General features: G+C 35.7%; 2 protein-coding genes across 3 annotated transcripts; both read left to right on the top strand.

Moving 5' to 3' along the window:
* Positions 1-32,551: 32,551 nt before the first annotated feature.
* LOC137818490 (probable serine/threonine-protein kinase WNK5) lies at positions 32,552-37,909 on the top strand. Of its 2 annotated transcripts, none has more exons than XM_068621945.1 (7): positions 32,552-33,548; positions 34,468-34,733; positions 35,167-35,390; positions 35,497-35,654; positions 36,372-36,696; positions 36,769-37,110; positions 37,388-37,909. In XM_068621945.1, exons 1-7 carry the CDS (start codon positions 33,474-33,476, stop codon positions 37,804-37,806), a joined length of 1,809 nt encoding a protein of 602 aa, XP_068478046.1. In that variant the 5' UTR covers positions 32,552-33,473; the 3' UTR covers positions 37,807-37,909. The 2 variants fall into 2 exon arrangements, with proteins under 2 accessions (XP_068478046.1, XP_068478047.1); XM_068621946.1 differs by having other exon boundaries at positions 32,616-33,548; positions 34,468-34,611.
* Positions 37,910-39,625: 1,716 nt separating this feature from the next.
* LOC137817869 (uncharacterized) lies at positions 39,626-61,215 on the top strand. Its single transcript, XM_068621094.1, has 6 exons — positions 39,626-40,298; positions 41,654-42,270; positions 42,637-42,956; positions 59,018-59,165; positions 59,283-59,500; positions 61,149-61,215. Exons 1-6 carry the CDS (start codon positions 39,626-39,628, stop codon positions 61,213-61,215), a joined length of 2,043 nt encoding a protein of 680 aa, XP_068477195.1.
* The last annotated feature ends 10,874 nt before the right edge of the window (positions 61,216-72,089 follow it).

Below are 72,089 nucleotides of genomic sequence, written 5' to 3'. Positions count from 1 at the left end.
GGTGAATGACCTCTTCCTCCTTTGGTAAAAGCCTCTCTTATCTGTTCTTCATCAAAGAGTGAGAGGGATACCATAGTCCAATAGTGGTTGTGCTCTTGAGATATTTTAGAATTTGTTTTGCAGCTTTGAAGTGAAATTCTTTTGGATTGGATTGAAATCTAGCACAAAGACAAACTACAAACATGATGTTTGTCCTGCTTGCAGTAAGATAAAGAAAAGAACCAACCAATCCTCGGAATTTGGTTTGATCTACTACTGTTCTAGCCAAGTCAACATCCATATAACAGCTTGTGCACATTGGTGTGGATGTTTCTTTGCAGTTTTCCATTTCAAACTTCTTAAGAATCTCCTTGTAATACTTGGTTTGGCTAAGGAAGATGTCATCCTTTGATTACTTAACTTGCAACCCTAAGAAGAAGGATAATTCTCCTATCATAGACATTTCAAACTCCCCCTGCATTGCTGCCACAAATTCTTCACATAAACTATCATTAGTCGCACCAAATATGATATCATCAACATAAATTTGAATTAAAATGATAGCAGATTTAGACTTTTTAATGAAAAGAGTCTTATCAATTTTTTCTCTCTCATAGCTATGAGACAAGAGGAAATTGCCAAGTCTCTCATACAATTGTCGTGGAACTTGTTTGAACCCATACAAAGCCTTCTTTAGCTTATAAACATGGTTGGGATGTTGATGATCCTCAAAACCGGGTGGTTGTGAGACATAAACCTTCTCATTAATGAACCCATTTCAATAGGCACTTTTCACATCCATTTTGAATAGTTTGAAAGCACTCATGTAGGCAAAGGCAAGTAACAATCTCACAACTTCCAATATGGCCACAGGTGCAAAGGTTTCATCATAGTTTATGCCTTCCTCTTGATTGTAACCTTTGACAACCAACCTAGCTTTGTTTCTTGTAATCACTCCAACTTCATCTAGTTTGTTTCTGAATACCCACTTGGTTCCAATTACATTCATGCTATCAGATTGAGAAACCAAAGTCCATATTTCATTTCTGGTGAACTGATTCAGCTCTTCTTGCATAACAACAATCTAGCTCTCATCCTTGAGTGCTTCACCTACAAATTTAGGTTCGATGTGAGACACAAATGCCATATGATTGCAGTAATTAGAGACAGAGGTTCTAGTAGAAACTCCATTATTAATCTGCCCAATAATATCCTCCACAAAAAGATCTTTGAGAAGATCACTCTGTTGCAGAATTTCAACCGGTTGTTTCGTAGAATCAGTCGGTTGTTTTTCTGGGCAGGATTCCAGTTTCTACAGAGTGATGTTCCGATAATCTTCTTCTATATAATTCTTCATAGATTCTGTTCTGCGTGGTTAGTCTCATCATATACAACATGAACATACTCTTCTACAATCATAAGCCTTTTGTTATTCATTTTATATGCATGGCTAGTTAAGGAATAACCAAGAAAAAATACCATCATCCGCTTTTTCATCAAACTTGCCAAGGTTTTCTTTTCCATTGTTTAAAATGTACCACATGCAGCCAAAGACTTTTAATGACCAATGCTGGGTTTTCTCCCATTAAACAGTTTATCAGGAGTTTTCTTAAAAATTGGTCTAATTAGGACCCTATTCATCACATAATACGTTGTGCTAACATCATCAACCCAAAAATATTTTGGAAAAGGGGACTCACTTAAAATGGTTCTAGCAAGTTCCTCAAGAGACCTATTCTTCCTTTCCACAACCCCATTTTGTTAGGGAGTTCTAAGAGTAGAGAAGTTATGAAAGATTCCAAATTTTTCACCAAAAAACACTGAATTTTTCATTTTGAAATTCACCTCCATGATCACTTAGAATGGAACAAATGTTACTGTTTTTCACATTTTGTAATCTCTTGGCAAGCTTTTTGAATGCAAAATATGCATCACTCTTGGATTCCAAGAATAATGTCCACGTGAACTTAGAGAAATCATCAATAATGACAAGAGCATAGTAGTTTCCATTAAGACTCATGGTTCTTGAAGGACCAAATAAATCCATGTGCAGCAGATCAAGGGGTTTTGAAGTCGAAACAACATTTTTCACTTTGAAAGAATGTTTGATTTCCTTCCCCTTTTAACATGCTTCACATATATGGTCTTTCTCAAACTTGAGTTTAGATAAACCCACCACAAGATCTTTAGAGATCAGCTTATTTAGATGATGCATGCGAATATGTGCTATCCTTCTATGCCATAACCATGATTCCTTATGTTTGGTGAGAAGGCAGCCAATAGATGCAAAATGTGAGATATCAAGAAGATAAACATTATTGATTCTTTTACCAATCAACAATACTTCCTATGATTTGGGCAACCGTATATCACACATGTTAGGCTTGAAGGTTAATTGATAACCTTTGTCACACAGTTGGCTTATGCTAAGAAGATTATGCTTCAGTCCTTCCACAAACAGTACATCATGAATCAAGAAGGAGTTCTTGTCACCAATGGTTCCTCTTCCAAGAATTTTCCCTTTGTTGTTATCACCATAACTCACATGACCTTCATGCTTGAGGAGAAGATTAAAAAAAATAGTTTTATCCCCTGTCATATGCTTAGAACAGCCACTATCCATGTACCACATGTGCTGATTTTCCATCAAAGAGCCTTGCAAGAGACAAGATCAAGTAGCAAGGTTTGGTCCCCTTACAAATTTGGGTTCATTGGCATTAATTGGATCACTTGAATCCTTAGAATTCTTAGAATTCTTAGGAACTTATTTAAGAATACCTTTGGGAATAGAAAACTTCCTAACTCTGCAAAATCTGACAGAGTGACCCTTTTTCATACAATAGAAGCATGAAACAATCGGTTGTTTCGACTTTTCAATCGGTTGTTTTTCAAAGAAGGTTGAAAAAGGCTTTGAAACACCACTTTTCTTACTTTGTGGATTGAAACCCAAACTAGCTATACCAAAGACAAATTTTTTAGAAGAAAGAATAGTTTCAAAGTTAGATTTGCCGTTAGAAAGCTTGTCCACAGTTTTCACAAGATAATAAACCTTCTTTTCAAGAGATTCACAATTTTCACAAACACTTGAGTCACATTTGCAAGAAGAGTTTTTGTAAATCAGTTCCAGATTTTCAAAATCATTTTTTAAGTTATCCAGCTCTTCTTCCAATGCTTGGACTCTATTTTCCATCCAATTATTCAAGCCTTTCAACCGGTTATTTGAAAGGGCCAACTTATTAGCTTCTTCGTGAGTTTCTTTGAAAACATCAAGAAGTTGGTTGTAGTTTCCAAAATTAATTGAAGTGTTGGAGCTTACACTACTTACATCAGTTTCTTCTTTTGCCATCAAGCAAAGATTTGCTTCTTCATCTCCTGAAGATGAGTTAGAGGAAGAACCTTCCTTATCTTGCCAAGCAGTGTAGGATTTATTGGCTTTGTCTTTCTTTCTTGCTCCTCTTTATTTATTCTCATTGTTGGGGAAATTAGCTTTAATATGTCCCTGTTCACCACAATCAAAGCAGGTATATTTGTTAGAGTTAAAATCATTGAGTTTCTTGCTATTATACCTGTTGAAAGATTGATTATTGTTGATGTTTTTCTTCAGGAATTTGCTGAATTTTCTGGTCAACAAGCTTAGTGTTCTCCTTCATTGTCATCACTGAAGTCTTGACAGTTTTTGTGTCCAACAGCCTTTAGGGCAATGTTCCTCACATGCTTATCCTTATTTTCTTGAACATTCAGCCTGATCATCTCTAATTCATGTTCTCTGAGGTTTCCAAACATTAAGGTTGTGGTCTAGATGTTAAATCCTTAAACCCAGAGATAGTTGTGACCTTAGGCTGCCAAGATCTGTCAAGGCACTTGAGGAGGATTTTGATGTTGGGTTCCTTTTTTTCAAACATCTTCCCAAGACTCATGAGGTAGTTGACAATATGGATAAACCTCTTTTGTACTTTAGCAATTGTCTCCCCTTTATACATCCTAAACATCTCATATTCTTGAATGAGAGCATGCTTTCACATCATTTGTTCTTTCATGAGTGACGTCTAGAGTATCCCACATTTCCTTTGCTGATTTAGATTGTGACACCCTGAAAAACTCATTAGAACTTAAGGTAGATGTAATAATAATCTTTGCAATACAATCATATTGAGTCTTTTTGCTTTCATGCTCAGTCCATTGGGACCAAGGTTTTTCAGAAATCACTTTATCATTTTCAAGCATAGGAATAAAAGGACCATTTTTAATTGCATCCCAAATTCCTATATCAATTGATTCTACAAAGATCTTCATCCTTATCTTCTAGAACTAGTAATTTACACCACAAAACAGAGGTGGTCTATTGATAGATGCACCCTTCCCAAAGGATAGTTTATCAACCATGAAAAAAGATTTTTGGATCAAAACTTGACTGACTTTCTAGAACCTAGCTCTTGATGCCCATTGTTAGAATTCTAGACCTTAAACAAGAGGGGGCGTGAATTGTTTATAAAAGATTTTCGCAAATATTGAAGGCATAGAAAAATCCAATGAAGAATCAAAGAGAAAGAAACCCAGATATCCAAGAAACAAATATGTTTTATTATGTTTCTAGAAAATCAACCGGCTGTTTATGCGATTCTACCGATTTTTTTTATTAGTATTTAATAAAAACAAACCAAAATAGATATAAATGAGATTAAGGATAGAAAGAATCACACAACATATTTATACCGGTTCACTCTTATCCAAGAGCTACATCCAGTCCCCAGAAACCACTGGTATTCCACTAAGCAATCAAATCACCTTGACTACAAACCACACACCAAAGAGATGATCTTGAATCCTTCAAGAACTCACACCACCTTTGGCAAACAACAAACCACAAATCAAAGAACACCCTCTGAATCTGCACATAACACGTTTACACATAATTACAGTATTCAAGAGAGAAAAGGAATGATCACACCCGATACAGATTGAATTCAAAAGTTACAAAGTAATCTTATTCCACTCTTTGAAAAATCCAAAGCTTGAAGCTATCTTGGAGAAAACTTATTTGAAAGATTTAATCTTATATCATCACTACCAGAAGCGTAAAACAAATTATTTAAACTCCAAAAGGCTGTTAAAAACATTTAATGCAGGAGCCAAATCAGTTTTGAATCAATTAAAACAAATTTACCAAACTTAATAAATTTTGTTAAGGATTTTCAAAAAACAATTGGTTGAAATGTCGAAAGAACCGATTGAATTGGTTTGACAACAAGGTGAACAAATTTCAAACTTTGTCAAAACCTGTTTTAAAAACTGTAAGTGTAAAACAACTGGTTGAAACGATAAAATAACAGGTTGTTTTTCCACTTCTTTAGAAAACACTCTTTTTCAAAAGAATTTGATTTAAACCAACTTTGGATCCTAACTAAGAAAGGATTACAAATTCAAACTACCCAGAACCCACACACACAAGCAGCAGCAAATGCTTCAACCGATCTTGATGGATTTGGAGATACCAAAGCCTATCTTCAACAAAGGTGACAATCTCGTTCACAGTTTCTTGTATTTTCATCCTAGTGAAAACCCTACGACTCCCCTTGTGTCTCCTGTTCTTGATTAAACGAATTATCATTCTTGGAGTTGTTCGCTCATCACGGTTCCAAATAATAAAGTAGAGTTTGTTAATGGCACTACATCTCAACCTTTAGAAATGGACTCTTCCTTCTCGTCCTGGACACTATGTAATAACATGGTAGTGTCCTGGCTTGTACATTCAATTTTTTTCCCATAAGATAGAGCATCATATGGATGAATGAGGAGTTGGATATCTGAAATGACCTTAAATCCCGCTTCTCACAAGGTAATATGTATCGCATTTCTGACCTTCAAATGGAGGCCACTTCTTTCAATTAAGGTGATCTTTCTATTCCTAATTACTTCACTGAGCTTAAGGTTATGTGGCATGAATTAGATAATTTTAGGCTTGATTTTGTATGTGTTGGTCTAGAGTGATCGCTTGCTTTGAAGAATCCAAATCTCTTGTTCATGCAAAGGTTGGTGTTGCTGCTGTGTCTAGGATAGGATCTGGGTAGATTGATTGTGTAAATCCACTCTAGATTGAATCTTAAAGCTAAAGTATTTTCAAACCTTTTAAGTTGAAAGTGTTTTTCAAACTAAGTGAAAAACAACCTGTTGTTTTGTCGAAACAACCGATTGTTTTACTCTTAGGTGTTTTGAAAAAGGTTGAAAACTGTTTTGGTTGGTTGACTTGCTGTCAAACCAAAACAACCAATTGATTCGCACATTCAAACGGTTGTTTGTTTTCAAATCATAACAAAAAACTGCTTTGTGTGTTGACTGAGCTTTAAATGATTTTGTAACTGAAAACGCTCCTGTTTTAAATGCTTTGACCATTCTTTGAAAGCAATAAATAGTTTGTTTAACGTTTGTAACAAACAACAACTGAGATTGAATCATAGAAAAAAAGATTTGAGTTTTTAACTGATTTTAAGTTTTCAAGAGTTAAAGATTGCTTTGAGCTTGCATTGATCAAGAGAGAGTGGAATAGGATTTCATTTGTATTGATTACAGTTCATTCTGTAACAAGTGTAATCCTTCTGTACTTTGTGTAAACTATGGTGTGGTAGGCCAGGAAGTGTTGTGTGCTCTTGAGGTTGTCAAGATCAACATTCTTGTTGTGGGTGCTGAGCCAAAGGAAGTGTGTTTCTTGAAGGGATCAAGGTCACTTCTTTGGTGGTGTGTGTAAGTAATCTAGGTTTGGTTACTTAGTGGATTCCCCAGTGGTTTCTGGGAAACTGGATGTAGCTCTTGGTTAAAGAGTGAACCAGTATAAACTATGTGTGCAATCTCTCTCCCTCTTAAACTCTTTAATTTCAGTTTGTGCTTTTTCAACTGGTATAAACAACCGATTGTTTATGCGAAACAACCGATTGTTTTTCTAGTGTTGTTGTAAATTGCTTTGTGTTTTTGGCTAACTAGATTCTGAATCAAGTTTTCTCAAAGGAATTTCATTCTAGGCCGAAAATTTTGTGAAAACCCCTTTAAACAATTCACCCCCCTCTCATTTAAAGCCATACATTCTAACAATTGGCATCAAGAGCTTGGTTCTTTAAAATTATTCAAGTGTGATCCTAAAACTGTTTTTTATATGGCTGATAGATTACCCTTTGGGTAGGGTGCTTCAATCAACAGACCACCTCTGTTCTGTGGCTTAAACTACCAATTTTGGAAAGTCAGAATGAAAATCTTTGTTGAATCCCTTGACAAAGGAATTTGGGATGCAATTGAAAATGGCCCCTTTGTTCCAAAATTTGAAAAAGATGGATCTTCCATTGAAAAACCTTGGTCTCAATGGACTGATTCTGAAAGCAAGAAGGCCAAATTTGATTGCATTGCTAAAAACATCATAACTTCTGCCTTGAATTCAGGTGAATTTTCCAGGGTCTCTCAATGCAAATCAGCAAAGGAGATGTGGGACACCTTGGAGGTAACTCATGAAGGTACCAATGAGGTGAAAAGAGCCAGAAAGCATACTCTAATCCAAGAGTATAATATGTTTAGAATGCTCAAGGGTGAGACTATTGCTGAAGTTCAAAAGAGGTTCACTCACATCATCAACCATCTCATGAGCCTTGAGAAAACCTTTGAAAAAAAAAGCTAAACATCAAGATCCTCAAATGTCTTGATAGATCTTGGCAACCTAAGGTAACTACTATCTCTGAATCAAAAGATCTAACATCATTAAGTATGGCTTCTCTGTTTGGCAAGCTTAGGGAACATGAGTTGGAGATGAATAGACTCAATGTTCAAGAAAGTGAAGACAAGCATGTGAGAAGCATTGCCTTGAAAGCTGTCAAGCACAAAAGCAAGCAAGAATCCAGTGATGAAAGTGATGAAGAGAACCTTATCTTGCTATCTAGAAAGTTTAGCAAATTCTTGAAAAGGAACCGCAACAAAGACATCAACAAAGAAAGGTATGGAAACAAAAAATCCAATGATTTTAATTTCAATAACTATAATTGTACCGCCCTGGTGGTCGGGTGTGATGACGTGGCATCCTGCTACAGTGTAGGCGCGTTGACAAGGCGCCAGGTTGGCAGATGGGAAGGAAGTCGAGAGGCACGTGTAGTCGCCAGTTGTTAAGTTGGCGTGTTCCGATTTCCAGATTGCCAGAATGGGCGATCGCCAGGGAAGATGAAGTCGCCAGATGTAGACTCAGGCGACCAAGCAGTCGGAGATCGCCAGAACAAGCACATCGCCGAAGATGAAGGAGAAGCAGATTATGAAGGCGGCCGGCGAGACCACAGGGAAGGTGTATGAAGGCCCTAACTCGCTAGTTTCAGTAGAGATCGCACTCCAAAGTTTGCTATGCACTGGGCAGTACCATGCATACGTAACTTAGCCAAAATGAGAGCCGAAGCGGCGCCAAGTCAGGGAGCCTCCAGATGATGGCACGTGTACAGTTGGATGCGAGCCACGTGTCCAAGTCTGTAACTGCCAGGAGAGAGAAAACCACCAGGTATATAAGAGTTCTTAACAGACTTTCTGAGGGACGCACGTTCAGTTCATACACTTTACGCTTGCGAGTGAGAGAGGATTTGCACGGTTCTCGTTCTTAGTTTTTGGTGATACCGTCACTGACTTGAGCGTCGGAGTGCGATCGGCCGACTTACATGGCGTATGTGCAAGAATTGAGGAGTTCCTTTGCCTCTTTTGAAGTAGTGCATGTGCCCCGAGAGCAGAATGCCCAAGCTGACTTGCTGGCTAAGCTCGCCAGCTCAGGCAAGGGGGGTAGGCAGAGGACGGTGATTCAAGAAACTCTGAAGACGCCGAGGGCATTTGTAGCAGATCACCTGGTCCTTCAGATAAGCAAGTCGACGGAGAGAGCAGCGAGGAGCCATAAGTCTTTGACGCAAGAAACCTTGAGATCGCCGAGAGTGAGAGCATGTCGGGGAGAGAAGGCGGACGTGATGCAGGTCTGCGCCGCCCATGAGCCAGACACTTGGATAACACAGTACAAGCGGTGCTTGGCAGATGGCCTCCTCCCGCTAGATCCAACAGAAGCTAGGAAGGTAAAGAAAAATTCCAGCAAGTATACATTGATTGATGGCGGTCTGTACAGGTTTGGGTTCACTCACCCACTCCTGGAATGTATACACGGCGAGAAGTGCACGAGAATTATGGCAGAGCTCCACGAAGGTATATGTGGAAGCCACGTCGGGGGTCGAGCTCTGGCCGCGAGGACTCTCCGTGCAGGCTACTATTGGCCATCTATGAGAGAAGATTGCAAGAAGTATGCCCAATGCTGTAAACAGAGCCAGCAGCACGCCGATTGGCATAAGGCACCTCCCGAGGAGTTGAAGTCGATCTATAGCCCTTGGCCGTTTCATACTTGGGGAATCGACATCCTGGGACCTTTCCCGCTAGCGATCAGGCAAATGAAGTACTTGGTGGTGGCGATTGAGTATTTCACCAAGTGGATTGAAGCAGAACCAGTGGCCCAGATCACCGCACACAAGATCGAAGGTTTTGTATGGAAGAACATCGTGTGCCGGTTTGGAGTGCCTAAGCGCCTGGTGTCAAATAATGGGACGCAGTTTGCAAGCCACCTGTTGAAGAAGCTTTGCGAAGGGGTAGGAATTCAACAAGTGTTTGCATCCGTCGAGCACCCTCAAACAAATGGCAAGGTGGAATCAGCTAATCGGGTGTTGTTGAGAGGCTTGAAGAGAAGGCTTGAGAAAGCCAAGGGAAGTTGGGCTGAGGAGGTGCCCCGCATAGTCTGGGCGTACCACACCACCGAGCAGTCAGGAACCCACGAAACCCCGTTTAGCTTGGTCTATGGGTGTGACGCCATGATTCCGGTGGAGATCCAGGAGAGCTCGCCGAGATTCCAGAACTTTGTAGAGGAAGACTCGAATGAAGAGAGAAGGCTGAACTTGGATCTGCTGGATGAAGTCAGGGAAGAGGCGAGGCTGAAGGCTGAGGCGGTGAAGAGGAGGATCGAGCGAAGATACAACTCAAAGGTGATGCCAAGGCAGTTTAGAGAAGGCGATCTGGTGATGAGGAAGGCCCACCAGTACGAGATGGAGAATAAACTATCACCCAAGTGGACTGGACCGTTCAGAATAACCGAGGCGCTCGGGAACGGGGCCTACCGCTTAGAGACGCTGGAAGGAGGGGCGATTCCTCGCACCTGGAACGCCACACACTTGAAGTTGTACTATAGTTAAGAGCTTTGTAAGTAAAGACAAACACAATGTTATATTACAATGTCTCTGTTAAAACAGTTTGAAGGGGGCACTCTTTTTTCCCTAAGGAGGGTTTTTAATGAGGCTACCCAATAAAAGAAGAGTTTTCGAAGTATAAGGTGTTTTCAGATTGCATGTGCGCTGTTTTCAAAAGTTTTGAAGAAAGACCTTGTCATTTGTACGTGATTTAAGGCAAGAAAAGATATATCGCGTGCTTTCTAAAAGATTTTAAGTCCTCATCGTTTTCCGGCGATTGGAGGCACCAGTTAAGTTTTCAAAGTCCTCATCGTCTTTCGGCGATCGGAAGCACCAGATGAAAGACCTCAACGCTCTCGCGCGTCCCGAGGCAAATAAAAGACCTCCTCGCCGTCGAGCGAGTGCAGGAGAGAAAGAGAAAAAGTCCTCCGTGTTTCTGGGAGCGAGAAGATGTAACTCCTGGGGCAACGTAGAGGCAAGTTAAAGACCTCCTCGCCGTCGAGCGAGTGCAGGCGAGAGAAAGAAAGGTCCTCAGTGCATCCAGGGGGGAGGAGATGTACACCCTGGGCAAGTTGAGGCACCATATAAAGTCCTTATCGCCGTTGCGCGAGCTAAGGCTAGTTAAAGACCTCATCGCCGTCGAGCGAGTTCAGGCGAGAGAAAGAAAGGTCCTCAGTGCATCCAGGGGGGAGGAGATGTACACCCTGGGCAAGTTGAGGCACCAGATAAAGTCCTTCTCGCCGTTGAGCGAGTTCAGGCGAGTTAAAGACCTTCTCGCTTACATGCGAGCGTAGGCAAGATAAAATCCTTCTCGTCTTGAACGAGTTCAGGTATGGCGAAGAGGGTGGACGAAGCTTGAAAGGTGGCTAAGGTAGGTTCAAAGAGAACGCCTAGTCAGCTGGTCTTTTGCTCTGAAGTTCAAGGGGGCAAAGGAAGATCCCAAAGGGCGTTTCTACCCCAGATAAAAAAACGATTGCCAAAGCATGAGGCTAGAAAAAGCTAATGTTACCAAGGGGTCTTGGCGATCGGGAAAGGTTCAAACACGGCGGGAAGGTTGAAAGACTTGTTTGATAAAGCAGGTCGAGTGGGGCGTTGTTTGAGCCAATAATTGAGTTACAGTTTGTTGCTTGAAAGCTATTCTTATGATCAGGTCGCGTTTGCAAAATCGCTAAGTTAAAATCGACAAAGTTGGACATACAAAGAAGGCTAAAACGCTCAAAAGAAGACAGAAGAAAGAATATCCAAGTTTAGTGATTGAAATAAGTATCTGATCAGAACACATATGCACGAGTTTTCATTACAAGGTATATACAAGCGAAATTATAAAGTAGCAGATGGGGTGGAGTTGGCTGAGCCTTCGGCGGGAACGACCTTTCCATCTACTACTTCGTTGTTTAACGACACCATGCTGAGGTCGAGATCAGGGAATAGGCATGCGAATTGCTCCCGAGCGGCTTCGAATCCAGCAACCAAAATCTGAGCGGAGCTTAGCTTAAGTTCTTCGATTTGCCCTTGAAGTTCTTCAACCTGTTTCTTGAGCTCCTTGTTCTGCTGCTCCAGCTCTTCAACCTGTTTTCGGAGTTGTTCGTTGGTCTCTTGAGCTTGGAGAAGGCCGTCAGCAACCTTCTTGGATTCTGTTTGAGCTTGGGTCAACTCGGTAGCCATCTTCCCTTTCTCCTTGTTTGCCTCGGCGAGACCAGCCATGGCGTCGTCTCTTGCTTTCTCTACTTGCCCAAGTAGCTTCTCGCGTTCGACCGACCTCTGCTCCAGTTTTTGCATCTTGGCAGCATCAGCTTGAATGTGAGCCTCCAGGTTGCTCGCCTTGGTGCGGAGAGGCACGATCTTGCTTTCTAGCTCAACTTTCTCTTGGGCAAGATCATGAATTTTGCGGCGAAGGTCAGCAGCTTCCTTGCGCGCCAGCCTGAGCTCGGTACTCAGGGCATCCTCCACTCGGGAGTGTTCCATTTCCGCGAGCGTCAGGCTGAATGACACCTTCTCCACCTCAACCTTCATAGTGCTATTTTCGGTCTTGAGGTTGTAGAGATCGTCTTGAAGCCGCCTGGTGGAGCTCTCCACAGCCCTTGTTATAATCGATGGGATATCCTCTGCTATGGTTTTGAGTTTGGCAGTCAGAGGTTCCCACATCCTTGTGACTTCAAGGGAAAGATTTGATGCTTGGAGAGGCGCCAGGGGGGCTTGTTGAGGGTTCTCGCCGTCACCTTCCTTAGCAGGATTTTCAATGTTTGCTTCCTGGCGTGGCGACGCAATCGGGGATTCGGTAATCAGAATTGGAGAGGTGTGAGCAACCTCATCCCCGATTGGAACGTTCTCTGCAGCTGAAGCGTTTGAAGGGGGCCCCCCTCCAGCTGAGATATGAGGCGTAGAGGCACTTGGGGGGTCCTCCAGAAAATTTGGCTCTTGAGCCTCAGCTGCTGGTGGCGCAGTGGCCAGTGGAGTTGCTTGGACTGGTGATGAAGGGGCTTGTGGTGTTGGCGATGAGGGAGGAGGAGCGGGCGTTGATGGTGGTGATGAGGTTGGAAGAGGGGGTGGAGCAGGTGGAGAAGATGGTGCCACCCTCTTCCTTTTCGTAACAAGGCCATCCTCTGTGACCTCGTCGTCCTCTTCTTCCTCCTCTTGGACGACTTGGGGGGCTTTCCGTTTTGGCCTCTTAAGGACCAGTTTCTTGCGCTGGGTGGGTTCCTTGGGCGGTGATCGCCCATGAACGATAGCCTTCTCGACCGCCGAGTTGGGAACCGTCTGGGAACCGGTCGCCAACCCGTGGTTTCGGGCGAGCGCCTTTAAGTCGGCGAGCATGTTTTTACCCAACATGGTGTCTGCATGAAACGAAAGTGCGTGAGTTAGCTCAGAGAAGAAAAAGATAAGTGCATGAGGTAATGAAACAGCAAAACAGGTATATGCAGAAAAGGTAAAACCAAAGCCTTGTGCGTATCGCACAAGACGCCCAGAAGCAGTATCAGAAGCAATATCAAAACAAGAGTGTAGCGTCCTAACCTATTTGGAATTCCAACTGGTCCTCAAAGAACTCGAAGGAGATCAGGGTGGGGGTCAGGAATGTTATGTTGGCATCCGCCACCCTCTTCCAGAATAGACAGAGGTCTCGGTCCAAAGCTCCCATGCTATCAGGACTTCTGGGCCTCCTGAAGCAGCTCTTGGACTCCTTTTTCCCCTTGTCCACCCAGTACAAGGGGAAGCCATCGAGAAGGGAAGTGTCTTTATCGTTTGCGAGCACTTGGATGAACTTCCCCTTCCAGTCCTTGTACGATTGCTGGAAGATGGTAAAAATGGATCTCCCAGCAATTGCATTCAGGCTGACCCACAGGCGGTCGCCTGGGTGCTTAGCCTCAAAAAGAAACAAAAACACGTCCACCGACGCGGGCAGCCCCAGGTGGTCGCACGTTATTTGAAAGGCTCGAACAAACGCCCAGCTGTTGGGGTGAAGCTGGGCGGCGGCAATGTTGAGCTCGGTCAAGAGTTCCCTCTCGAATCGGGTGAGAGGGAACCTGAGTTTGACCTTCTTGAAGAAAGTTGTGTAGACGAAGCAGAAGGGCCCGTAGGCGCTTACTTTGTCATCAGCGCACACTGGCAGAGCGGCGGGGCAAGGCAGCACCATCATCCTCTCGTCGTGCTCCTTGTGAAACGATTGATAGGCCTCGTCACCCTTTGTCAACCGCAAAACTGCTCCCGCAGTGTTCACCGACGAGGTCTCCTTTAGAAGGGTTGGATTAGCCCAGGGATATAGCGTTTTGAAGTCTGGCAGAGGGGCGGGGGCTCCTCCAACGTTAGATGGAGTCGCCTGAGCCGGGACAGTTTGGGAAGATGCAGGCCTCTCAGCCTGCGAAGAGGAAGCACCACGAACTTGTGTTGGGTCGTGTGCTTGTGAAGAAGGGTTTCGTGCTGAAGGAGGGGGGTTCGGGGTGATCTTTGTGCGAGTCATGATAGCAACTGCAAAGGAAGAAGAAAGAAAAAACGATCAGGGAATTACAGAGGCTGACTCGATCACAGAAGGAAGGTGAAAAAACGAACGAGTGTATGTTCGTCGCGACGATCAACAAAGCCCTAAGTTACGCAGAAGGAGAAATGGAGAAACAACCCACAGCGTATGCACCAGGCAGTTACAGGATGATGTAAATCGGTGAAAATGCAAGGGAACCCAGCAGATGAAGGAAAGTAATTACCTTTCGATGATCGGGAAGACGATGGAGGAAGATGGTGATCTGAAGCGTTGAAGAGCGTTGAGAGCTTTCGCAGAGGGAAGTTAGAACGTTTTGCAAGCACGAAGGAAAGTGATGGAACAGTGGAGCGTAATGGGTTTAAGGGTTTTCGAAATAAGTTGGGAAGCGCTAACGGCAGATGAAGAGAGCCGTTGATGAAAGCCACGTGTCGAACGATGAGTGAAGGGGTTGGTGGAGCGTCAGAGCAGCAGAAAGTACCATCGCTTGGAATTCTGCGTCAGTGCCACGTAGATCGGTGTTAACGAAGGCTCTTTCAGTCTTTTCGCTAGACAAGTCCTCGCTTAAGACTGGGGGGCTTGTGTACCGCCCTGGTGGTCGGGTGTGATGACGTGGCATCCTGCTACAGTATAGGCGTGTTGACAAGGCGCCAGGTTGGCAGATGGGAAGGAAGTCGGGAGGCACGTGTAGTCGCCAGTTGTTAAGTTGGCGTGTTCCGATTTCCAGATTGCCAGAATGGGCGATCGCCAGGGAAGATGAAGTCGCCAGATGTAGACTCAGGCGACCAAGCAGTCGGAGATCGCCAGAACAAGCACATCGCCGAAGGTGAAGGAGAAGCAGATTATGAAGGCGGCCGGCGAGACCACAGGGAAGGTGTATGAAGGCCCTAACTCGCTAGTTTCAGTAGAGATCGCACTCCTAAGTTTGCTATGCACTGGGCAGTACCATGCATACGTAACTTAGCCAAAATGAGAGCCGAAGCGGCGCCAATTCAGGGAGCCTCCAGATGATGGCACGTGTACAGTTGGATGCGAGCCACGTGTCCAAGTCTGTAACTGCCAGGAGAGAGAAAACCACCAGGTATATAAGAGTTCTTAACAGACTTTCTGAGGGACGCACGTTCAGTTCATACACTTTACGCTTGCGAGTGAGAGAGGATTTGCACGGTTCTCGTTCTTAGTTTTTGGTGATACCGTCACTGACTTGAGCGTCGGAGTGCGATCGGCCGCAGCGGCGCCGTATCGTCTCTTTGCAGGTTCTTGAGATAGATCCCGAGGAGGAACGGAGGTGATAAGCGGTGCGCACGTCGATCCTTTGACGAGGCATTCTCCAGCACTCCGGTCAACAGGCAGGATCAATAATTGTTTTGGTTGTGGTGAGCAAGGGCACATAAAGGCAAATTGCCCAAATAAAGAAAGCAAGGAGAAGAATTCAAGCTACAAAGAAAAGAGGGGAAAGTCAAAAAGGGCCTATATAGTTTGGAATGAAAATGAAGTTTCCTCATCAAGCTCCTCATCAAGTGAAGATGAAAAGGCCAACATATGTCTAATAGCTGATGGAGATGATGATTCCAGCAGCTCAAGCAGTGTAAGTTCAAATGCTTCCCTTAGTGCTGAAAACTATAGCCAATTGCTTGAAGCATTTAAAGAAACTCATGAAGAAGCTAACTGATTGGCTCTTTCAAACAACCGATTAAAAGGGTTGAATAACTGGCTGGAAAATAGAGTCAAAACACTTGAAGAAGATCTGGAAAAATCAAAAACTGATTTGAAAACTCATTTCAAAAACTCTTCTCATGTGTGTGACTCTTCTATTTGTGAAAATCTTGAAAAGAAAGTTCATTATCTTGTTAGAAATGTGGACAAACTTTCTAAGGGAAAATCCAACTTTGAAAATGTCTTGGCTTCTCAAAATTGTGTCTTTGGAAGAGCTAGATTAGGTTTGAATCCACAAAACAAACAAGATAAGTTTTCAAAAAAAATTCAAACAAGCCAGTAAAACAACCGATTGTTAAGTCGAAACAACCGGTTGTTACATGCTTTAACTGCATGAAGAAAGGCCATTCTGTCAGATTCTGCAAAATAAGAAAATATTTTGTTCCCAGAGGCTTTATGAAATGGATTCCCAAAGGATGTGATGTTTCAAACAACAAAAATAAATCAAGTGGACCCACATTTGTAAGGGAACCAAATCTTGTCGCTTGAATTCATCTTAATGCAGGGAAACTAGAAGATCATGAAGTTTTGAGTCATCTTATCAGGGTCTTGGTAGAAAAGGATTGTAACCAATACTGGAACTAGAAAAAAAAATGTGCACCTATCCAAGCCCTTTCAAAAGTCAACAGAAGACTCTTTATCAAAATCAAATGGCTCATTGAAGGGACTTCATAAAGGATAAGACCTTCCTTATCTCTATCTTTAATTCTTTTTAAATTCAAATTCATGCTTAAATATCTCTTGTTAAATGTTCAATTACATCTACCTTGAATGCTTTATGCTCATTCTTAAAAATTCAAAATCTGTTTAACTGCTGCAGAAAAACAACCGATTGTTTCCTCGAAACAACCGATTGTTTCTTCTCTGACAGCACTGTGAAAGAATTGAATTAATTTCTCCACTTTTTCTAATTGTTGTAGATTTCAATAAAGAGAGGATCTGGGTCAATAAAGCAGTTTTGAAATCCTGTTTATGTTCTGAAGGAAGTTACAACATGTCATAAAGGAATATATTCCAAAATCTTGAAAATTCAAGAGCCTTTATCACTAGTCAAAGATCACATGTGATGACCATGTGATTTTCTGCTTTTTCTGACGTTTTCTGTGCAGGTCTTGGTCAAGTCTTTTCTCTTTGAAGACTGAAGCCCATTAACACCATTTAACTCTCTCAGATTTCTGGTTTGCTATAAAATCTGTTGCAACAACTCATTTTTCACAAAATAATCAATTGGGCCATCTCTTGCAACATCTCTTCCCTCTTTGTGTGTGAGTTTTTGTCACTTCTCTCTGCTGTCATGGAGACAACTCCTCAAACATCCAAGAGGATCAAATCTAGAGCTATAAGGTCTGGAGGAAGGCTTGAGGGTTGGTTCTCAGGGGACAATGAGCTCATTGAAAGGTATCGTTTTGAAACTAGCACAAAGGTGATCAACAATCCAAAAGTTGTTTCCTTTGATTGGCTGAAAAGCCAAAAGCTAGACAATGTGAGGAAGCTTCTCAAAGATCAGCTGATGAGAAGGTTCTTGGAGATGAAGGGAAACATATACCCTGATTTGATTCGGGTATTCCACACAAATCTCAAATTTGAAGGAAACAGTCTTGTTTCTCATGAGAAGGGTGTTGACATGGAGATCACCCATGATGTGTGGACTGTTGTAGTTGGCCTGAAATATGCAGGCCTAAGGATCAACAAGGGAAATCTTGGTGTTGTGGAAGATTTTAACAAAGTCCAATACTACAAAAGTTGTTTAAAGAATCAACAAACTCAAGTGAGAACTTGTTCTGTTGGAGGCTTAAAGCTTGATGAAAGGGTGTTGGCTCTCATTATTACATGGATTCTAACCCCAAGGGGGAGCAACCATTATGTTTTAACAGAAGAAGATCTTGTCTACATTTACTGCATTATGAAGAAGATCAAGATCAATTGGATCCATATCATCAAAGAGCACATGCAAAAGTGCATGAGGTTAAGTGATTACCATTATCCATACGTTGTTTTGATCTCTAAGTTTCTACTTTATTTTGAAGCGAATCTTGAAGATGAGTCCTCTGAATTGGTTAAATCCATACAAGAAATGAACAATGGCTCTCTAAGCAAGATGAGGTTCACCAAAATAAGTGGAAGATGGGTGAGCAAAGATGGTGATCATGGTGGTTCATCAATTGGTGCAGCTGCTGACCTTGATGATGAAGATCAAGTTGTTGACATGGATATTCACCATAAAGAATAGCCTGCAACCAATTTTGGTGCTGGAACCAGTGCAGGACATCAAGGAGATGAGATTCCCTCCATGTCTTCTTTTGAAAGATACATGGTGGATAGGCTTGATGGATTTGCTGAAAACCAAAGGAATCTGCATGATCTCTGTCTGAGCAACTTTCAGAGCTTTGACAACAGATTCCAGAGCATGGACACTCGCTTTCAAACCCTAGATGAACAGATTGAAGTTGTTCAGAACTAAATCTTTGAACTGCAGTATGGCAAGGAAAATTGAAGAAAAACAACTGGTTGAATGCTTGAAACAACCGATTGTTTTCTGCTAAGTAACTACTTTTATGTTTTATCTTGTTTTCTCTCCTCTTAGAGTCTATTTGTGAAGACAAAATAGGGGTAGAATGTGCTTTGTTAGCTATGTTTGTCTTAATCTGGTTTGTACTTAATTCAGCAAAACTCTATATGGAATTTATAATGCTTTTCTGTTGCTTAGTGTTGATAATATTCAATATGCCTTAACTGTCTTTGGTTGTTTAAATTACACTGACCTGCTGCTGTAAGATACATTACATTGTTTATGTTTTGTATGCAAGTTCTGCTTCAGATTCAAACAAGTCCAACACAAGCAACCATGGATTTGTCTTCATCAAATAGGGGGAGATTGTTGATCTAGAGTGATCGCTTACTTTGAAGAATCCAAATCTCTTGTAGATGCAAAGGCTGGTGTTGTTGCTGTGTCTAGGATAGGATCTGGGTAGATTGATTGTGTAAATCCACTCTTGATTGAATCTTAAAGCTAAAGTATTTTCAAACCTTTTAAGTTGAAAGTGTTTTTCAAACTAAGTGAAAAACAACATGTTGTTTTGTCGAAACAACCGATTGTTTTACTCTTAGGTGTTTTGAAAAAGGTTGAAAACTGTTTTGTATGGTTGACTTGCTGTTAAACCAAAACAACCGATTGATTCGCACATTCAAACGGTTGTTTGTTTTCAAATCATAACAGAAAACTGTTTTGTGTGTTGACTGAGCTTTAAATGATTTTGTAACTGAATGCGCTCCTGTTTTAAATGCTTTGACCATTCTTTGAAAGCAATAAATAGTTTGTTTAACGTTTGTAACAAACAACAACTGAGATTGAATCATAGAAAAACATATTTGAGTTTTTCACTGATTTTAAGTTTTCAAGAGTTAAAAATTGCTTTGAGCTTGCATTGATCAAGAGAGAGTGGAATAGGATTTCATTTGTATTGATTTCAATTCATTCTGTAACAAGTGTAATCCTTTTGTACTTTGTGTAAACTGTGGTGTGGTAGGCCAGGAAGTGTTGTGTGCTCTTGAGGTTGTCAAGATCAACATTCTTGGTGTGTGTGCTGAGCCAAAGGAAGTGTGTTTCTTGAAGGGATCAAGGTCACTTCTTTGGTGGTGTGTGTAAGTAATCTAGGTTTGGTTACTTACAGGATTCCCTAGTGGTTTCTAGGAAACTGGATGTAGCTCTTGGTTTAAGAGTGAACCAGTATAAACTGTGTGTGCAATCTCTGTCTCTCTTAAACTCTTTAATTTCAGTTTGTGCTTTTTCAACTGGTATAAACAATTGATTGTTTCTGCGAAACAACCGATTGTTTTTCTGGTGCTGTATTAAATTGCTTTGTGTTTTTGGCTAACTGGATTCTGAATCAAGTTTTCTCAAAGGAATTTCATTCTAGACCGAAAATTTTGTGAAAACCCCTTTAAACAATTCATCCCCCCCCTCTCTCATTTAAAGTCATACATTCTAACAGTATGCTCCTCTAATGCAGTTTATACGCGGTCTTTATGATCAATACAATAATATAAAACCTCTTGTTACAGGTAATCTCTATAGACTCAAAATTTTTATTTTTAATGAGTATGCTTGGATTCTAGATTCTGGTGCTACATATAATGTTTGCTTTTCTCTATGAAATTTTGCATCAAAGAATCACATTAAACCTATTATTATTAATCTTCTCAATGGAAATTATGTTACTGCTTCCTGTTCTGGTACAATGATCTTTAATGACAAATTTATTCTTAAAAATGTCTTTTATGAGCCAATTTTTTCATTCAATTTAATTTCCATATCTCAATTAATTACATCTCTTAAATGTGAGCTTATTTTTTACCCTACTGAGTGTTTGATACATAATTACAGAACCAAAGACAAGATTGGTACAGTTGATATTGTGGTTAGTTTATATGTTTTCAATAAAGTTGATAGAAATATTTTGAGTTGTGCTACAAAATAGATCAATATCTAGCACTTTAGAATGGGACATGCCTCAGAGGAAAGCTTAAAAATTCTACAAACTTACTATCCCATTATTCAAATTGATAAGAATTACATTTGTGGTGCATGGCATCAAGCAAAACAAAGAAAATTGTTATCTCTATGTTTGGTAATAAATCTTTCCTTACTATAGTTGATAATTTCACTAGATATACTTGTATTTTTCCCATAATAAGCCTGAAGTCAGGGCTAATGTCATCCATTTTATTACATATGCTGAAAATCAGTTTTTTTCTCATAATTAAAACTATTCACACTCATAATGATATTGAATTTTCTATGCATGATTTTTTCCCTCTAAAGGTATTATTCACCAAACTACTTGTATTGAGACATCTAAGAAAAATGGTATTGTAGAAAGAAAACATCAACACATTTTGAATGTCACTCGTGTTTTGCTTTTTCAATCTAGCCTTCATGTTGTTTTTGGTGGTTTGTTGTGCAACATGCAGCTTTTCTTATTAGTTGCATACCTACTCCGCTGCTCAATAATGCTACTTCTTAAGAAATACTGCACACAAAATTATGTGATATTTCTCATTTGCGTGTTTTTGGATGTTTATGATATTCTTCTACTATTCTTGCTCATAGAAAAAACTGGGCAATCGTGTTATTCCAGGTGGTTTCCATGGTTTTAAACCCAACACAAAAGGCTTTGTCATTTTAAATCTCAAAAATCATAAGATTTATCTAGAAATTTTGTTTTTCATGAAAAATATTTTCCTTACCACTCCAAATGTATTCAAAATAATTACTCAAATAGTCTTTCTTTGCCTATTCCTCAACATTATTTCAAGACTTATGATGATTTTAACATGCAATCTAAAAATAATGTTCATGTTGATTTTTTTATAATAATGTTGATACTAATACTAATGCTGAACAAAGTGAGAATATCATTGCTTCTCCTAGAAAATCTACTCGTAGTAGAAGACTACATACTTATCTTCAAGATTTTGATGTACCCAACTTCAACAATAATATAGTAAGTACCAAACACCCAATTCATTCCTTTTTAAATTATAATTCTTTATCCATGTTAATCATGTTAATCTCTTCTACTGAGAAACCTCAAACCTATGAGGAAGTTGTTATGCACTCATCTTGGATCCAAGCAATGATGGAAGAACTCAAGGAACTCAAAGATAATAAAATCTGGTCCTTGACAAAGCTTCCCTTTGGAAAAACAACAATTGGATGTTGTTGGGTATATAAAATTAAACACAAAACAAATGGATCCATTGAACGATACAAAGCCCGCTTGGTAGTAAAAGGCTACAACCAAATTGAAGGACTTTATTTTTTAGATACCTTTGCTCTTGTAACAAAGTTAACTACCCTACAATTACTCCTCTTCCTGACAACAACTTGATGTAAATAATGTTTTCCTGCATAGGGAATTAGATGAAAAAGTTTACATGCATTTGCCTCCAGGACTTCACTCTTCATGCACAAATCTGGTTTGTCACCTCGAGAAATATCCTTATGGCCTCCCTCAAACAAGCAAAAAGGAATGGTATGCTAAACTTTCAAATTTGTTTACTTTCTCATAAATATACAATTTTTACTACTAACCACTCTTTGTTTTTGAAACATGATGGCAATCACACCACAACAATTATGGTCTATGTGGATATTGTTGTTCTCACTGGGAACAATCCAATGGAGATATAAAATATAACGAGTTTATTGAATAATTTCTTTCATATTAAAAATCTTTGTGATTTAACTTATTTTCTCGAAATTGAAGTAGATCGTAAGGCCACTGGTATTCATTTAAGTCAAAGGAAATACGTTTTGGATCTGCTTAAAGATATTGGCATGCTCGGATGTGCCCCTCTAGCTACCCCCATGCTTCACACATCAAGGAAGTCACTGCATATAAGCGTATCATTGGACACCTGATCTATTTAACCAACACTCGGCCTAACATATCCTTCTTAGTAAATCATCTTAACCAGTTTGTCTCCAAACCTACATATGAGCATCATTAGGCAGTCATGCGTGTTCTTCATTATCTCAAAAATGTTCCTGGGACAAGTATTTTTCTTCACACCCATTCTATTAATCAATTAAAAGCATATAATGTTTTTTATTGGGCAATCTATCCTAAAACTAAAAAAAAACTATAATTGGTTTTTTTGTTTATTTGGGAGAATCACTCATTTCTTGGAAATCCAAGAAACAAAAAACCATATCAAAAAGCTCATCTGAGGCAGAATATCATGTCCTCTCTGCCACCACTTGTGAGATTCAACGGATCACATATCTACTAGTTGATCTACATATTAAACATCTACAACTAGCCTTACTCTACTATGATAACCAAGCTGCAATCCAAATTGAAAACAACCAAGTCTTTCACGAACGAACGAAACATATTGAAATCAACTGCCATGTTGTCCAGGAGAAACTCAACATTGGTCTTCAAGAACTTCTCCCAATCTCATCATCCCTTCAATCAGATTTCTTCATCAAACCTCTCCCCATTTCTCAGTTCAACATCTTGTTTTTCCTATTGTTTGGGTTTAGGGTTTAATGAATGAAAAAATTTACCCCCCAGCTTGAGGGGGGTTGACAAAATTATTGTTTGGGTATTTTGGGCTTGGCCTTATGGGCCTTATTAGTCTTGTAAACATTAACCTTCTTCTTATATGCTTTCTCTTTGCACCCCTTATATATAATATTGTTTTAGGCTTTTTTAAATCACTCACTGAATAACATTATGTTTTTCCCTTTCTCTCTCACGAGTGCTTTCTTTCTGTCTCACTTTGTTCTTCTTTGCTTTCTTGTTTCTCTCTTTCAAAGCCTTGAGGATTTCTCTTTTTGCTTCTGTAAATGTCAAACTACATGAAGTTAAACTTGTTCACTGTTATGTAATAACTATACTCCTTAAGTGATAAAACTGAACGGTTGAACAATAATTATTTTTTCATAGAACTATTTGAAACTTACTCAAGTGATACCCTAATTATTTAAGCAATATATGTCAAAATTATAACTTAGTTTGATTATTAATTGAACTTAATTAAGTTTCATTACCATTTTCAAATGTTTTTTTAATACAATTCAAATTACCCCTTTCACTAGTGCAATTTAAACTATTTACGACAATTTTTAATAGCACAGTTTATAGTCATTGTCAAAAAAAGAATCGTGACAATTTTTGTAAATAAATATAACTTTTTGATGATATTTCTCAAAACAAAAACGATTTTATTAAGAGAGTTGTCAAATAAGAAAAATCGTGACTATTTTCTTAAGAATTTTCATCGTATGCCCTATTTTATCTCTAAAACAACTTCATTTTTGTGTGCTTCTTTGTTTTTGAAAGCTTTCTCTCTTCTTCTTTGAAAATTGACATTGTTTTTGTTCCCGTATGCCAATACAGTCCCACATCGCTCAGGAATCGAGGCCAAGGGCAGTTTATATACTCCCTTCTCCCTTCACCCTTCGAGGCGCCTTTTAAGGACAAAACCGTGACGTTCGTTGGACAGCATCGCTAGGGTCAATCACCGCATCCGAGGTATTGTCCGCTTTGGAGGTCGGTGCTCCGTCACGGTTTTGTCCTTAAAAGGCGCCTCGAAAGGGGAAGGGAGGAGGGAGTATATAAATTGCCCTTGGCCTCGATTCCTGAGCGATGTGGGACTGTATTGGCATACGGGAACAAGCCCCCCAGTCGAGGTCTAAGGGGAGTGGATCCCCCTAGTTGAGGGGCGAAGGAGCCTCTTCGGCCCCACGGTGGGCACCATTGTTCCGACCTCAAGTCGTTGGACAGCATCGCTAGGGTCAATCACCGCATCCGAGGTATTGTCCGCTTTGGAGGTTGCTGCTCCGTCACGGTTTTGTCCTTAAAAGATGCCTTGAAGGGTGAAGGGAGGAGGGAGTATATAAACTGCCCCAAGCCTCGATTCCTGAGCGATGTGGGACTGTATTGGCATACGGGAACAAGCCCCCCAGTCGAGGTCTAAGGGGAGTGGATCCCCCTAGTTAAGGGGCGAAGGAGCCTCTTCGGCCCCTCGGTGGGCGCCATTGTTCCGACCTCAAGTCGTTGGACAACATCGCTAGGGTCAATCACCGCATCCGAGGTATTGTCCGCTTTGGAGGTCGGTGCTCCATCACGGTTTTGTCCTTAAAAGGCGCCTCGAAGGGTGAAGGGAGGAGGGAGTATATAAACTGCCCTTGGCCTCGATTCTTGAGCGATGTGGGACTGTATTGGCATACGGGAACAAGCCCCCTAGTTGAGGTCTAAGGAGAGTGGATCCCCCTAGTTGAGGGGCGAAGGAGCCTCTTCGACCCCACGGTGGGCGCCATTGTTCCGACCTCAAGTCGTTGGACAACATCGCTAGGGTCAATCACCGCATCCGAGGTATTGTCCGCTTTGGAGGTCGGTGCTCCGTCACGGTTTTGTCCTTAAAAGGCGCCTCGAAGGGTGAAGGGAGGAGGGAGTATATAAACTGCCCTTGGCCTCGATTCCTGAGCGATGTGGGACTGTATTGGCATACGGGAACAAGCCCCACAGTCGAGGTCTAAGGGGAGTGGATCCCCCTAGTTGAGGGGCGAAGGAGCCTCTTCGACCCCACGGTGGGCGCCATTGTTCCGACCTCAAGTCGTTGGACAGCATCGCTAGGGTCAATCACCGCATCCGAGGTATTGTCCGCTTTGGAGGTTGGTGCTCCGTCACGGTTTTGTCCTTAAAAGGCGCCTCGAAGGGTGAAGGGAGGAGGGAGTATATAAATTGCCCTTGGCCTCGATTCCTGAGCGATGTGGGACTGTATTGGCATACGGGAACAAGCCCCACAGTCGAGGTCTAAGGGGAGTGGATCCCCCTAGTTGAGGGGCGAAGGAGCCTTTTCGACCCCACAGTGGGCACCATTGTTCCGACCTCAAGTCGTTGGACAGCATCGCTAGGGTCAATCACCGCATCCGAGGTATTGTCCGCTTTGGAGGTTGCTACTCTGTCACGGTTTTGTCCTTAAAAGACGCCTTGAAGGGTGAAGGGAGGAGAGAGTATATAAACTGCCCTTGGCCTCGATTCCTGAGCGATGTGGGACTGTATTGGCATACGGGAACAAGCCCCTCAGTCGAGGTCTAAGGGGAGTGGATCCCCCTAGTTGAGGGGCGAAGGAGCCTCTTCGACCCCACGGTGGGCGCCATTGTTCCGACCTCAAGTCGTTGGACAGCATCGCTAGGGTCAATCACCGCATCCGAGGTATTGTCCGCTTTGGAGGTCGGTGCTCCGTCACGGTTTTGTCCTTAAAAGGCGCCTCGAAGGGTGAAGGGAGGAGGGAGTATATAAACTGCCCTTGGCCTCGATTCCTGAGCGATGTGGGGCTGTATTGGCATACGGGAACAGTTGCCATTACTCTTGCTGTATAAAGTCAATCTTTGTTGCATTGTCGATTTTTCCAGGACCACCTTTGCAAATGCTATTCCTACTGCCACCGCCATATTAGAAAAGTTTTAAAGTTCAATTATATAATGTGTTTCATTAAAATTTAGAATGTAGAATTGAAATGATTAGAAATTATATTTATTAATTTAGGAAAGATTATTATGTTAGATTTGACTGGGAATATAAAGTATATTATGCTACATTAATAATTTACAATTATTTAGAATGTAGATGTTAATTTATTTATTTAGTTATGTTAGTGATTTTGTACTTGTATAGACTAAGAGGACCTATATAGTACTTGATACCAACTGAAACAATTGTCTCTGATCCCTCGGATGCTCGTCCTTAGTCTTCCTTCTAGTACCCACTCCTTGGTGTTTGGTCTCTCGTCCTTCCTCTTCTCGTAGTCGCTCTCAGCACTCGGTAGGGAGTTAACCTGCAAAAGGTTCTCTGATGATCAAGTAAGTTCTTTGTATAAGAGTGAATGATATATTGATTAAAAGTGTATCTTACTCTTGCGTAGCAATACTTATTTATAGTGTTTAGTTGTGGGTTATCTCGCTTATGGGTCGTATATGGTGCGTATCTTTAATAAAACAGTATTAGCTTATTTATTTCATAGTTACCATATTTATAGGGGTGTTAGCCGGATTTATAGGATGTTACCCAACTTGTTATGTATCCTTTATTTTCTATTTAATGTAACTAGTTTACCCGGTCGGTCAGTCACTGATGCTAAGTGACATGCTTCGCCCGGTTCCAACAGATACATATTCTATGTTGAATTCATTAGTATTAAGTTTGAGGATGTTCAAACCTAGACAAATTGCATTGTTATATTTTTGAAAGTTTGTATTCCAAGTTTTAATGTATCAAAATTTTGTTAGATTTGTATATATATAGAGATCCTTATTTCTTGTTTGAGATTTAATACAAAGATTTGTGTAGTACAACTCAAATTTTGAAAATTTCCATGTGTTTTTCTTTGCTTTATAAGTGGAACTTGTATTGAAAATAATTATATTAAATCTTGAATTTTCCAATTGGATAATTTGTGAAGATTAATAATTTTTTAAAAGTTATTAGTACACAAGATATAATCTACATTTCACATATTTTATTTAATTTGGTTCGTTGCATTTTGTGTTGATTATCATGTTTGTAATTGATTGTGGAGATTTCATGTCATCCATCACTTTCATTTCGTGTTACTTGAAGACTAATGCAAAATATTGTTGAACTATTGTCAAACATAAGATATGATGATTAAAATTCATGTACTATTAAATTAAAAAAAAAATGAGTCTTTGTGAATGAGATAAAGTTATTAACTTGGGGTATATGCGGATTTAAAATCCTTCTCTCGGCAAGCAGACCGAGTCGACTATAATACAACTGATGATTGTCGTATTCACATGGAGTTAATTTTTACCACAATGATAATAACTTTCAAGATGAAGTGAAGCAAAGATAAAGATTGGTTTCATATATTTTTATAACTAACTATACTAATCCTACTATAATATTTAGCTAGAGATGAAACTTTGATAAACAAATGAACTAAAAGGATAATCAATATAGCACAAGTGTTCGGATTGAAAGAACTTTATGAATCACTTTCATTATTTTTATTTATTAATTCTATTTTGTTCAAGTTCTATGTTCCTTATGGTCAAACCAAGTTGATTCCTCGCACGAGGTTATCCAAAACCATAAGCTAACACAATCAATTCCTTGCACCATAATAACTTATTTCTACATTAAGATGGAATAGTTCACCATATTTTCAACTCCACGCTCTACAACCATGGAGATATATGGCTGATTTGATAGGGTTCAAATACATGAACTTGTCTTTCAGCCTCATTCATGCTCCAAGGGCCATTAAGCATTCTATCAAATCAACAAAACTTGAATCTAAAATAAATAAATTTATTTGTAAACAGTAATAACTTAAGAAATATCACATTGTTTTTCTATCTCAACAAGATAAGTTTAGCAACTCATAATAAATCTTACATGAAGATCAAGAATGAGAAGCTAAAGAACAACAAACATGGATCCCTGATGTTGTTGGCCAACTTAGGCTTTTGAGCCTTTCCTTCAAAGTTTTGTCTTGACTTCAATCTTGAGGCTTGGTCTGATGAACTGATTTAACCCTAAAGCCCAAGCTCTCCTAGACCTAGGTACTCTAAACTCTTGATGTGAGCTTTGAGTCCTTGTATTCTCTTAATCTTTTTCTATCCCTCGATGTTTTTGAATGAGACACCAAGGTTTGTATTTATAGATTTTAGAAAGGAGCTCTAGCAAATTTGGAGCACAAGCCAATCCGGTCAGCGGGTTGTCTTTCTTCATGCTGAAGTAATATTATTGGGCTTTAAGCTCATTTCTAGCTTCTCAGGATTCATATGTTCAGGTATTTTCCTGGGATTTGCTTCAATCTGAGCCCAATGCATCTAAGCCATGAAGTCTTCTTAGGCTTAGGATTAACTCTAAGCAAATATCTCTCCTCCTTATTTTGACTCAACTTAGCTTCAAGTCCTTCCTGAGCGAATCTGAGCTTTCTTCATGGTGAATGACTCTTTGTGCTCATCCCATGTGAATTTGCTCAGCCTTTCATACTCTAATAATCTTTTTTATTCTTTTAGCCTCAATTCGCTCAACGCATCAACGTTTTGGAAAGTTTTTGGAGGCTTGCTCTCTTAACTCAATTTGTTAATGCATTATTTTTTCTCAGTGAATTGATATTTTCTCATCCTTCCTTAGTTTGTTGTTTTCTTTCCCTTTTTTTTTTTTGCAAGATTTTGTCAATTTCTCCTTCTTCTCCTCTTCTATGAGTCCAACTTGCTTTGTAGAAGTTTCACATTTCTTTTTAGAACATGATCCATAAACCAATTATATTACCATAAACTAATACTAATAAAAATCTATCTTTCTCGATTAGATCTCACATACAAAACAACACAAATATCTCATATCCTTAAGAAAAATGAAAAACTTATTTTGATTGAAATTGTGATGGGTAGTCTTGATCTAAATTTGGATATTTTAAAGACTCCAAAGTTAGATCTTGAAAAATGATGAATATATTTCTTAGAATTGTGGAGAGTAGTTATAGAAAATAAGTTATAGAGAGACAACATACTTAGATAAATAAAACATTAATTAGTTTTAGCCTATATATATTAAATTAAAATTAAAAAAAAATCATCTTAGTCTATTTTAAACTCTCCTGCTTATACTTACTTAAAAAGTGTCCTTACAAAAAATATAACTCATAATTCAAATATAAAGAATTTTAAATTTAAATTTAATATATTAGTAAAATAAATATTTGTAGGTTTTAAAATGAAGTAACAAAGCTAGATCAATTTCTTTGAGGATATTAAAGAATAAAATTATTTAATTTTGAATTGATATATTTAGTCTAATTAGCAACTAAAAGTTCATAGTAATTTACTACATACCAAAAAACCAAAATTATATAAATTACATAATAGTGCTCTATATATAGCAAGAAAATCCATTTAAATTTTAAAATTTACGATAACAATTTTAATTGTAGGAGCACTTTAGTAAATATAAATATCAAGTTTAAAGTTGTAGAAGCATATGGATTAATTAAATTTTAAGAATAATAAAGATATTTAAATTTCAAATATCAAATTCGTTGTTTCAAATAATATAAGATAATCTCTCTTTAGAGTGTCTAGTGACATTTGTTTTTACTTTTTCTTTTAGATTTGTTAAAACTAAATTTTTAACTACAATGAAAAATGAGTGTTGGTCCTATATACATTGATTGAATTCATTCACCCTGTGATTCTAAACAAAAATGCTGAAGAAGTTATTTGCTTCAAATATGTCAAGTGAATAATTTTCACTAAGCAAATTTTAGGTAGAGAAAATTGGAAAAAGTTCACTAAATCAAATTCAGTGATTGAATTCTCTCTGCTCAACTAAAATAAAGAAAGAGGGCACTTTGAAGAAAATTTGAAAATAATATGCTAAGTTAATGGAATTTGTTCAATAAGATTTGCTCAATAAATTTATTTTTGTTACATATAGCCGATAGACCCTTATTTAGAAAATTTAAAAATATGGAAGGGGATTTTTATTTTTACTTTTTGGGTCCTTAGCATTGAAACTCAAAAATATCGCCGATACACCATTACAATCCGCTGAGAATATTTTCTAAATTCTGATAATGTTGTATTAGTTAAGGATATTGTTATAGCTCATGTTGCTATTAGTGATGTTATTATTCATAAAGTCAATAAAGATTTATCTGTTGTTGCTAACCCTATTGATGATATAGGGATTGAGTCCGAATCTCAGGATAATATATTTGTTGATATGTCCTCGTTGGAGAGTGTTCATGAGTTAGAAGATTTGCTACAACAAAAAGACTCCTTGCCTATTGTTGACAAAAAAGTTTCATGATTTGGAAATTGTAGTGGCAGGGACTAATTGCACTACCCTGGTTAAAATGGCTTTGGACAAAAATTTTGCATCTCATGGTCTAACAGATGTTTTTCTAGATGTTTCTCTGGTGTTTGATGTTGTCGCTTAGAAGTCTACTATTTTGACTATTGTGCCTGATGCAGATGTTGCTCTGGAACCTAATGTGGTCCTCTCTTCAGGTGTTACTTTATTCCAGAAAGAATGTGAAATTGTTAATGGTGAGACTGATATGGAAAAACCTCTTAGTAATAATAGAGATGATGTTGTTAAAACTACTGGGAGGCCTATTAAAGAAGGTTGTAGGATATCTGCTAATAAGAAACGAAAACCATTGTTTTTCTATATCTTCATCTATATGTGTTGTTTTAGTTCTTTTGTTTGCTCTATAGTTTTTCTTTGGTGTTCTTTATTAAAACGTGGTAAAAACCTATGTTCTAATTGATCTAGTGGCGATAGAAAGTTCTTTGTGTTGTTTATGCGGGAAGGAGGAGGAGGAGTCGTGTCACTTGTTCTTTGTTTGCAGGTTTGCTTGGCGTATTTGGTGTCTATGCTTTGAGTGGCTTGGTGTGTTGTTTGTATTTCACAATGACCCTAAGTCAAATTTTGGACAATTCAGGATGAGTCAGGCTTCTGTTTCGGTTGACGACGTTTGGGGTACAATTTGGGTTGGCATAATGAGCGAAATCTGGAATCTTAGGAACTTGGTCATCTTTAATAGCGGAGTGGCAGATGTGTCTGAAGTGTTCGCTTCGGTGCAAGTTAAGGTATGGTCTTGGATTCATGCAAAGTCTCATTCTGCATATTTCCCATATTCTAGTTGGGTTTTAAATCCTATGGCTTGTATGAGGTTGATTCATTAAGGTTGGATAGTGTTGGTCCGGTAATCCCTTTGCTAAATTGGTAAGTAGGTGATCTAATAGGAGTTTATTGTCAGGTATTTATGTATAAGGGTTGGACCACCCCTAAAGTGGTTCCTATTTATTTATTTATTTATTTTATTGCCGATAAAAAAATAAATTGATCTAGATTTAAAGTTCTTTCTTGTGTATGAGTTTTGACCTAGTCTCTCCATACTTTTGTTCTCTTTTTTTTTTTTTTAATAATACGTTTTCATGTAATGACGGGATGACTAACCTAAAACATTATTGGAAGAAACTTGGAATTATTTATATAATTATTTATAATTTAAATTCTATTTTTTTTATCAAACCCACACTATCTCTATCTATTTATCGTTCCCTTCAATTCTATAATTATTTATGGTAATTTAAATTCTATATTTCAATCAAAATGAATTTGAAATCAACATGACTCTTTGTGATTATAATTATATAGAATTTATTGCCTTATATATTATAAAACAACATATACTAACCAAGTCTATGTGAATACAACAATATATACTTACTATTTTAAGTTTCTTCCCTCCATTCCATCAAGAATATATCCCATGCTATAAAAACTAAAAATCAAGTAATATTTTATTTGCTAGGTTTGTGAGATAATGTTAGTTCTTAACAATAGCTTCTCAAACAGTTAAAAAAAAAAAGTTTCTCAAAATTACATAAGCAAACATCATTTTGACAATTGCATTGAATTTTTTTTATACGACTACAGTTCTTGTTTTTGGAGAAAACGACTGAATTTTTCTACAAAACCTGTTGACGTAAGTAATGGATTGTCATGTGGACGAAATTAAGAACAGGAATATATAATTAGATAAACTAAGGGTAAAAGGAAGGATCCATGAATTCCTTGGTTTAATCATTTCAATGTTAAGTATTTTAATTATATGTTATATTTAATTTATTTAAGGGTTAAATATATTTTTTATATAAAAATGGATTTTTGTTTTTTGTTTAAATTTCAAATTATTAGAAAATTGTAATAAAAAACTATTACAATAGTCATTGAAAACAAACTTTACTTGCTAAATGAATGTTCAATATGAATTTTAAATTATGAAAAAAATTAATTTCAACGTCATGATATAATAATAAAAAAAATATATTTAACTTTTTATTTAATGAAATATTAAGTGGCTTTAAAATCTTATTAAAAATTATATTTACTCAATATATACTAACTTTTTTAACTTCTTCTAAGCTACTTCTCTCTATATGTCAATATGTTTAAGAGTAGAGTGGTAATATGTAAAAAATAGTCACTTGACAAATCAATAAAATAGTATTTTAATTATATTTAATTTATTTTTTAATTTTAAATATATATTATTATAATATAGTGTGAAGTATATGTTTTTACGTGTTGTTTTCCTTAAGAGTATGTTCCTAAAGTTATTGATAGTCATTTTTGTACATAACCACAGAAAGTTGACTGCTATATATTAATGTAGTATCCATTGTAGTAAGCGTAGAGTCTATTATATTACACCAACCACTCTTTTTCCTCCATCCACAAAACCAAATCCTAAAAACCTTGATTCTGATTTGAGGATCTTTTCTATCCAAACTCAAAATCTGTTGAACAATTTTCCTCCTTAGATTCTCACCTCTTTTCTAATGATCTAACTTTTGTGATCAGTACCCTCACATCCACAAATGTTTTTCTCAAAGAATGGCTATAGATTCTTCAAATTCAGAAGCCAGGTTTCATGCCCTTGTCTTATATACGGTCTTTTCATTTTCTGATTACCTTTTCATCTTCATCAAAACCTTCTCCTCCACAAGTATCTTCAATCAAACCTCTCATTAGCCTTTTGGCTCACAAATCACAATCTTTGGTGTGACCTTATTGCGGGACAACACTCCATCATTGGTCTTCTTTAAGCCCTACACACAGTTTTCTTTGTCTCTACAAAAATATCTCTCCAGTGGCACCTCTTTCTACTGCCACTACGACTCCTATTTAATCCAACTTCTTCATCTTAAGCTTGTTGGTAGTTCACACCAATGGTTCACAAGCACTTCTACGAGCTTTCATGTGGCGTTGTTGAAATGGCTTGGATCATGCTTAGTGTTGACTACTCACGGCTCTTATGGCAATTGTTTGGTGTCTTTTCCTACGAGAACCATGAATGGAAGCCTCGGATCTTCTAGCAACACCTTCAGTTCATTCACATAGTATAGATACATGTAATATTACTTCATTTGTTGCTAAGTTTTCGATACAAGTAGCTGTAAGTGTAGAACACACGTGCTGGTTTAAATCAGAATTGTGGTGAGTGATCGAGCCACATCAAGAGCCATGTACAAGGGTAGATTAGGAGGAAAAGCTCGTCTCGGATATGTTGAAACTGACCCTTCTGGTCGATATGGTCGTGTAAGTGTTTTTTTCTCATTCATTTTAACTTCATCTTCGTTTTTTTCTGAATGGATCATTAACTTTCTCACTAATTGGTCTGATATTCAGAATATGGTGATTAAGATGAGGGATATGATACCATAGATTCATGAAGATGTTCTTCTGTGTTAAACTTGAATTGAGATGCCATGTTTGACTTTGAAAATTATGAAAAAAGATTACTAATTGATAATTATTAGTCATTTTAATCTCCTAGTGTGCACCATTCAATCTTGTCTCTGCCATAAAAAGATAAATTATCTGAGACCCTGTCAAAGTCATAGATCATATTTAAGGATTAGATTCGTTTCATAATCTTAGGATGAAACTGATCAATAATGCTAATAAATTATAGAAATCAATTTATGGATAATTGTCAAGTTAGCGAATAATTTTGACCTTTATAAATACCAAATTCAATGACAGTTGATATTAGCTAAGTTCAAGGATCTGAAGTAGTAGTTTACAAAATTAGTCTGCCCATAAAAGTTCATACTTCTTTGTTATTGGCCAATTTGGTTGAATTACGTAATTTTTAACATTATTTTTATTTTCTTAGAAAGGGAAGATTTTTATTTTCTATATTAACTTTTTCAGTTGCCGTCTTATGATTAAGTCAATTATCAGAAAGTAATTAAATAAGAACCATATGTTCTGTTTTGTCCTTTACCAAGTCCTGGTTTATTGTTGTGACGTACCACCTTACAGAAGGTTTATCCTATCTCCATAGTACACTCAAGGGTCATTTTTTGAAAGAGCCAAATTCAATGGCCAAAACACGACTAAACTAGTGGCATGCAAACTAATACCATTTATTTTGGCAACTAATCTAGTTGCTGGTTGGTGTTAAAATTAAATTATTGATTAATTTTTTGTTGTTATCTTTATTATTGTGTAGTTCAGGGACATTCTTGGCAAAGGAGCAGTGAAGGTAGTGTATAGGGCATTTGATGAAGTCCTTGGAATAGAGGTGGCTTGGAACCAAGTCAAGCTTGGTGATGTCTTTCATTCACCAGATCTTCTTCAACGCCTTTACTCAGAGGTTCATCTCCTCAAGACCTTGGAACATGACTCCATCATGACCTTCCATGATTCTTGGATTGATGTGAATTATAGAACCTTCAACTTCATCACTGAATTGTTCACCTCTGGCACCCTAAGAGAGTAATATAATCAATCACATCTTATGACATGTTTATATCTTTGAACCCTTAAACTAAGATCAATTCCTGCATGAATACAGTGCTTGTAGAGAGCCAGCCAAAAGTTCAAGTTAATATTAAAATATCTTCAACATAGACTATATTTTAAAGACAAAACTTATATCATGTTGCTGAAATATTTTGTTCTGTTGTTTTCTTAAACAGAATTGGAATTTCATCTAGATAGAACAATACAAGTTCTGGTTAAGAAATACAGATAATTCATATTATGTCTTAGTAAATTAGAGTTAAAACATTGATTGCACTGAATGCAGTTCCTTCGAACACATCTTGAATTTTCAATAGGTTATGCTTATAAACGTTGTATTCATGTAAAAACTACTCGTAAGAAATAATCTTTTTCAATTTTACATAGGTTCTCTTACTTAATATAGGTACAGAAAGAAGTATCAGAGAGTAGATATCAGAGCAGTGAAGAACTGGGCACGCCAGATTCTAAGTGGTTTGGAGTATTTGCATAGCCATGATCCTCCTGTTATACATAGAGACCTCAAGTGTGACAATATCTTCATCAATGGCCATCTGGGGCAGGTCAAGATTGGTGATTTGGGCCTTGCAGCCATTCTTCATGGCTCCCAACATGCACACAGTGTCATAGGCAATTTCTCTTTCTCTTTTAGTTGGTACTTAAATAATCAGTTATAAGTAATCTATGCTAAATCTTGGTCCACAGAACTGAAATTTTTGCTTGGTTGAGAATTCAGGTACACCAGAATTTATGGCACCAGAATTGTATGAAGAGGAATACAATGAGCTGGTTGACATATACTCCTTTGGGATGTGCATGATAGAAATATTTACTTCTGAGTTCCCATACAGCGAGTGCTCCAACCCTGCTCAAATATACAAGAAAGTTACTTCAGTAAGCTTTATTCATTAGAAAAACTTCACCTTTTTCTACTCTGTTTGGATCAGATTCTATTTATGCTTTGGTTCAACTTTTACAAACTTGATTTTGTAAAATTAGTTTTGGCTATAAATTTAAGATGGACTAATTTATGTTTGGAAACTTTTAAGTGAAAAGTACATTTATAACAAAATTCAATAACCCCAAAAATAAGTTATATCCTTTCACTGTTAATCTAACTTGTGCTTTGAAGAGAGAAGTCTTTATCTCAATAAGTGAACTATATGGATGATTTTGAAAGTCTTGTATCGACTTTAGATATAGTCAAAATACATGGAAAAAATTCAACTTCAACATTGATTTTGAGAAATTGAATTAGGTTCAAATCCACCAATTTAAGAGATAATCTAACATTATTGGGTTTGGCCAAAAACTAAATCTTTAGAGTCATTATAGTTTTGGAAGTAAAACAATCAAATATTTGTTGATAGAAAATCACATTTGGAACTTCCAAATACGAGTTTGAGACTTTTGGAAGCAACTCAAAAAATATAGCCATAATTAGAAACACACTTAAGTTAGTTGAGAGGTGAGGATTATGTTAATATAAAAATTAAGTTTCACTTAAGTTAACAAGCTTTTTGTACCAAAACATTGTCGTATTGAGAAAGATTATGAAGGCATGCACAAGCAAGCTCTCATTTCACATATTTGATTGATTTGATTCAACAGGGGAAGCTGCCAGAAGCATTTTACAGAATCCATGACTTGGAAGCTCAGAGGTTTGTGGGAAAATGTTTGGTAGATGTCTCAGAGAGGTTGTCAGCAAAGGAGCTCTTGTTGGACTCATTTTTAGCCAAGGACCAACTAGACTCTCCACTCTCTAGCCCAACATTACCCAGAAAACAAACCCCCACACTCAATTTCACTGCATCAGTGGCCAAAGAGCTTCCACCAATGAGTGACCAAACAAAGGACACACACATGACCATCACTGGATCAATCAATGAAGAGGACGACACAATTTTCCTTAAAGTACAAATTTCTAACAAAAAGGGTATGCATACAATAATTTTTTGTTACATATAGTGGGGTGCTTCAGAGTTGTATTAATGTATTTTGCATGCAGGGGAAAAGAGGAATATATTCTTTCCATTTGACACCATAAACGACACTGCAATTGATGTGGCAGTGGAGATGGTTAAAGAACTCGAAATTAGTGACTTGGAACCATTGGAGATTGCTGAAATGATTGAGGAAGAGATATCAACTTTAGTCCCAACATGGAGGGATTGGGACACCTCTAATTATCAAAGACAACATAGTTTTACCTATGAAGAAGAGTATGATATGAGTAACCACCAACCTTACTTCTCCTCATCTTCTCGCTCTTCCTCTCATGGTTCTTTCCACAAGCATAATTCCCACCTCTGCGGGAACCATTACCCTTTTGCTCAAGATTGGCCTCAAGGTAATACTCCTTCATCTTAGAATGCAAATAACTTTCAACTCTGATTCTTTTAAAGTTGAAATGTTATTTAATAAAGATTTTGCTAAAGAAAACCGAGTCCAATACCACTCAAGCCAAGAACTTGTATCAGAATTAGTATATTTTTAATAACAATGATTCACTTGTGATGTTAATTTCGAGCATTACATTAATGTTTTCTTCACGAGAAAAATTTGCTACTGTTTTCAGTGCCATTAAAGAATTTGATTTCGACACCACTAAATTAACTGTTTTGCAGATGAGCTATCTACGAATGATGATGCGAGCTCTCAAAGCTCAATGAACTCCTTCAAGTGTTTCAATCTCAAGTACAGTGACCCTGGCAATGAAGATGGGCATGATCCAACTGTAGTACTAGGAGCAGAAGCCCTTGGCTACTCTCCAAAAGGCAACGAAAAGTACACCAGATTCTGTCCTCGAGAAGAAGTGATGGACGCTGATTCCACCAAACAGTTTTGCAACATGAGAATGGATTCTCACAGGTATCATGGAGTCCAGAGGCTAACCAGGATTAGTTCCTTTGTGGATCTAAGGAGACAACAACCGCAACGATCACTGATGGAAGAGATTCACAAGAGGAGAATCTTCAAGACGGTTGGTGCCATTGAGAACATTGGGTTTCAAAATCCAGAGGGAGCTGGGAGTTTTTTATTTTAATCTGTTCTACTGGGGTGTTGGTTGATTATTCCCTGGATATTTGTATACTATAAAGACTTATCAGAATCTTACAAAATAAAACTTGTGATATATTTTAATTCTATGCCTATGTCTAGAGATGTTTGTATGTTTGTAAGACACTTCTTGTAACTCTTAAGAAATTTAGAAAGCTACTGTTGGCTAGTAGTGTGCTAAATGATGACCTGATCTAGAACCACACATTCTTCTTGAAAATGCAAACCTATTTCTATGTGCATGATTCCAAGTCGTGAAAACAGTATTTTGATTATTACGATAGGTAAGAGTCGGTGAAATAAAAGCAATGCATAGCTCATGGAGAAGACAAACAAAGCCATTGTGTGATTCTACTAAAGTCAATGTGAATGATTGTCCATGTTTGGATAACCAGCATAATCGATTATGACTCTCAAAGCCACATCCAAAACTTGAAAAAGTAGAAGCAACTATTGAAATATTAGAATGCCGTTTGCATAAAATATAATGACAGGTGTAGGAACAAGACGATGAAAATTGATGAACAAACATTGAAGTATGTTCTCTGCTACAACAACAACTAGCTCGTAACTTTGAACCCTGGACCCTGCCTATTTTAAACTTATAAATAGTCATGTAAAAATATTCACCATTGAAAAGGTGAGGCATAGGTGAAACTTAAATTTGATGCATGTGATCTCCTGATGTACATGTAACCCATAGATGAAGCACAAAGTCTGCAGCATGTGGCCATGAAAGAAAGAAAAGTCCATTGAATTGAAAGCTTAAGTAATGACAATAACTACTTCAGGTTTAAGTGCATGTTTGGGAGAGTCAAAGGTTTCAAATTCAAAACTTATAAATGCACAATCTGGCCGACAAATTAATTTCAGCATGTTTAAAAAAATAAAGTTAGAACGAATCGGTTAACTATTGAATATTCACTAATTAGTTGAAATTGTGATTACAGAGAAAAAGCTAAGATTTGTAGGAGAGACTTGCATCCTAATACATTATTTTCCTCTAGCCTCTAATGAATAAAGAATATCAGGTTCTATGGCGGATTCTACAAAGTGTTAAATGGCGGATGCTACGACGGTTTGTTTTTAAATCGTTATATTATATTTTGTGATTGTCATACACATATACAGCAGCATTTATTACCGGACAAAATCATTATTAGACTTAATTAGACTTAATTACAGGAATATAATCACTATTAATGAGTCTATAATTAGACTTAATTATAGGAATATAATCACTATTAATGGGTCTATAATTAGTCTTAATTACAGATGTTATGTTAGAAAAAGAATCTGTACGGTTCTAATGCTATGGTTATATATATATATATATATATATATATATATGTATCATTGCTATAGATGAAAAGGCAGATTGAATAAAACAGAAAATATTCTTTCATGGTATCAGAGCACAAAACAACGGTGCACAACCATGGCAGATGCACCAGAAAAGAATAATGCCAACAAACCAGAGCACGAAGGAGGAGGTGCTAAGAAGACCTACTCGTCATATGATCTCAATGCGAGTGACAATCCCGGAAACATAATCACGCAAGTCCAATTGCGCGGAGAAAATTACGACGAATGGGCAAGAGCAGTAAAGATCTCGCTTCGTGCCCGGAGTCCAACCAGAGGATGAGGCACCCGACCTTGAAGATTGGTGGACCGTACTATCCACAGTAGCATATGCTGAGACTGCACATAACTTGTGGGAAGACATTAAAGAAAGATTCTCGGTCGTGAATGGACCTAGAATTCAACAACTAAGGTCGGACTTGTCAAGATGCAAGCAGGAGGGAATGGTGGTGGCAACTTACTTTGGAAAATTGAAGGTCCTTTGGGATGAGCTTGCTAACAGTGACAAAATTCCATCTTGTACGTGTGGTGGATGCAAGTGTGGGATTGGTGCTCAGTTGGAAAAACGAAGGGAGGAGGAGAAGGTTCATCAACTCCTTATGGGGTTGGATGACGCAAGCTACGGGACAGTAAGATCAAACATTCTAGCCTCAGATCCATTGCCGTCTCTGAACCGCGTATATGCTATGTTGGTACAAGAAGAAAGACTGAGAATGATGGCCAAATCAACGGAAGAAAGGGGGTTGGTCGTGGGTCTCGCGATGCACGCCAACTACAAAGAAAAAGGGCGTGGAGATATGGTAGAAAAATTAATGACGTGCAGTCATTGCGGTAAAAATGGTCATGACATGAAGGGATGCTTCCAATTGATCGGATATCCCGAATGGTGGGGTGACAAACCAAAAAGTGAAGGCAAATGGAACGGCAGGGGACGCCAAGGGATGCGAAACAAAGGTAACCCGACACGTGCAAATGTAGCACACGCTAGTGGAAGCAACAGTCAAGCCAACAATGACGACAAGAAACTTGAGATGGCAGGTCTGACCAATGAACAATGGAAGGTACTGGTTGATATGATCAGCAAACAAAAATCAAATGAATCAGAGAAAATGACTGGTAAGTGCATTTGGGATTTGTGGATTATTGACAGTGGGGCATCAAACCATATGACCGGGTCACTGGAAAATTTGAGTGAAAAGGAAACTATACAAAGGTGCCCCGTAGGGTTACCCGATGGTGAACGTGTTCTAGCTTGCGAACAGGGAACAGTGACTCTTGAAGAAGGACTTGAATTGAAAAATGTCCTTTATGTTCCCAAATTAAAATGCAATTTACTTTCAGTACCTCAATTGACGGATGAAGAAAATTGTGTTGTAACATTCACTGATAAATTGTGTATTATACAGGACCGCACTTCGAGGACGCTGATTGGAGCAGGTGAACGGAAAGATGGGCTTTATTGGTATCGTGGGGTACGGAAGACTCAAGCATGTCATGTCAAGATGGAAAATCAACTAGCACTTTGGCACCAAAGATTAGGACATCCGTCATTTAAGATTGTGCAAATGCTTCCTGATATAAGTGGGAAATGTACTCGTGATGAGTTGAATACAGTTTGTGAAGTTTGTGAAAAATCGAAACAAACGAGAGATAAGTTTTTCTTAAGTGCGCATCAAGCTTTGAATATTTTTTATTTAATTCATTGTGACTTATGGGGTCCTTATAAAACTCCTTCATCCTGTGGTGCTTCATATTTTTTGACAATTGTGGATGATTGTTCACGGGCAGTTTGGATCTATTTGTTAAAAGAAAAAACAGAGGTATCAGTGACTTTGAAAAAAAATTTCACACTCGTTGAGAGGCAATACAACAAATGTGTTAAAATGGTTCGCTCTGACAATGGAACCGAATTCATGTGTCTAAAACAATATTTCATTTAACAAGGTATCCTTCACCAAACTTCCTGTGTCGGAACCCCGCAACAAAATGGACGCGTCGAACGCAAGCATCGCATATTCTGAATGTTGCTCGGTCATTACGGTTTCAAGGCAATCTTCCCATTAAATTTTGGGGGGAATGCATTTTGACTGCAGGCTACTTAATCAATCTCACATCATCCTCTATTCTAAAAGGAAAAACCCCTTATGAAGTGATCCATGGATGTGTACCCAGTTACGCGCACTTACGAGTATTTGGTTCATTATGTTATGCTCATAATCAAAATAGACAGCGGGATAAATTTGATAGTCGTAGCCGAAAATGTGTGTTGGTCGGGTATCCATATGGCCAAAAAGGATGGAAATTATTTAATTTGGAAACAGAAACTTTCTTTGTCTCTCGTGATGTACATTTTTTCGAAAATAAATTTCCATATTTTGAAGTCAAAAAGATGGACACTGCACCACCATTGCAAAACCCAATTATTGCCAACTCTTTAGAAACTGGAACGGACCCACATTTTCTTCATGAAGTTGCCTCCTCAAACCTAGATGAATGCATCGTCAACCAACCCATTGCATCTCCCATCCCAGCCAAGGAGGATGCTACCCTCACAGATGACTTCGACCACACTATCAACGACTCCGATCCGTGTATAGAAGCCTCGACGCTACCCGCGGATCCACCGTCGCGTCCGACGGAGACGGCGCCGTCGGTTTCTTCACCACCGCTGACGGCCGCGGTTCCCCTTGGGCGAGGGCATCGCGCGAAGCTGCCTTCCGTACGGTTACGCGATTTTGTCGCAGCCACCACGATACCGTCAAGCCCCTCTGTTCCGTCACCTCCTTCAACAGAATCCTCAGGTGTTTCGTATCCTATACATGATTTTGTGAATTGTGATTCCTTTTCTAAACATCATCAAAGTTTTCTTGCCTCTTTACACACCGAGCAGGAACCCCTGTTCTTTTCTCAAGCGGTCCGAGAACCCCGGTGGCGTGATGCTATGGCACAGGAGATTCATGCTCTCGAACTCAATGACACTTGGAAACTCACCGCTCTCCCTCCTGGAAAGAAGGCACTTGGGTGTAAATGGATCTACAAAATCAAATACAACTCGGATGGAACAATTGAAAGATTCAAGGCTCGATTGGTAATTCTTGGCAATCATCAAGTGGAGGGTTTGGATTACAACGAGACGTTTTCTCCTGTCGTAAAGACGGTAACCATTCGCACAACTCTAGCAGTAGCAGCCGCAAAAGATTGGGAGCTTCATCAGATGGACGTTCACAATGCGTTTCTCCATGGTGATCTTGATGATGAGGTTTATATGAAACTCCCTCCTGGCTTCCAAGAATCTCAACCAGGGGCAGTGTGCAAGCTTCAAAAGTCTCTATATGGCCTCCGACAGGCCCCCAGGTGTTGGTTTGCTAAACTATCTTCTTCTCTCACTCGTTACGGCTTCCAACAATCCCCGAAGGATCATTCCCTGTTTACTCTCAATAATAATGACATACAGTTGGTTGTGCTAGTCTACGTTGATGATCTTGTGATTGCAGGGAATAATGGTACTGCCATCCAATGTTTTAAAGGCTACTTAAATCAATGCTTTCATATGAAAGATTTAGGCCGCCTCAAGTACTTCCTGGGGGTTGAAGTTGTTCGCTCCCCCAACGGAATCTTCCTTTGTCAGAGGAAATATGCCTTAGATATCATTACTGAAGTCGGATTGTTGGGTGCGAAGCCCGCCACTACACCATGTGAAGAAAATCACAAATTGAGCTCCGCTACTGGTTCTTTTCTTTCTGACCCGGCTACTTATCGTAGACTTGTTGGGAGGTTAATTTATCTGTGTTTCACTCGACCTGGCCTTGCCTACAGTGTCCAAGCTTTATCTCAATTTATGCAAAATCCACGCTCCGAGCATTGGCAAGCTGCTCTTCGTGTTGTTCAATATTTAAAGGGGCATCCTGGACAAGGAATACTCCTACCTCGAGAGAACAACTTACAACTCTTTGGGTGGTGTGATTCTGATTGGGCAAGTTGTCCACTGACACGGAAATCTCTCACCGGATGGTTTATTCAACTCGGCACTTCCCCAATCTCTTGAAAAACCCAGAAACAACAAACGGTTTCTGCCTCCTCTGCTGAGGCTGAATATCGATCAATGGCTAAGACCACCCGAGAATTAAAGTGGATTAAAGACATTCTCGCTTCTCTACATGTTCCTCATCCTGACCCAATTCGTCTTTATTGTGATAGTCAAGCAGCACTTCACATTGCTAAAAACCCGATCTTCCACGAACGCACCAAACACATTGAAGTTGACTGCCACTTTGTTCGAGATGAAATCATTCACAAGCGTCTTCTTCCATCCTATGTGCCCACACATACACAACTAGCTGACCTTTTCACCAAAGCTCTCGGTGCTAAAAAGTTTGGAGCCATCTTGGTCAAGTTGGGCATTCAAGACTTACATGCTCCAACTTGAAGGGGATATTACCGGACAAAATCATTATTAGACTTAATTAGACTTAATTACAGGAATATAATCACTATTAATGAGTCTATAATTAGACTTAATTATAGGAATATAATCACTATTAATGGGTCTATAATTAGTCTTAATTACAGATGTTATGTTAGAAAAAGAATCTGTACGGTTCTAATGCTATGGTTATATATATGTATCATTGCTATAGATGAAAGGCAGATTGAATAAAACAGAAAATATTCTTTCAGCATTCGTAAATGACATTTTATAAAAGAATGACATCATTATTTATACGATTTTTTAGTGATAATTCTAAAACTTTCTATAAAATCCTCCTACTAGTCCTACTTCTTGCTAAATAAATAAAGAAAGTACTGTACTTTTTAAGTTTTCAAGATATTGAACAACAATATGTGATTGTACTGGTCGGATGTACTCAGGGTCCGATTCGAGCATTTAAGTGTGTTATTTTGGATGGTCAGGCCAATACATGGGAAATACTTAGCTCGATCCAAAAATAAATGGTAAGCCCAATGATACGTTGGAAGATCGACCCAAACAGCTGATAGCCCATATTAAAAAGATAATTAAAGTAAAAATAACATAATTAGTTAAGCACGGATATTACTCTAAAATTCAATAAGAATAAACGGTTAGAGATATTCTACCTGTACCCATAAGATAAAGGGATATATTAACATAATATCTTTATGTTTGTTAACTCCTGAAGGGAGATCTACGAATGCTATAAAAGGGCCTCAAGACCCTGAACAAAGGTAAGTTTTCAATCTGGTGATACTACACCCATACAGATACTCTATTCAAATACTCATAGTTATATGTAGTCATTGACTTGATCGTCGGGGTCTTGTCAACAGGTGGAGCTCCCCTCACTAAATTATTAGCATCCCAAAGCAGCAACAACAAAGAAGAAAAGTCATCCCAGAGTCCACCACCAAGGTTTGATTCAGGTTAGCCAATGAGAACAGTGATTATTATATTAAACAAAATTGGAAGTGAATTGGTGAAGGATGGATTCTGCAATCCTTTAAACAACAATGTGTATTTTATGTCCAATCCATAAGCATTCTCCTATTAACTGATGCAGTTCTAGAGACTCAAGTCATCCCATTTAGAAACAAAAGAAAGAAATTCATTTTCACTGTCTCAAAGTTTATGATTTGCTGATGATTTCTCGTGTTATAGTTTCTTACAAATACATTTATGTTTTGAATGTTAGTTAAAGAGCTAGATAGTACTTTTACTCACGAAGTAACAATCCCCTTCTTCTATATTATTTTGCGTTGAAATTCAAAATTGTGCACTAAAATTTGCAAGAGTACTTTTATAATTAGAGATTCATCTCTTGTGTTATAAAATTTGCATCTAGTTTTGATCGAAGAAGAACATAAAATACAAAATACATGAAAAACAGCAGTTAAATGTTAACTTGTCTCCTCTTGAGTTCTAAGAGTGTGTTTTAATAAATTACACCTTATATATAACAATTATTTTTTAGAATGTTCTGACTATATTTTTGCTTATGAAGGAATAAACTTGGATCATTTTTCTCTATTTTCTACATCAAGAAATTAAGGTGGAAATAGGGAAAACCAATATCCTTATGTAAAATTATGCCTTAAGCTTGGTAATGATGGAGAAAAACTAACATGGTGTTGAAATATTAGAATGTCCTCTGGTTAAAGTTGCATTATAGTAGTAACCAAGATGAAGAAAATTGAGTTACAAACATTGAACTGATTAGCTACACCTATCAACAATGGACACTCTTCCTAATTCAAACCTAAATAGCCAAGTATAACTTCGTTGAAGATGCAAGATATTAGATGAAACACAAGAATATAATGCATGTGATCTCTTAATATATTGAAAGATAGAGTGAGAACTTTAGTCCCACAGATTTAAATGCATGTTTGGGAATAGCCAAAGGTTTCAAATTTACAGCTTATAAAGACACTATCTCACCAAAGTATTAATTTTAGCATGTTTAAAAAAAGTTAAAACACATTGGTTAATCATTGAACATTCAGTAATAGATTCAGATTATAATTTTAGACAAGTTAAATGTTATAGAAGTGAGCATGCTACTACTTTTTTGCCTGTAGCATCACATGGTAAAGTCATGTGACATCTAGTTTCCTAGAGCATTGCATATTTTATGTCAAGGGAGGTTTTCTATCAAATGGTTACACTTGGAAACACAATAACCAATTTCATCTATATCATTGTTCTATTTATCCTTGTTCAATAAACTTTGTAGTGTGTTGAAGAAGATCGTGTCTATACAGAGGAATTTTTATGGGGTTAGGGGTCCAAAGAGAGGAAAATTGTTTGGGCGTCTTGGGATAAGGTGTCTGGGTCTCGGAAAGCAAGCGATCTTGGCATCCTCAATATTAGGCTTTTCAATGTGTCCTTGTTGGGAAAATAGATCTGGCGTCTGAGTTTTAATAAGGAAGGGCTCTGGAAGGAAATTCTAGAGTCTAAATATGGCGGTTGGAGAAGTTTAAAAGAGTAAAGGTTAAGCAACTTAGACTCTCTCTGGTGGAGAGATTTGAAAGTGTTCTAGATGGTGGAGGATTGGGGAAGGTTTTTTGAAGACCGCTTCAGGTGGGAGGTTGGTAATGGGAAGGAATTATTTTTCTGGGAAGATAATTGGAGGGGTTCTGGTGTTCGGAAGAGTAAATTTCAAGGCTTTTCTCATTGTCGGTATCCAAAGATGCTAAGCTTTTTCATTGCGAGGATTGGGTTAATAACATTTGGGTGTGGAATTTTATTCGGAGAAGGGGACTTTTTTATTAGGAGAAGGACCAGGTCAGTCAACTTCTTGAGGTGGTGCATGATTCAAGTCTCTCTCTGGAAAATGAGGAGAGATGGGTTTAGAAGGATGGTGATTACATTGAGTATTCAATTAATTTTGGGTATGGTTTTTTAAAGGTTAAGGAAGAAGGGGATTCCACGTGATTGTATAACTCTTTTTGGAAGATTAAGGCTTTGCCCTCAGCCCACATCACAACTTGGAGGGTACTGGAAAATAATATTGCTAGACGAGATGTGAGGTTGTGGTTGAAAGTATTTTATGTTGCCTTTGTAAGGCGAATGAGGAGACAACAAGTCATTTGTTTGTTTATTGCAAAATTGTTTGGCTAATTTGGAACCTTTACTATGCTTGGCTAGGGTTGAACTTGGTTGACCATCATGCTTCTGCCTCACATTTCTTGCGAGCTTAATTTGCATGGTGCTCCTACATCTGTTAATTTAGTTTTGGAAAATGTCTGGATTGCATTGATAAGTGAGATTTGGAGACATCAGAATAAGCACATCTTTAAGGGAGGAGTGATTGATCATTCATAAATCTTCTCCATGGCTCAATTGAAGGTTTGGTTTTGGGTAACCTCCAAAGTTCCTTTGGCTTGTTTTTCCTTTTCAGATTGGTGTTTTGATCCCCTTGTATGTATGTTTTCGATTAAAAACAAGTGATTTGTTTTAGGTTGGTCAAGTGTTTGATTTGCTGTTTGTGAAGGGGCATTGTTTTTGTTTGTAGAGTTGAGTAGTAGGTGTTCAAGATGTATAAGAGTTGAACCACCTTTGAAGTAATCCATGTTTATTTATGTTTTGTTGCTGATACAAAAATAACCAATTTCATATTCATTGTACAAAGTTTTATACATATTGGAACGGGTGGTATAGTTGACATATAACTATTTCTTGAACATATATATTAAAGAATATCACACTATAAGAAAATTATTAAATAAAAACTAATTTTAAAGATAAAAAATAATTATTTGTTATATTGACTAAATTAGATATTATTTTTAAGATTATAAAAATTATTGGTATCTAAATTAATTTTTGTTATTGATAAATAGTTTCTATAGTTACCAAAGTTTTAGCTACCAACTTTAGAATTTAAATAATTGATAGATAATTCATTAGTGACTAATTAAATACTAATTTAAAAATTATTTATTAATAATAAAAATTGTACTTAATTTAATTTATATAACAACTAAATTTAAATTTAATGAATAGTACTATGAGTTTGAAAAAGTCAACTTCTCGTATTTATTGTATAAATATAGCTTGACTATGGTTTCTTCAATTCTTATTTCTTTTAAGTATATGATATATGTTATATATACTAACGTGCCTGTGTATCCGCATTTTTTATTTCTGTTTCTTTAGTATTTTTATTTTTTTTTTCAAAAGCAATTTCTCTTAATAACATTAAAATGAGAAGTTAAAGAGTATACAGTTAAAAGAGTAGTGTGTATCCGCATTTTTTATTTCTCTTTCTTTAGTATTTTTTTATTCTTCAAAAATAATTTCTCTTAATAACATTAAAATGAGAAGTTGTGGAGATCGGTAATTAAAAGTTACATATGGTAAAGAGAATGAATAAATTTTCAAAATTTAAAATTCAAAATTACTATTTGAATTCAAAACCGTCTCTCAAGATAGAAAATAATTAAATAGAATTTGAGTTTCATATTTTTTTATAATTTTTAATATTTTATTAATTATGAGTAAAAATATATGTATTTGGTAATAGTTAAAATTTATTTAAAACTACAAACTCAACCGAAAAAATAATTAAATAGAATTTGAGTTTCATATTTTTTTTAATAATTTTTAATATTTGATCAATTATAGTAAATAAACCAATATTTTTCATTAGTTCTATAAACAACCAATAATATATGACAATCATTACAATACATATGACACCATTAAACAATAAACCAAAAATTCATCATTGTTTGAAAAATATTATATACAAAAGAAGAAAATGCAATGAAATCTGCTTCTCTTTTCTTCACCTTTGCTTCTCTTTTCTTCACCTTGGACCCTTGGACCTGTATAGAGACTCGTTTAAATTGTTCTCATCTTTCGCACCCAAATCTAATGTTCCTTCCTGTTAGAACCTTACGATTGGGGGAGTGAGCGCAACAATGAAACTCAATTTTTCCTTCTCTGATTCCTCTATTTTGCTATGAATATTAACTCTCTACAATTAACAAATAAAAAACAAACAAAATATTAGTATAACATGTAAAACATAGATTTAAGAACACGATGACATACCTTCTCTACAGAATGCTCTTTGGTGAGAGAATCTATTTTGAAGGTGGTCTCTAAAATCATAACTTTATGAAAAGTTAAGATGATTTCAAAAATCAAAACCTAAAAGAAGAAAATATAGAGGAAGAGCAAAGATAAAGAAATGGTGATGACAGAAAACTTAAAAATCAAATTGGAAGTAACTTTTCCGTAAAATATGAGGAAATGAGAAAATAGTTTAGTTAATGCTCGGTATGATTTCATTTAAATCCATAAAATTGTTACCAAAAAGGGTCTTATGATGACTTTCATCATGTACCTCGTCTCCTCTTGTTGAGTCCTCCTTATCCCTCTAGTCACATGTTTCAATCACAATTTCAGAAGACAAATTAGTGTTTTACAAATTGAAATGCATATAAAGAGAATTACCTATTGTTGTAATGAAGCGCACAACTTTTTTGAGTCTTTTTGTTCCCTCTAGTCGCAAACTTCAATTACAATTTCATGAAACAAATGTCAAATTAGGGTTTCAGAAAGATTAATCAAAGAAATGAAAGTATGATTTTACATGAAAGTGAAAAGGAAAGAGAAAAGAAAGTGAGAAGTAGAGAGAGAAAGTGGGAAGTAGGTACCTATATAGGAGAGAGAAAGTGGGAAGTATGATACGTGGGTTATGTGTAGTGGAGAATCATAAAATCTGTTTCTTAAATCAATTTTAAAATTCTACAATTTTAATAAAAAAGAATATCAGTTTAAATAAAAAAAAAAAGTAACATACCAAATCTCCACTTTTCTGCTAAAGTGGTCCACAAAATATTACAAATATCTTTAATTTTTTTTTAATAGAGAAGAAGATCTTTAAAACAGAAAAGTAACTAATCTCTCCACTTTCTCCACACTCTCCACTCTCCAGTTAAATAATAACAAATAAAATAAATTTTAAAATTAAAAAATTATTTTATTAATTTTTGAAATTATAAAATGTCCAAATAACCAAAATAAATTAATACAATAAATTATTAAGTGAAGATAAAATGAAAAAAAAAATTAAAAGCAGTTAAGAAGAGAATAAGAAATGACAAAATGACCATAATATAATAATAAAATTAAATATTAATATAAGGATAAAATAGGAAAAAAATTAAGAGCATTTAAGAGAAGAATTCCATTTATTTATTTATATATATATATATAAATTGTTCTTTATAATGATAGTATGACATTTGTCCATGATCCAAATACATTTTGCAACTGTAAAGCCTTAAAATGTCAACTAACACATTACGATACTAATGTCATGTTGACTTTGTAAAAACATTGTTTTTATCAATTTAGAGGAAAAATAACATTATAAAAAATTGTAATCAACGTTTTAGTAGTTATGGGACGTGACATTGAAAATAGTTGTGGACCAAATAACTAATTTGAAATCGAAAAATTATTATAAAATAAACTTAAAAATGGTTTCAGTTACTACAATTAAATCGATTTTTAGTTTTGGCTTTATGAAATCTTTAAATATTTTGTTCTCAGTACGTGTCATCACTTTCCATAGCAAAAACCGCATTATATTTATGACGTCATGTTAACATAAGCATGATGTCATTCAGTGTTAACAAATATTAATCTAAAACTAAAAAAAACGATAATTTAATACGGATTAAAAATTAAAAAATACATCATTTATAGATATGTAAATAAAAAATGTGGACTTAGAAAAAAAAAATATCATATTTATGACAATGAATTTTTTTAAGAATTATACATAAATAATAAAGTGTTGTAATTAGTAATATTAGAATCATATATAAAATTGAATTTTTTATAAAACAACCAACAACTATATTATCATGTTAATTATCAAAACTAAAAGGGAAAGAGAGAGATATCTAACTTATTTATATACACATGTGAGATTGTCCTTTAATATATCTATTATAAAATAAAACTAAGTTTCAATCATCATACTTTAAAAAGCCCGATAACCTTTCACATACGTAACTGTTAAAATATTTTAATACCAATCACTTTTAAATTAATATAACACTAACACTAAATGTCTTCTCTAATATATAATTATTCATATACAATATCAATATATTGTTGTTTCCGTCATTTCATGGTTTTTTTCTTGATTTTTTTCTCAAATTCTTACTTCGAAAATTATTTTCTTCATTGCAATAATAAAATATATATGGAAAAGTCAGAAATATAATTAAATTATAATATATAACTATTAAATAATATTAAATTGTATCAATAACATAATCTTAATAAAAATAGTTAAATTTATCGCATTATATATCTATTATTAGAGTCTCTTTATTTTCACATTTAATTCTAGAAATATAAACGGAAATGAGTTCATGTAAGAGAGAATGAAAAATATAAGAAAATATTTTGATTTGAATAAACCTAAAATGAAAATGAAGAAGGGATCTTGATTTATTTTTTGATATATTTCGTTTCCTTCAAGCTTTATTGCTTAACGTTTTCATTTTCTGATTATTATTTTGATTTTCTTCATGTTTTTTTTAGAAAATATTGTTTTCGTCACCATAGATACAATTTAAGAGAACATATTAAAATCAACAAAACAATAAAAAAATAAAAATAAAAATATCTATATTCATTTCACTATTTTTAAAAAACTGTTTTTCAATTTCTTCACAATTTTTTTCATAGCTACAAACATATCATTTTCATATTTTTACTTGTAAATATAACATTTTTAGTGCATGACAACTCAACATTTTATATATGGTGAGTCAACATTTAATATGTGACAATCACATCCATATAACATTTGTATGATGTCATTATTAATCACATCAAAACTTTAAAAAAAATATTCTTTTACATAAATGACAAGTAAGAAATAGGCACAAATACATGGAAGTAATGGGGTACAAACCCATGGGTACGAAACTATGGATAATCAAGTCACAATGTCTAAGAAGTTAAGCTCGAAACCAAGCACGACGGTAGATATTCACGTAGGCACGTGACCTTCTTCTCTATCAATATTTGAAGTTTGAATTCAAGGTTTTCAATAACCAAGTAAAGTATGAGGTCATCATCGCCGGATTAACATTGACACACGATATGGGAGCTCGAGATATAACATACAAAAATGACTCACAATTTGTTGTCGATCCATCAGGTTAAAGGAGAGTTGAATTCAAAGACCCTTTGCTACAACGACACTACCGCATAGAATCATACATGCTTTCAAAAATCGATACAGTGCATACACTGGTGTAGAAATGTTAAAAGAGGGTAGCTATTTTCACTTTAAAACGGCGGCTTTCTTGCCGCATTTGATGTACACGTAGTCTTATGTCCAACAGAGAAGAATGCGACTATTTAGCCGCATTTTTAAATGTCGATTTATAAGGGAGGCTATGGTAAATAGTTGCATTCTTATATCCTTCAGAATGATTTATAAAAGGGATGTGTAATGCATTTAAGAATGTGGCTATTTACCATAGTCACACTTATAAATTTCATTTAAGAATGCGGATATTTATCATAACCGCCCTTATAAATCTTTGTGTCGAATATAAGAATGGGACTATGGTAAATAGCCATCGTTGTATATGTTTATTTATTTTTAGTACATTATGTTTAATGATAATTCCCATCTAAATTGACATGTCCAATTATTGCATCTTGAACCTTAACTAATATATTTTCCTACCTATTGACATGTTTAACGAAGGATAACATAGATGCAATTTATATATAGAAATATATAAATTGATTTATTTTGTTGAAAATAGGAATAATCTATTTCTATTATCATTGATTGAAAAAATATACAAAAAAAAGGAAAAAAAAAAAAAAGAAAGAAAGAAAAAAAAAGAAACGGAAGAGAAGAAAAGAAAAAAGTTCATGTTGAAATCATAAATAAATAAATAAAGAAAATGGGGAAAAGTATTAAAGTCAAAGAAATTGGTATACATAGATGCAATTTATATATAGAAATATATAAATTGATTTATTTTGTTGAAAATAGGAATAATCTATTTCTATTATCATTGATTGAAAAAATATACAAAAAAAAAAGGAAAAAAAAAAGAAAGAAAGAAAAAAAAAAGAAACGGAAGAGAAGAAAAGAAAAAAGTTCATGTTGAAATCATAAATAAATAAATAAAGAAAATGGGGAAAAGTATTAAAGTCAAAGAAATTGGTATACATAGATGCAATTTATATATAGAAATATATAAATTGATTTATTTTGTTGAAAATAGGAATAATCTATTTCTATTATCATTGATTGAAAAAATATACAAAAAAAAGGAAAAAAAAAAGAAAGAAAGAAAAAAAAAAGAAACGGAAGAGAAGAAAAGAAAAAAGTTCATGTTGAAATCATAAATAAATAAATAAAGAAAATGGGGAAAAGTATTAAAGTCAAAGAAATTGGTGATTAGATAGCACATATGTATTGTATTTGGATTATAGGTATGTTCTTCTTCTTTTAACTGTGCATTTTGTTATTTGAAAAACCAATATTTTTTTTGGAAACCCAACCTCATTATAACTGATCCTGTCGGTTGACTCGAATGCAAGAGCCTTGTCACGTCAAAGGTATCTTCCTCTGGATCGACTCTGTACCACGCTAGCTTCCGTCCTTCACACCTCGATTCTCCTCAAGAACCTGCAAAAGACAGAGTGGCGCCGCTGCGGCCGATCGCGCTCCAACGCTCAAGTCAGTGACAGAATCACCAAAATACTAAGAGAAAAGCTAAGAACTTAAGGAACCGTGCAATGTTCTCTCTCAGCGTACTCAAGTTCTCACAAGCGTAAAGAAGTGTTCTAAACGCGCGTACCTTCCGAAGTTCGTTGGAGTTCCTTATATACCTGAGCACTTTCTCTCTCCTGACGGTTACACATCTGGACACGTGGCTCTCATCCAGCTGTACACGTGTCACCATCTGGAGCCACCTTCCACTTGAGCGTCACCTCTATTCTTCAGACTATTTGACTAAGTTACCCCGTCGAGGAGTAACTACAGCTTCCTTGGAGCGCGACCCCTTAAGCGGCGAGTACAGGGTACGTACACCTTCCCTGTGGTCTCGCCTGCTGCTATCACAATCTGCTTTACTTGTACATGGTGCACGTTCTGGTAAACTGCTCCCTTGCCTCGATCTCTGGCTAGGGAATGATCATCTGATAGCCTCGTCTTTCGTACTCGTACCCCTTGAAGGCTCTGAGCAAGCCTTCCTGATCTTTCGGCGATGTAAGAATCACCTGATCTGCTAACATTCACACACGGCGATCGCGACACAACTCTGGTGACCGCTGGTTATACTTAGAGATTGGAGAACGCCAAGTCAACAATTGGCGACTACACAAACTTCCCGATGTGCTTCCCTTCTGTCAGCCAGGTATCCCGCTCAACACGCCTATATCATCGCTGGTTGCCACGTCATCACTCCCGATTACCTGATCGGTACAATAACCTTGCAGAAGATCTTAAGATTCATGTTTCTAATGTGATTGTTATATGAAAATGAAATGAAAAGAAAGTGTGATTTGTTAGGATACAGTGAAAATAAAGAGAAACACTTACCTATGAGAATATGAGAAGAAATTTCTTGATAAATTGTCATTTCATTGTTTCAGTTGTTATCCTAGAAGTTGATTGTATCTATAGCTTGCTATATTTGAGGTGGGAAGCACCATAAATTTCTAATTTAATCTATTGTTTAGTAAATAAAGTTGTTTTGATATTTGAACTCAAATATGAAATATGATTTATTTTATCCATTTACTTTGCTTGAGGACAAGCAAGATTCTAGGTTGAGGGGAGTTGATAAATACCATAATTCAATAATATATCATGGAAAAAGATAGACACTTATGGACTTTAATTGATAAAATAGTTATAACTCAATCTCTAATTTAGGAATTTAAATCTTTTTACATATTTTTGGATTATGAGATGAATAAGAATGATTTATCCCAATTTTGTGTTATTTTCATAAATTTAAAGAGAGATGAAGTAAAAGGATATATTATAAATAAATATGTCACTTAGCCCAAGCCCAATTAGGTTAAATAGAAGGCTTTAGGCATAACCCTAGATATCATTGGGAGAATAAAAAGAGGTAGAAAACACTAGATGAGACGGTCGTCAAGGAGAAACATCTTAGATCTTCTTTTCTTGTTTTCCATGCTTGTAATTAGCCAAAATGAGTGACTAATTCTTCCATTTGGGATTTAGAGTAATTTGTTCAAACACTTATGTATTGGGGTGATATTAATTTATAATATTTGAGTTCTTGATTGATGATTGGTATTATCATTTTATTCTCAAAGCTTGAATTATTCATGATATTGATCTTTAGATCTGACTAGAAAGTAATTCGAAGAATTTGACCTAAATGATAATGCTTAACATATTTGAATGTTAGGATTAAATTTGAAATGTTAATTGCTTGATAACATTTTTTCGTAATGATAAGGATTTTTTATAAATATGTGAGGAATCGATATTTAGAAGACTCTCTTAATAATTTTGTATGCGAGGAATTAATATGAATGATTTTATATGTGCATTAGTATCAATCAAGACATATTATAATCTTTTATAAAAATACAAACCAGTGAGAAGAATGAACCCTAGTCCCAATTTTCTCAATTGAATCCATAAATCTTTTACTTTTCTTTATTTAAATTCTTGCAAATTCATCATACACAACAACTTTTCCAACAAACTTTTACATATTGTTTTCTATTTACTGAATATTGTACTTGAGAATTCAATTGTTCCTTGTGAGTTTGATATTCATCCTTAGAGACAAATTTATTACTTCTGACACGATATACTTTCCATAAAATAGTTATCTGTGCATTTTGAACAAGCCAAGTTGAGGTCGGCCTCAGCCTTGCAAAACTTTTCTTCTAAGGTAGAATTGGCCTCCAAACCTGCCTTCATAGAGCTTCTCGACTAATACAATCCAAGTAGTCGAGAAGATGATCAAGGACACATGAGACAATTCACATTGTGAGCAGTCATCTCAGCAATCAAGTTAAGACCCCACCAAAGATCAGATGAACCTCACTAGAAGAAGAACTGGGCATAGACCAGAACACCAAATGTTCTTTCTTCTGATCTTTTTAAAAGACAAAAATGTGTTTGTAAATAAATTGGGCACACTTTGGGAAGTGTACTTAGCAAAATGGGCTTGTACCAAGCCCACATTTTCAAGACAAGGAACCTAAAATTAGGATTTTTAACCTACCTTCTAGAAGATGTGCCTAAAGGTGTGGTTTTGACCATGGTCAACACCCTACGCATCCCCTCTCCCTTTGTCCATTTTACCCTTCCCCATCGTGCCCACCAAGACACCCATTCCTATAAATAGGGTGTCTTGCCTCATGTATTCACAACTTGATTTTGAATAGTAAAGAAACTCTGCAGGAGTGATTTTGTGAGACTTGTGACCGATTTCAATAAAAAAGGGAACCTAGGTTTCGCCCAAACTAGCCTAAGCAAGATCACTCCAAAGGCAAACTTGCTCTCTGGGGGAAACTCACCCAAAACTCGCCCAAACTCGCCTAAGCAAGATCACTCCAGAGGAAAACTTGCTCTCTGAACCAAACTCGCTTAGAACTCGCTCAGCCTCGCTCAGATCTCACCCAAGCTAGCTTAAGCAAGTTTGACAACAAAGTTGGTTTTTATTCTGGTGAAAGTCATTTGAGCAAGCAATATCTCGCTTGAGCGAGATCTCACTTAGCCTATATCAAATTAGATTAAATAAGGGCATGAGGAAAATTCGTCGGAGAGAAGAGGGAGGATAATCAAGGATAGAAAACCTTAAAGGAGGCAGACGTCAAGGAGAAACACCTTGGATATCTTCTTTTCTTGTTTTCAATACTTGTAATGGCCAATATGAGTGGCTAAGTCTTCCATTTTGAATAGTAATTTGTTCAAACTCTTATGCATTGAGGTGATATTTATTTAATATTCTCTTCTTGATTAATAATGGTATTATCATTTTATTCTTAAAGTTTAAATCTTTATTCGTGATTTTGATCCTTAAATTTGACTAAAAATTACTTCTAAGTATCTGACCTAAATGATAATGCTTAACATATTTGAATGCTAGGAATAAATTTGAAATGTTAATTTTTTTATAACATAGGTTCGTAATGATAAGAACATTTTTATAAATATGTGAGTAATAAATATTTAGGAGACAAACTTAATAATTTTATAAAGAATTCATATGAATGATTTTAATATATGCAAATATGTCAATCAAGTTGAAATGTTATGTATTTTTATTCATTGAAAGTACAAACGAGTGAGAATGATTAACCCCAATCCCAAATTTCTCAATTGAATTATCTAAATCGTTTACTTTGTTTTTATTTAATTTCTTACATAAATTTATGATGTTAACAACCTTTCAATCAAACTTTTGCACATCTTTTGATATTTAGTGAACATTATACTTGATATTTAAGAATTGTTCCTTATGTATTTGATATTCGTTCTTAGGAACAATTTATTACTTCTGACTCAGTACACAAGGAGTCGGCTTTAGTCGAGACATATCGTACACAAGGTGAAATGCCTACAACAAAACCCACGAGTTTGGATGGAGATGCGTGAGAGAAACGTTAAGCACTTGAAGGACCCCCATCGTGAATTCATCAAACGTAAATCACATATGGAGGTCTGTAAAAAAGAAGGCATAAAAGTAAAAAAAAAAAAATCAGACGTTGACCCTTCCCGCCTGTCTGACATGCTGTTTACGGTGCTACAATGGCATCTTCTCTAAGCATGGGTACACTTGACAAAAAGGAATTAATCATGGACGTCCATTGATACCTAATAAAATGCTCGGTGACCCTTGTTGAATCAAGTGTGCTCAAGCTTTGAAGAATCCAAACCCTTTGAAGGTTGATGAAAGGTAGGATGTGCTTGATGTTGCTGAGCTGTCTTTAGATAGGATCTGGGGTAGATTAATTGTATATATTCACTCTTGATTGAATCCAAAGCATAAGCACTCTCAAACCTTTTAATTGAAAAGTGTTTTTCAAACTAAGTGAAAAACAACCTGTTGTTTTGTCGAAACAACCGATTGTTTTATACTTAGGTGTTTTGAGAAAGGTTGAAAACTGTTTTTGATGGTTGACTTGTTGTCAAACCAAAACAACCGATTGAATCGTGGAAACAACCGATTGTTTGTTTTGGGACCATAACAAAAAACTGTTTTGTGCTTTGACTAAGCATTAAATGATTTTACAACTGTTTATGCTCCAGTTTTTAATGCTTTGACCAATCTTTAAATGCAACTAAAAGTTTGTTAAGATTATGCAACAAACAACTTTGCTTTAATACAGAAAAACAAATTTGAGTTTTTCAACAGATTGAGCTTTTGAAAGATTGAGATTGTTTAGAGATTGCATTGATCAAAGAGTGTGAGATAGGATTTTCATCTTGTATTGATTTCAGATTTATTCTGTAACAAGTGTAATCCTTTGTATTTTGAAAGATACTCTGTGTGTATAGCTGAGAAGTGTTGTGTGCTCTTGAGGGGATCAAGATTAGCATTCTTAGTGGTGTTGTGCTGAACCAAAGGAAGTATGTGTCTTGAGGGGATCAAGGTCACTTCTTTGGTTGTGTTGTAAGTGATCTAGGGTTGATTGCTTAGTGGATTCCCGAGTGGTTTATGGGAAGACTGGGTGTAGCTCTGGGTTAAGAGTGAACCAGTATAAATCTCTGTGTGCATTGTCTTTATCCTTAATCTCTTTAAATTCATTTTTTATATTTGTGAACTGGTATAAACAACCGATTGTTTTTCTGGTGCTGTGCTTATTTGCTTTGTGTTTTGGTAAACTGAATTCTGATTCAAGTATTTCTCGAAGTGATTTCATTCTAGACTTAAAAGTTTGCGAAAATCCTCTTTAAAACATTCAACCCCCCTCTGTTTAAAGCCATACTTTCTAACAATGGGCATCAAGAGCTTGGTTCTTGAAATTTATTCAAGTGTGATCCTAAAACTGTTTTTTAAATGGCTGATAGACTACCTTTTGGGGAAGGTGCTTCAATCAACAGACCACCTCTGTTTTGTGGTTTGAACTACCAATTTTGGAAAGTCATAATGAAAATCTTTGTGGAATCACTTGACAAAGGTATTTGGGATGCAATTGAAAATGGTCATTTTGTCCCAAAATTTGAAAAAGATGGATCTTCCATTGAAAAGCCTTGGTCTCAATGGACTGATTCTGAAAGCAAGAAGGCCAAATTTGATTGCATTGCTAAAAACATAATAATCTCTGCCTTGAATTCAAATGAGTTTTTCAGGGTCTCTCAATGCAAATCAGCAAAGGAAATGTGGGACACCTTGGAAGTAACTCATGAAGGTAACAATGAGGTGAAGAGAGCTAGAAATCATACTCTTATCCAAGAGTATGAAATGTTCAGAATGCTTAAGGGTGAGACAATTGCTGAAGTCCAGAAAAGATTCACACACATCATCAATCATCTCATGAGCCTCGACAAGACCTTTGAAAAGGAGGAGCTAAACATTAAGATTCTCAAATATCTTGATAGATCTTGACAACCTAAGGTAACTGCAATATCTGAATCTAAAGATCTAACATCATTGAGTATGGCTTCTTTGTTTGGCAAGCTTAGGGAACATGAGTTAGAGATGAATCGACTCAATGTTCAAGAAAGTGAAGACAAGAATGTAAAGAGTATTGCCTTAAAAGCTGTCAAGCACAAAGGCAAGCAAGAATCCAATGATGATAGTGATGAAGAGAACCTTAGTTTGCTATCCAGAAAGTTTAGCAAATTCTTGAAAAGGAGCCGCAACAAAGACAACAACAAAGAAAGGTATGGAAGCAAAAAAATCCAATGATTTTATTTCCAATAACTATACTTGTTTTGGTTGTGGTGAGGAATGGCACATAAAGGCAGATTGCCCAAGCAAAGAAAGCAAGGAGAAAAAGTCTAGCTACAAGGAAAAGAAGGGAAAGACAAAAAAAAGCCTACATAGCTTGGGATGAGAATGAAGTATCCTCATCAAGTTCTTCATCAAGTGAAGAAGAAAGAGCAAACATATGTTTGATTGCTGAAGGAGATGATGAATCTTGCAACTCAAGTGAAGTAAGTTCATGTGCTTCTTTAAATGAACAAAATTACAGTGAATTACTTGAAGCTTTTCAAGAAACACATGATGAAGCTAATCGATTGGTTCTTTCAAACAACTGATTGAAAGAACTTAACAGCTGCTTGAAAATAGAGTGAAGGCACTTGAAGAAGAGCTGGAAAAGTCAAAAAGGTATTTTAAAAATCTGGAAGATCATTTCGAAAACTCTTCTTGCAAGTGTGACACTCTCATTTGTGAAAATTGTGAAAACCTTGAAAAGAAAGTGCATTATCTTGTTAACACAGTGGATAAGCTTTCAAAAGGAAAATCTAACTTTGAGAATGTCTTGGCATCTCAAAACTGTGTTTTTGGAAAAGCTGGTTTAGGTTTTAATCCACAAAACAAATAAGATAAGTTTTCAAAAAAAAAATTAAGAAAGCCAGTAAAACAACTGATTGTTAAGTCGAAACAACCGGTTGTTACATGCTTTTACTGCATGAAGAAAGGCCATTCGGTTAGATTCTGCAAAATAAGAAATTTTTCAGTTCCCAGAGGCTTCATGAAATGGATTCCTAAAGGTTGTGAGGTTTCAAATGAGAAAAAGAAACCAAATGGACCCACTTTTGTAAGGGGACCAAACCTTGTTGCCTGAATTCATGTTTATGCGGGAAATATAGAGAAATAGGAGGGACTGAGTCATCTGATCAAGTTCTTGGAAGAAAAAGGTTAACATTGAAGCTGAATCAATGTTCTGTATCTGTCCAATGGCTCTCAATGGTCAAAAGAGGCTTCTTGATCAAAGGCATATGGCTCATTGAAGGAACATCATAAATGATAAGACCTTCCTTATCTTTATCTTTAATTTCTGTTTAAGTTCATATTCATGCTTAAATATCTCTTTTAAAATGATTCAAATACATCTGCTTTGAATCCTTTCTGCTCATGATTAAAAATTCAAAATCAGTTTTTACTGCTGCAAAAAAACAACCGATTGTTTTGTGTCTGACAGCACTGTGAAAATAATGGATTTAATTATTTTTGAATTTCTGTCTGTTGCTGATCACAATTATGAAAGAATCCTTGGTCAATGATGTAGTGTTGAAAGTTGATCACGTTCAGAAAGAAGTTACAACAAGTCATAAAGGAATATATTCCAAAATCTTGAAAATTTAAGAGCTTTTATGACTAGTCAAAGATCACATGGGGTGACCATGTGATTTTCTACTTTTTCTGACGTTTTCTGTGCAGGTCTTGGTCAAGTCTTTTCTCTCTGAAAATCTGAAACCCACTCACGTCATTGAATGCTGTTTGGTTTTGTTTTTGCTTTAAAATCTGTTGCAGTTGTTCTCTCTCACAAGAACAACCATTTGAGCCATCTCTTGCAACATCTCTTGCTCTTATTGTGTGAGTTTTCCCTGCTCCTTTTTTTGCTATCATGGAATCAACTCCTCCCACTTCAAAGAGAGTTCAAACCAGAGAAGTAAGGTCTGGAGGGAGATTAGAATGCTGGTTTTCTAGAGACAATGGCCTCATTGAAAGGTATAGGTTTGAAACTAGCACAAAGGTGATAAACAACCCCAAAGTTGTTTCCTTTGATTGGCTAAAAAGCCAAAATCTAGATAATGTGAGGAGGCTGCTCAAAGATCAATCAATCAGAAAATTCTTGGAGATGAAGGGGAACATCTACCCTGATTTGATTAGAGTGTTCTACACCAACCTCAAGTTTGAGGGAAACAACCTTATCTCTCATGTGAAGGGTGTAGATATGAAAATCACCTATGATGTGTGGACTGCAATTGCGGGTCTGAAGTATGCTGGCCTAAGAATCAACAAGGGTAATCTGGGAGTAGTGGAGGATTTCAACAAAGTCCAATACTACAAGAGTTGCTTGAAGAATCAAAATGCCCAAGTGAGGACTTGTTCGGTTGGAGACCTAAAGCTTGATGAAAGGTTGCTAGCCCTTATTGTGACTTGGATTCTTACTCCAAGGGGGAGCAATCATTTTGTTCTTACAGAAGAGGACCTAGTGTACATCTACTGCATTATGAAGAAAATCATAATCAATTGGATCCACATCATCAAGGAACACATGCAAAAAGCCATGAGGTTAAGTGATTATCACTATCCATATGTTGTTTTGATTTCTAAATTTTTGCTGTATTTTGAAGTGAATCTGGAAGATGAGTCATCTGAGTTGGTTAAGTCAACTCAAGAGATGAACAATGGCTCTCTTAGCAAGATGGGATTCACCAAAATAGGTGGCAAATGGGTGAGCAAAGATGGTGACCATGGTGCCTCATCAAGTGCTGTTCATGATCTTGATGAAGAAGAGCATGCTACTGACATGGATTTTCACCATGAAGAGCAACTTGAAACAAATCAAGATGTTGGAACTAGTGCAGGGAATCAGGGAGAGGGAGATGAAATGACATCCATGTCTTCTTTTGAAAGATACATGGTCAATAGGCTTGATGGATTTGCGGAGAATCAAAGAAATCTTCATGATTTGTGTGTAAGAAACTTCCAGAGCATTGATAACAGGTTCAACAGCATGGATGCACGCTTCATGACATTGGATGAACAGATAGAAGTTGTTCAGAATCAGATTTTTTTATCTACAATATGACAAAGATGACTAAAGAAGGAAAAACAATCGGTTGATGTAACGGAACAACCGATTGTTTTTAAGGCTTGTATCAGTATTTCTGCTTCTGCTCTTTAATTCTGTATTATCTGAAACAATTATCTTTTTATCTCTTCTTTTTGTCTATTTGTGAAGACAAATAGGGGGAGATTTATGCTGTGTGTTGTTTTCGTTATCCTTTATTTCTGCAAAACTCTATAATGTGTATGGATGTTTAAGTAAGCCTTATATTTCTACTGGTTTTTAATCCTACTCTGATATACTGCTGCTCTGATATACTGTTTTAATTCTAACCCTATATCAGAAGTATTGTGCTTTGCTTAAAACTTTGTCTTGCAGGAACTACTTCAAATTCAATCAGATTCAACACAAGCAACCAGGGATTTGTCTTCATCAAATAGGGGGAGATTGTTGAATCAAGTGTGTTCAAGCTTTGAAGAATCCAAACCCTTTGAAGGTTGATGAAAGGTAGGATGTGCTTGATGTTGTTGAGCTGTCTTTAGATAGGATCTGGGGTAGATTAATTGTATATATTCACTCTTGATTGAATCCAAAGCATAAGCACTCTCAAACCTTTTAATTGAAAAGTGTTTTCAAACTAAGTGAAAAACAACCTGTTGTTTTGTCGAAACAACCGATTGTTTTATACTTAGGTGTTTTGAGAAAGGTTGAAAACTGTTTTTGATGGTTGACTTGTTGTCAAACCAAAACAACCGATTGAATCGTGGAAACAACCGATTGTTTGTTTTGGGACCATAACAAAAAACTGTTTTGTGCTTTGACTAAGCATTAAATGATTTTACAACTGTTTATGCTCCAGTTTTTAATGCTTTGACCAATCTTTAAATGCAACTAAAAGTTTGTTAAGATTATGCAACAAACAACTTTGCTTTAATACAGAAAAACAAATTTGAGTTTTTCAACAGATTGAGCTTTTGAAAGATTGAGATTGCTTAGAGATTGCATTGATCAAAGAGTGTGAGATAGGATTTTCATCTTGTATTGATTTCAGATTTGTTTTGTAACAAGTGTAATCCTTTGTACTTTGAAAGATACTTTGTGTGTATAGCTGAGAAGTGTTGTGTGTTCTTGAGGGGATCAAGATCAACATTCTTAGTGGTGTTGTGTAGAACCAAAGAAAGTGTGTGTCTTGAGGGGATCAAGGTCACTTCTTTGGTTGTGTTGTAAGTGATCTAGGGTTGATTGCTTAGTGGATTCCCGAGTGGTTTCTGGGAAGACTGGATGTAGCTTTGGGTTGAGAGTGAACCAGTAAAAATCTCTGTGTGCATTCTCTCTATCCTTAATCTCTTTAAATTCAGTTTTTATATTTGTGAACTGGTATAAACAACCGATTGTTTTTCTGGTATTGTGCTTATTTGCTTTGTGTTTTGGCAAACTGAATTCTGATTCAAGTATTTCTCGAAGTGATTTCATTCTAGACTTAAAAATTTGCGAAAACCCTCTTTAAAACATTCACCCCCTTTGTTTAAAGTCATACTTTCTAACAACCCTAAAATCTACCCAATCATACCCAAGCCTAGGGGGTGGATCACTCTCCACATGCTCGGTGGCCAAATTCGCGACTCTACCTGGAGCATCCACCCGACAAGAACCAGTCCCAAACCCATTACCTTCGCCTGCCACAACCGAAGTCTCCCGAAAGAACTTGAGGCACACCCACCTGAACACCCAAATGAACTCGAGGAAGACATGTCTAAACCTTGAAGCGCGTGCATGAGACAACATATATTATATGATAGACTTTAAATGACTTTGATACCATATTACGAAGTGAACTTTAAGCCTAACTCAACCCCATAAAATCGCCTCATAGGGGTGAGGTTTGCACTCACTTATATACAATGAAATTCTCTAATCTCTAGTCGATGTGGGATCTCCAACCATCCTGATTTTTTTTTCTTTGGTTTATTTATACATGAAAGAAAAATCGGTGGTTAGTTTGTTTAAAATACAAACAATAAAAGGTAGTAAAAAGCAATCTCTCACATAATTTTAACACTATTTATTAATGACTGAATTTGATCCAAAATCACATAATTTTATAGATATATTACTTCTTAATATTATTTCAGCAATGAGTCTAACTAATGGTTTATAGTTTTTAATAAAAACAGAAAGTATATATATTGAAAAGAGTGTAGGGAAGAGAGTGATGCGAACACTCTTACACCACTAATACAAGATTATGTTACTTCAAAGCATCACCAAATGCATTCATATTGCACCTTTTTAGCACATAAAGCAATCTTTTCACATTGATAATTAGACATTTGCTACAATGATTGCTCCATGTCCACAAAATAGAGGGTTACTGTTTGAAACAAAGTTTTTGGGTTGAAAGTCCCAATCAATTGTACAAGTATGGGACCTTTGGGCCAAGGATGGATATGTGTATAGGTATAAAGCTTTTCTGTTCTCCCTCAAATGGAGTGATGTGGCCTACCTTTTGCTGGCAAAGTGAATGCCATGGTTGACTACAATTCACAGCCACAAAAGTCAGATATTCATTCAGGACGAGGTAAGGTACTGTTCTAGCGTCCCCTGAACCAGTAGATCTCTTCTGCTTCCATAACTATTCCAAAGTCCACCATCAAAAAGTTAGATACATCTTATAACTACAACTTTCTCCCTAGAATCATTACTCCTGTTCATTCATACTTTCAAACTATAGGTGCCAATTTGGTGACAAACACAGTGTAACTATTACAGAAACAAAAATAGCTTTCCATCACTGTGTTTTCAATCCATTATATTAAAAGGCTGACAACAAAGAATAGGATATGAAACCTATTTTTTGAAGATATACTATGTTTTGAAGATATAGATTAATGTAGATTCTATATATCCAATTCTAGATGAGATGTGATATACATGCAATCATGTGTCCAACATTAATTTTTATACCTATGTATGACACTTCAATTTTTTGATCTCTCCTTCTGCAAATTGGTTTCTGAATGATAAATTGAGAGAAGATAAGTGTACGGGACTCAGATGAACATAAACAACATAATTGTACATACAACTCAATACGTTTCATGTCAATAAGAAGTGGGGTACATTGCATGAACAACAAGCTTTTAGTGGCCACTCTCTACCGTTGGATTTGGAGCAGTACAATGAACCTTTAATTATTATTCATTGCTGTTAAATTTGTTTTCCATTAATAGATGATGGTAGATGTACTTGTGTTCTTGTAGAGGAAATAGTTATTTACAAAGGATAGAGTTTGCTGCTGTAGAGTGTAGAGTGGGGGACCTTACAATGTTCAAAAGTAGAAACGGAAAATTAGGGTAAGACAAATCATCCATCACCCAAAAACCTTTCAAAGTTTTTGATATGGTTATTGTTGTTACCTTACATCGTCAATCACCACATCAAAATAAAAATATAATATAATTAAGTTTTAAGTTTCTAATAAATTTAGATTTTTTTTAATTGAATTTTTATATTAAAATAATTTGTTCTATTGATTGCCCAAAAATTTTATATTTTTAATTGAGTTTCCACTATTAATTAAGATGATCTTACCATTTAATGTTGTAGTCTTAATAAGAAAAGTAAAATTTTAGAACCTTCATTATCTTTATTAAATAACATTATTTTGTGTCTCCACTTGATTGGTTTGATTTTTATTTTACTATTTAATTTAAAAAAATAAACAATGTCATCTTTTTATAGATGATTAAGATTTTAGATATATGTTTTTATTGTTGTTCAAGTTTAGAAAAAAAAAACTTTTAGTAGAAACTCCATTTAAAATATTCAAATTTATAAAAGACTTAAAAATTAATTATATTATTTTTTTATTTTCTGTTTGAAAACAACTAAATAACAATATAAACTAATAGTCACGTCACCCTAATTAACGATAAATTGAAATATTAGGGACTCAGTTGAAATATACAGAGGTTTTGCTCAATAAAAAAATAGTTTTTAATAAATATTGAAATGAAATATAATAAATTTAAATCTTAATTAAGTATAAATTTTATAAACAAATTTTCAAAAAGGTAAAAGTTGAGATGCATGAAAAAAAAGGTAATTCTACTAAATGAAGATCAACTGTTATTTTTCATTTCTATAAATATTTGTGAAAAATTATATTATAAATACAATAAATTTAATGATTTAAAGTAATAATTAGGCATTTTGAACCCACGTTTTAAGGATGATCTATGCAATAAATAATTCGTATTCAATTCTTACTATGTGCACCAAAATTCGTCAAAGTGATAATCTAAATTAGTCTTTTTGTTCTACAAGATAATGGATAAGAAAATTGGGTGGTAGGACAAAAATATAATGATAAATTAAGCTTTGGTGTCAACCCCAATCACTATATATAATGATGCAAAAGTTCATTATCTAGCTATTATTTTAGTCAAGGATTAGGTACAACTCTAATGTAATATTTTGTTAGAGAAGAGTGAAATTGTGTATTTGTCACATATTTTATGCTACTTAGTGTTACGTGCAAAGAAGTATACAAAAAGATATTCATTAATTCACTTTTGATTGGTAAAAAAAAATCATGAAATAGAAACTAATTTTTACAGAAAAAATAATTAATTGCTATAGTGACTAAATTAGTTTCTATTATTGTTAAATGGTTTCTAAATTGATGTCTAACTAGCAACCAATGTTTTTCTACCAAATTTAGAATTTAAATAATTAGTACCAAAAACTTTGATTGCTAACTAGACACCAATTTAGAAATCATTTAACAATGATAAAAATTGATTTAGAAACCAAAATTTGTTTAGTCTCTAAAATGGTCTCTAATTTAGTCATTATAGCAACTAATTATTTTTTGTCTCTAAAAAAAATGATTTCTATTTCATGATTTTACTGTAGTGTGGGTGTAATAGTGGGACAATTAATGTTAATATATTAAAAGAAAATTATTAAATAAAAATAAATGTTAAAGATTACAAGTAATTAGTTGTAATGTTAAATAAATTAGATATTATTTTAGAGATTATAAAAATTGTTGTTATGTAAATTAATTTATATCATTGTTAAATAGTTTTTAAATTGGTATTTAATTAGTTATTAAGGTTTTAGCTACCAACTTTAGAATCTAAATAATTAATGGCTAAAACTTTAGTTAGTAGTTAATTAAGTACTAAATTAAAAACTATTTATCAATAATAAAAGTTAATTTAAATACAAATATTTTTTATCTTAAAATGATATTTAATTTAATTAATTATTTTTTTCTCTAAAATTTTTTTATTTATTAATTTTCTAATAGTTAAAATACAATTTTTTTAGCCTAAAAAGTACATGACATTAACATAAACATGATGATTAAGCTTATGTTTGGTGATAAACCAATGCTATTTGTTCCGTCATTATGATGCAATACTTGATTATGTAGCTTTTACTATGGACAAAGTTGAAACCAAACATTGTCAAATGGCACCTACTCAAAATATTAGTCGCGGATTAGGTATATATATATATCTAAAGTAATTTCTTGTTAAGGAAGAGAGAAGTTTCCTTGGCAAATATTTGTGACTTGTGTTTTTGGTAGTTAGTGTTACGTGCAAAAGAGTGAAAAAAATGGTCCATTAATTTTGGTTAAGATGTCATAGTTGGGGACCCCATTAGAATCTAGCTATGAGACAACTGAAATTTTTTGCATAAAGGGATGAAGAGAGAGAAATTTCTTCATAATCTTCCTTAAGATTATGTTAGGCACATCTTAACTATTACCTAATGAGTAATCACTCACTAAAACACCACACCAAACAAGAACCAAGGACCATTATTATTGAGGGAATATATAACTATTATAAACTAATTTCATTATTTATTGAGTCCTTTCACATAGCTAGATTCTATCACTATGATCATATTATCAAGATGCTCTAGAATGGTAGTGATGTGTTTGGATTTTGTCAAAATAAACAGGGGACAGAAATTGATTGGGTTGGTGAATCCAAGCTTAACAAGGAAAATAATTAAATGAAATTTGACAACATTAATCACATGAGTTACGTATACATATTAAATGCACAACTCTTCTTTACAAATCTCACACATCATTCATTCAATGTAGCTAATGCTTTTTAAAGAGAGGACATGTCGAACTTAAAAGGAAAAATGAAAAATAAGGTATCATACACAAACTCTTATCACACTTATCACATAACATCTGTTTCCTCCCACTGCAACTACATCATTTTGATGAATTATTACCTTTTAAATGTGTTTCTCAACACACTATTGTAATCATTATTTTATTTAAATGACAATCAATTTTTTATTTAGATCAATTTTAAATTCAAATGTTACAAATCAAATAAAAATGTAGAGAGAGGAATTGTTTTGAAGATGAAAAAAAATGTACCCACGTTACTTTAATTTAATTACTTACCTTAAAAACAAGATTTTCATCAAGTTTGTACAATTTCTATAACAACTTCTATGACAACTTAATTGATCATCAATCTATATTTATGATGAACATTTGTTTTCCGACAATAGATTCACGTGACCATGTAATAATTTTTTTCTTTACCATATAAGAAGTGAAATGTGATGTGACAACCTTGTTGTGTTTGCTTCAAAGTGTTTGCAAACAGTGTGAAGGATGATGATAGTTTAGGGTAGGGTGGTGAATAGGGATGGGTATATTCAGCATGTTTGCTTATCAGCTTCTTAAATTCCAATATCTCATCTATAATGGATGAAAGAAAAAATTTAATTCAAAAATAATAAGTTTCATAATTTTAATTTAGTATAGAAAACAAAAAAAAAAAAATTTTCTTTAAATTAATATTTTTTCAATTTTTATTATTTAGATTTAAAGACGTGTTTGTTTATTTATGAACTTTTACAAACTATATGTGACAGAAAAAATCACTTATTTCATAAATCAAATTTATCTAACCAATGCCGATTAATAAGAAAAAAAAATTATCTAACAAATTTAAAACATAAAATTGCATGTCAAACTTTAAAAAGTTGATGGTGCATGAGAGTTACTGAACTGGATTTGACATTGACACAAAGCAAAGATATTGACATTGGCTTTGGTTACTGAATTCAGAAAAATATGAAATGAAGTGCCAAAAAGAAAGTACTATTCACAGTTCATTTTCCAAGCTCGAATAATAGACACAATGTAATTTTTATTCAAGAATATGTAATAGTATTGAAATAAATAAAGATCACGTTACATAGTTTATCTAAAACGTAACGTATCTTACAAATATTATACAATTAATACTCCAATTATTTCATTTTATCTTATCAACAATATAAATACTCCAATTATAATTTTATTTTAAATTAAACCTATCATATTGACCCAAAATCAATTTTCATAAACTAATTATGTGTTATGTTTTTTTTATATATATAAAAACTTTCACTTTAGGCTTCATTATGAAATTTGATATCTCAACTATGTAACACTTCAAGTAACAATAATTATTTGTCACCACATGAAAAAAGTATTATTAAAAATAAAATAAAATACAAGTAAATATAGGGAGATTAGACCAAAATCCATATATTAACAAAAATGATACATGTGTAGTCTATACCTATTAATAAATAACTCTAAGAAAAAAACTAGATAGAAACATATTAATTATACCAATGAAATTGTTCTCTATTGATAAATCCTAAGTTAGTAAGTTTATCAGCACAGGCATTCCCTTCACGAAAAACATGAGAAACCCTAAATCTGATTATCTCACAGTAATTATGCCAAGAGTTCCACCTATTACAAAGCATCCAAGGAACATTAGTTCTAGCAGTAAATGCAACATAAACCAAGGCAAAATCACATTCAAACCATAAATTAGTAAGACTCATCTTTTGAGTTTCTTCAATAGCGTGTACAACTCCATAAAAGTCAGCAACCAAGCAGTTTGAACGTCAAGGAAAACAGAAAAACCACCAATAAACTCCCTCATACTCCCATGAAAAATACCTCCACAAGTAGCAAGATCAAGAGAACCCCTAACAACATTATCAGTGTTAATTTTAACTCAACCTGGTGAAGGAAACTCGCATCTAACAAGAAGAGGATGTATAACATTACCACTACGAGTATTAATATAAAAAAAAACATAAGCACATTGAAATCAAACATATCATTTCGAATAGAAATTTTAGACGAATTTCTCACTAGACAAGTGAGATCTTTAATTATCGAAATAGCTCTAAAAACATCAATTTTAACCTGAAATCTAGCATAATTCCTCATACGCCATATCATTCAAATAGAAAAAGTTATCACAGCAAGCTTAATCAAAATAACCAAAGGACTATCATCATTCTTAATAAAAAAGAGAAGATCATTCACATTAGAGAAATTAGAATTAAGAAAAAGTTGTCGAACCCAATTCCAAATATGCAAAGCATTGGGACATTTAAAAAATAAATGTTGAATAAATTCTTCCTACTTTTCACAAAGCATACACATAGAACGTATATGCAAACCTCTATGCTGAATGTGTTGATCTGTTGGAAGTCACCCATGAAAAGCTTTTCAAAGTACTAGAGTTTTGGAAGGAGGAATATATGAAAACCAAATGAGTTTACCCTAACCATAGGGAACTCCTAGATCCAAGAAAAAAGTCCTAGTCAATTTGAGAGTGAAACGACTAGAGTCGTCCAGAATCCAATTAGGAATATCATGTTCAAGCCTAATCATGATATGTTCAAAAAAATGAGGCATCTGCTGTAAAGGCAAGGGAACATTCCAATCACTACCAGTCTAGAATTGAGAAACTGTATCCAAGATGCCAAAACCATTAGGTACCCCTACAACTTTTTTTATAAAGAAGTAGTAGAATACCATTTATCATTCCAGAAATTAATAAAAGTACCTAAAGCAACAATCCTAGAAGTATGTTCAAGAATAGTGTCAAAAAACTGTTTAATCTCGACCCAAATAGAGGAGGACCTATAAGTCATTCTAAGCTTGTACTTTGATTTAAGAACTTTGGCTTTCAAGAGAAGAGACCAAAACTTATTACTATAAGCGAAGTTCCAAGTAAGCTTAAGAAGATACGCGTTATTTTCATGATGAAAGTTAATAAATTTCAATCCTCCATTCTCAAGAGAAAAACAAATCTTAGCCCAATTAATTGTAGCTATGCCTTTTTCCATAATATCACCAGTCCAAATAAAATTTTTACACCATTGTTCAACTTGCTTAAGAATAGAAAACAGACCATTTATACATATTAAAACTATAAACTAGAAAGCCAGTAATCACCGTATTAACCAACCCATCATGTTAAGAGGTTTTCCTTTCCAAGATGTTAGCTTCAATTTGACTTTATCAGCCAAAGGTTGAAGAAATTAATACTTTGGAGCACCAACATAGATAGACACCCCTAAATAATTAAAAGGTAAATAACCATGACTGTAAGAAAGAAGAAATTGAATTTTGGTAACAAATCTTGCAGAAGTGTCCATGCTAAAAAAAGCTACTTTTAGAATTATTAACATATACAAGAAAAATCACCATATGTTTTAAGAAAGATAATCAAATTTCTAAGAGACTTATTATCTGTCCTACAAAAACAAATATGTCATCAACGTATAAAATATGAGAGGGAGTGATATAATCTTGCAGACTAGTCATA

The sequence above is a fragment of the Phaseolus vulgaris genome, chromosome 10 (assembly GCF_000499845.2).
Source record: "Phaseolus vulgaris cultivar G19833 chromosome 10, P. vulgaris v2.0, whole genome shotgun sequence".
Lineage (NCBI taxonomy): Eukaryota > Viridiplantae > Streptophyta > Magnoliopsida > Fabales > Fabaceae > Phaseolus > Phaseolus vulgaris.
Note: the sequence above shows the minus strand (reverse complement) of the source record. Positions and strands in the feature narration are given on the sequence as shown.

Bases quoted from the DNA above. Each gene is read 5' to 3' on its own strand.
- LOC137818490 (XM_068621945.1), top strand. From the start codon at position 33,474: ATGTACAAGGGTAGATTAGGAGGAAAAGCTCGTCTCGGATATGTTGAA. The intron at 33,549-34,467 runs GTAAGTGTTTTT...ATTATTGTGTAG, and splicing joins CTTCTGGTCGATATGGTCGT to TTCAGGGACATTCTTGGCAA. The intron at 35,391-35,496 runs GCAATTTCTCTT...TTGAGAATTCAG, and splicing joins ACATGCACACAGTGTCATAG to GTACACCAGAATTTATGGCA.
- LOC137817869 (XM_068621094.1), top strand. From the start codon at position 39,626: ATGGTGGTGGCAACTTACTTTGGAAAATTGAAGGTCCTTTGGGATGAG. The intron at 40,299-41,653 runs GTAAGTGCATTT...TTCTTCATGAAG, and splicing joins TGAATCAGAGAAAATGACTG to TTGCCTCCTCAAACCTAGAT. The intron at 59,501-61,148 runs GTTTAGCAAATT...AATCTGTTGCAG, and splicing joins CTTAGTTTGCTATCCAGAAA to TTGTTCTCTCTCACAAGAAC.